This window comes from Oncorhynchus clarkii, chromosome 16 (genome assembly GCF_045791955.1).
Source record: "Oncorhynchus clarkii lewisi isolate Uvic-CL-2024 chromosome 16, UVic_Ocla_1.0, whole genome shotgun sequence".
Classification (NCBI taxonomy): domain Eukaryota; kingdom Metazoa; phylum Chordata; class Actinopteri; order Salmoniformes; family Salmonidae; genus Oncorhynchus; species Oncorhynchus clarkii.
Genome location: NC_092162.1, coordinates 38,626,697 through 38,698,785, shown reverse-complemented (window position 1 = coordinate 38,698,785; position 72,089 = coordinate 38,626,697). Strand labels below are relative to the sequence as shown.

The following is a 72,089-nucleotide window of genomic DNA, read 5'->3' as shown; positions in this document are numbered from 1 at the left end:
CACCTTCTCCACTACTGTCCCATCGATGTGGATAGAGGGCTGCTCCCTCTGCTGTTTCCTGAAGTCCACGATCATCTCCTTTGTTTTGTTGACATTAAGTATGAGGTTATTTTCCTGACACCACACTCCGAGGGCCCTCACCTCCTCCCTGTAGGCCGTCTCGTCGTTGTTGGTAATCAAGCCTACCACTGTAGAGTTGTCTGCAAACTTGATGATTGAGTTGGAGGCGTGCTTGGCCATGCAGTCATGGGTGAACAGGAAGTACAGGAGAGGGCTGAGAACGCACCCTTGTGGGGCCCCAGTGTGGAGGATCAGCGGGGTGGAGATGTTGTTTCCTACCCTCACCACCTAGGGGCGGCCCGTCAGGAAGTCCAGAACCCAGTTGCACAGGGCGGGGTCGAGACCCAGGGGCTCGAGTTTAATGACGAGTTTGGAGGGTACTATGGTGTTAAATGCTGAGCTGCAGTCGATGAACAGCATTCTTACATAGGTATTCCTCTTGTCCAGATGGGTTAGGGCAGTGTGCAGTGTGATTGTGATTGCGTCATCTGTGGACCTATTGGGGCAGTAAGAAAATTGGAGTTGGTCTAGGGTGTCAGGTAGGGTGGAGGTGATATGGCCCTTGACTAGTCTCTCAAAGCACTTCATGATGACGGAAGTGAGTGCTACGGGGCGATAGTCATTTAGCTCAGTTACCTTAGCTTTCTTGGGAACAGGAACAATATATATATATAACCATACTTTATCAATCATATATCATCAATGGTGCTATATAGGCCTATCCCTCTGGGCAAAAACTGGTTGAATCAACGTTGCTTCCATGTTATTTCCCCCAAAGAAATTCAATGTGATGATGTTGAATCAACCTGGAAAACGGATTTGATTTGCAAAAAGTCAACAACTTATGGGAATTTTGTCTTTTTTTTCACCCAACTTTTAACCTAAGTCGAGTGACATGGTTACATTTTTTGTTAATTTCACAATGAATGTACAACTCAACCAAATGCCAATCAAAACTAGACGTTGAACTGAAGTCTGTGACCAGTTGTCACGAATCCCGCCGAAGATGATGCCTCTTCCTGTTCGGGCGGCACTCGGCGGTCGTCGTCGCCGGCCTACTAGCTGCCACCAATCCCCTTTTCTGTTTCAGTTAGTTTTGTCTGATTAGTTTCACCTGTTTCTTGTTTGGGTTTTGTTTTGGGCTATTTAAACCCGGTAGGCCCTCCGGCTTTTGTGCGGGCTTGTTTTTCTGTTCATGGTGTGTGGATTATTGTGGATTCCGTTTTTCCGGACAGTTCCGTCCTGTTTGTTGGACTGGGTATTTATGCGCCCTTGTGTGTGGCGTGACCGTTACTCTGTTCTTGGAATAAAGATCCACGTTTTGAACTACCCTTCTCTCTACGCCTGACTCCTCCACCCACTACTCCTAGAAGCCTTTAAATAAGCCCGCACCAACCATGGAGTCAGCAGGAGCAGCGACCACCCTCTTCCATCGATGGAGGAGCGCGTCCTCCATCACACAGCCATTCTCCATCGGATCGGTTTGGCGATGGACCAGATGATGGAGAGGATGGAGTTGGGAGGGGCTGCATCGAGGGGCTGTCAGTTCCACCTCCCAGCCCTCCTGCTCCAACTCCGATGGAGTTGGGAGGGGCTGCATCTAGGGGGACCGGAGGAGGAGGCTCCTCCTGCACCTACTGCCGGAAGCTGGGGCCGCAGTGTGTGGGGCCATTTAAAGTCCTGAGGAGGATAAACGAGGTGTGTTATATATTGCAACTCCCCTCTTACTATCGCATTAACCCCTCGTTTCATGTGTCTCTCCTCAGGCCGGTGGTAGCTGGTCCCCTACAAGAAGGTGAGGTTCCGGAGGTCCAGCCCGCCCCCTCTGGCCATCGAGGGGTCCCCGGTGTACACAGTACGAGATGCCGGGTGAGGGGCCTGCAATACCTCGTGGACTGGGAGGGGTGCGGTCCGGAGGAGTACAGTCCGGAGGAGAGGTGCTGGGTACCAGTGGGGGATATTTTGGATCCATCGCTACCAAGGGAGTTCCATCGCATCCATCCGGATCGCCCTGCGGGTCGCCCTTGAGGCCGGGGTCGGTGCGCTGCGGGAGCCACGCATCGGGGGGGTACTGTCACGAATCCCGCCGAAGATGGTGCCTCTTCCTGTTCGGGCGGCGCTCGGCGGTCGTCGTTTCCAGTGGTGCTGGGCCTACCCTGGTTGGCTTGTCATAACCCCACTGTTTCTTGGCCACAGAGGGCTCTCACGGGGTGGTCGCGAGAGTGCTCAGGTAGGTGTTTTGGGGTTCCGTTGGTGCTACTACGGTGGAGTGTTCAGACCAGGTCTCCATCGTGCACATTCCCCCTAAATATGCTGATTTGGCTCTCGCCTTCTCCAAAAACAAGGCAACTCAAATGCCACCTCAACGACGGGGCGATTGTGCGATAGATCTCCTGGTAGACGCTGCACTTCCCATGAGTCAAGTGTATCCCCTCTCACAGACGGAGGCTTTGGAAACATATGTCTCCAAATCCCTGCGTCAGGGGTACATTCGGTCTTCCACTTCACCCGTTTCCTCAAGTTTCTTTTGTGTGAAGAAGGAGGGGGGTCTGCGCCTGTATTGACTATCGGGGTCTGAATCAGATCACTGTGAGGTATAGTTACCCGCTGACCGCTCATAGCCACAGCGATAGAGTCAATGCACGGGGCGCGCTACTTCACCATCCACCATCAGTCTTCCAAGCCTTTGTAGACAAGATTTTCAAGGACCTGCACGGGCAGGGTGTAGTGGTGTATATCGATGACATTTTGATATACTCCGCTACATGCGCCGAGCATGTGTCCCTGGTACGCAAGGTCTTGGTCGCTTGTTGGAGCATGACCTGTACATCAAGGCTGAGAAATGCCTGTTCTTGCAACAGTCCGTCTCCTTCCTAGGGTATCGCATTTCCACTTCAAGGGTGGAGATGGAGAGTGACCGCATTGCAGCCGTGCGTAATTGGCCGACTCCCACCATGGTAAAGGAGGTGCAGCGGTTCTTAGGGTTTGCCAACTACTACCGGAGGTTTATCCGGGGTTTTGGTCAGGTGGCGGCTCCCATTACCTCACTGCTGAAGGGGGGCCGGTGCGCTTGCAGTGGTCAGCTGGGGCGGGCAGGCTTTTGGTCACCTGAGGGCTCTGTTTACCTCGGCTCCCGTGTTGGCCCATCCGGATCCCTCTTTAGTGTTTGGGATAGGAGCCGTGCTCTCTCAGCGCCTGGGTACGCCACCAAAGCTCCGCCCCTGTGCCGTCTTCTCGAAGAAGCTCAGCCCGGCGGAGCGAAACTATGATGCCGGTGTTCGGCTGTCGACGCTACCGACCTTCTAGCCATCGCTGATCCATTTTTCATTTTCCATTGGTTTTGTCTTGTCTTCCTTCACACCTGGTTCCAATCCCATCGATTACATGTTGTGTATTTAACCCTCTGTTTCCCTGCATGTCCTTGTCGGAGATTGTTTGATTGTATGTTATGTGTAAGTTATGTTTTGGTGTGCGACGGGTTTTTACCCACTTTTTTTATTTTGTATATTTTGGTTTTCAGAGTTTTGTGACCACTTATTAAATGACTCCGTTTATACCAAGTTCGTTCTCCTGCGCCTGACTTCCCTGCCACCAACACACACCCATTACAAGAATAGGATTAAATCAAATCAAACTGTATTTAAAGTACATTTTAAGTTTGATTTCATCTGATTTCTTCATTTTCCTTCTTAGATTTTGGTTGGAATGGAGACATGAATCCAACACATCAATCATTCATTTGTATACAAACTGGATTAAATCCAGACTCAGTGGTACAGATGGAGCTATCAAGCAGAAGATACATCTCCTTCAAATGTTGATATTTGGTTGCGTTGAGAAACAAACACAATTCAATATCACTTTTGCAATATGCTAAATAGCCTATTAGCAAGTTAACAAATGATATGTTGGATTCACATCTCCATCCAAACCGAAAATAAAAGTTAAAGAATAGGATTGAGCCAGTGGCTCAGATGGAACTATCCAAGCCGTAGATACATTTGCTTTAAATGTTGATATTTGGTTGCCTTGTCAAGAAACGCAATTCAATATCACTTTAGTAAGACAGTAAATAGCCTAAAATTAAGACTATTTTACAAACTAATGTAACAGTATTTATTCAACCTTAAAATGAGTAACACATCCATGGCCACATTTAGAGTTTACTGTTAATAAATGTATTCTTATGTAATCATAGAAAGAATGCATGTTCAGGGTCCCATGTCTGTGGACATTTTCCCAATTGCTAGAATAATCTGCACATAATCTCAAACGGCATTGATCACTTGCACAATGTACTTTAATGTAATCTCAACTAACTGCAATCCAGGTCATTTGGTTGTGCTATTAGATCAAGCACAATGATAACACATTAACTTGTTGTATAATTAAAGAAAATATTTGAGATTGTATACCCATTTGAACTTTAGTGTGCTTTCAAATGGTTGAATGTGCGGTGACAACTAAACGAAAAATCAGACATTGATTTTCAATTGGAATTTGGTTGTGCTTTTAGATGGTTGAAAGAATAGTGAACACGTTACGAATTCAACACACTTTTGGCCGTCTTTTTGAATAGGTGAAAGTACACAATTTGAGATGCCGGTACTCAGCTCTGGTGAGCTCTTGCATAAATCAAGCACTGCCTGCAGCCTAATAAATTGGATAATACCCTTAAGTCAAAACTGCTACAACCTTAGCAACTTTAGTGTATGTTCTCTTTGTTTTAGCTTTTCCAATTCATTATCTGCTGAATTACTACTTTTAGCACCACAGAGAAGAAGGGCCGATTCATCCAGAGATGTAAACTATTCATCCAGAGATGTAGACTACTAGCCCACTTCTGGTAGCACCGCTCTCCTAATAATCGATGCCCTCCACCCCTCAATGGATTTTAGGCACAATCCATCGCGCGCTCAATGGCCCTTGAAATCACCGTTTATGTCTCGAGTCCCAGAACAATAGAGACATACGACCCTCACTGCGCGACCAACGGCACTTCTGGGCTTTTAGCATATCGAATATTTAAATGTGGAGAGTAAAGAAAAACGATCACCTAAACTGTATGACTTTCATTCCGAACACAACGTTTTGATTCTGCATTCAAAATGTACTTTACTTTATTATAAAATGTCAAAACAATGTCTGTATTCTATTTATAGATGTGTTTCCCCTACATGGGCCCAGCTGAGTGAGGGTTGACGTTAAGATGACAGGACGGATAAAGCCGAGTCTGGCGAGCGGACAGCACAGTCACTCGTCTCAACCCGTTTAAAGGGATTAGTTGGCACTGGGGCAAATCGTCACGTTTTCTGAATACCCCCCATAACAATAATTAACCATGGACTGAGCAATAGCAATCAGAATCCCAAAACATTCCTTCCTGGCCATTTTATAAACCAATAACTTTGCTCAATTTGAAGCTTGTCCAGCCCTATAGCCTATTACAGCAATATCCTTATTTTAACCGAACTCCCTCAAATGAATATTCAGTCTCGCAGATCATTCAATTGACCCTTCGCTAAGCCCCGCCGTAGAATGCGGGCAACCAGCGTTCCAATGAATAGCAACTGTCTTCGAGTCTATTGCCACGTTCAAAACAACTGGGAAATCCCTGACTTCCAACTTTAATGCGTTTAAAACGACTGGGAACTCGGAAACAAATTTGCTCCGACCGGTCATCCAACCTGAGAATTCCAACTTAGGAACTCGGGCCTCTTTCTAGAGCTCCGGAGATTTCCCAGTTCCGAGTTCGCAGTTGTTATGAACGCAGCATTATACCAATTCCTTAGACAAGCTCCGGATATAATCGAATGAAAGCCATTGAGAGCTATGGCAAAAACTGAAGAGTCTTCTTTAAAAAATAAATGTTTAAATGTCTAAGTAATTGAACAGTGTACCAGGAGTACTTGCTACTGTGATTTCTGAAATGCAGAGCCCATTTTTCCGAGCCCGAAATTAAACTTTTCTTACATTGCTGGCTGGCTCAGCTGATTAGTTAGCGCTCATCTCAGTCTCATTGACCACCAAACTAGCTACTTAATATACTGTAACTTGTTTTATAACAACGTTATAAATACAAATTCAATCTGCTGTCGACATCAGGAATACAATTTTAAGGGCACTAGCTCCAAACGTGGTTATAGCTTTGACTGCATGCTGACAGCGAATTCAGAGCTATTTGGCTAGCTACAATACAAACATAATTTTACCAGGTTCCCGTGAAGCAATTGTAATGACAGTCCACCACAACATACCCAAGAGTTTCCTGATTAGCAAGGGGTAGTCTGTGTATAATTTAATGTATTAGAAACACAGTTTGAGATGTGAGGGGATTTCGCCAGTGGTTGAATGGGGAATTGGACTTCCCAGGAAAATGTTATCCAAGGTTGCAACAGTAAAAGAGTGGAGTTATTTGTAAAAACAAACAATTTTATTTTCCATTTCTGAGGCCTATGGTGTGAGAATAAATTGAATTATTCTAACTAAGAGGAAATGTTTCAATGGTTCCTTTGGGGTCCCCTAATGAAATTATACCAATTCTCCCAAACGAATGTCTTACAACCCCCCCCCCCCCCCCCCCACCCTTTCTGCCCTGCCATGCTGAATCTCCCAGCACCTGATTTATTTTTAATGATATTATACCCCTCCTCTTCTTACGGCTGTGTCATGGTAATCATCATGGGCTTCCATCCCAAACGGCACCCTATGTAGTGCAAGCTACACACTACTTTTGACCAAGACCCATAGGGGTAGTGCACCACACAGGGAATATGGGGACATTTGGGACGCATACCCAGGACTCCTCCATGCAGCTGCCTCTGGATCACATTAGCCAAGCTTAATATTGACTGGGGCGAACTAAACAATAAAATGAGGGGACCGGGAGCTTAGAGGGCTAGAGGCAGCACAGGCCCCTGCCAATACTTAGACTGCAGGAGGTAGAGGAGGTGTTTAATCCATGATGCTGAAGAGCCTTTTGCCCTGGAGGATCAGTTCAGTTCCATCATTAAGCATCTCATCCCTAGGCCTGTACAGCTTTACCCACTCAGAAAGCTTCCATCCAGACGTAGACAGGCTGCCCCACATCAAAACCAGCATGATGAGAGACCATGACTCCAGAGGCAACTTTGAGTATTTTATTTTGCGCTTGCTTGTCTTTTAACACACTAACATCCCTTTTAGTCTTGACATTAGAAAAGACACTTTACAGCTGAATTTGGTTGCCATTGATAGTGTGACAATGCCCTTTCAGAAAGAAAAAAGGGCTGAAGATGGTTACTCTCCATGAGTGTGATTTGCATGGGACAAACTCAATCTATTTGAATCATTTTGTGAAGCGGTTATGCCTAATTCCTGGGACTGATAAACATTTTTTTGTGGAAATCCACAGAAAGTAAAACATTTACCATCTCAATTTCCTTTGCCGAAAATTACCTAATTGTTTCTCTTTTGCATTAAATGGACAATGTTTTTGTTTGCATATCAAGTATCAATCAATTTCACCTATGTTTCTACACAATAAATCACAATATATCCAAATGATAAAATCAATATGGTAATCTAATTTGATTAAAAGCACTTTTATCCATTGGACTAATTCAGGCTGCTGGCATGCCTGGATGCTACTGCATTTGCATAATAGTCACACAGGGAATCAGTGAGGCCACTTGTGGGACACAAACACCTGATCACAGACACACTCTATGGCTCCTTGCCAATCACACCTACTTATTACTCTCATTCAAAAAAACATGTGTTCGAAGAAGAAGTCTGTCAACGCATTTGATCTGTTGTTAGAATCGATCTCCCTATTCCTACTGACGCTATTGCTCTGTCTGTTCCCCAACACTGTTTAGTGCGAGAGACGCACCGATTACCGCCCTTGATTAGTGGATTGGTGTAATCTATTCAGGTTCCTCTCTCTCCCTCCTGCTCCCTCGCTCCCAAAACCCCCTTGGGATATGCCTGTCTCCCCCACCCCTAGCATGGCAGATGGAACCCCCCCCACAAACATCCATCTCCCAGGACTCCAAAAAAACAGTGTTGATGCTCAGAGGGTAGATGGGATGGAGGTTGTAGTGTCTTTACAGAACTGAACTGAATATGAAACTACTGCCTCCTTTGTTACTAGCTCTATCTCCACTGTCAGATTTAGAAGCCTCAAGGCAGAATCCCCATTCTTTACAGTGCCCACTTTAGTGCGATTTAAGTCCATTCGCTGCCTTCGAGGAATTGCAAAAGGCTCAGTCTGTGCCCCACCCGCTAAAAATCTCATCAAGCCGATTTTGTTTATAGCGAAACACTTATGGAAAAATGTGTTGACTGCACTTGTCCAATAGCTCCTTGCAACCTGTTGACTTAAAGTTTGACTCCTACACTCACGCTTACCTAAATCTAAGACTTTTTGGTTTGAGAAATGTATTTTTGACAGTACAGTACATGCATGTCCATTTGATACTGCATCCATCACACAAATTATCTACTGCCGAGGTGCTGCAGCATGTTTAAAGGAGCTTCCGCATGAATAGAGGGGCTGCTGTCATGTACTGTCATGTTGTGTCTTGTCTCTGTCCTTTCCCTTCACCCTGTCTCCCTCTGCTGGTCGTTGTTAGGTTACCTTTTCTCCCCCGCTTTCCCCCAGCTGTTCCTTGTCTCCTCTAACTACCCATTCACCCCATTTCCCACCTGTTCCCTTTTTCCCTCTGATTAGGTCCCTATATCTCTCTCTGTTTCTGTTCCTGTCCTTGTCGGATTCTTGTTTGTTGTGTTTCATGCCTGAACCAGACTATCGTCATGTTTGCTGTAACCTTGTCCTGTCCTGTCGGAATCTGCCGGTCTATCTGAGCCTACCTATGTTTGGTTATTAAAGAAGCTCTGTTTAAGTTCATTCGCTTTTGGGTCCTCATTCACTCATCGTAACAGAAGAATCTGACCAAGAATGGACCCAGCGACTTCGGATCCTCTCCACTCAGCCGTCGAGATCCAGGGAGCGATGCTAGGCAGACACGAGCAGGAATTGTCTGCTGCTCGACATGCCGTTGAGACCCTGGCCACCCAAGTCTCCAACCTCACAGAACAGGTTCACCATCTCCGCCTCGATCCACCGGCCACTTCCAGGGCTTTCGAATCTCCGGAGCCCAGAATCAATAACCCGCCGTGTTACTCTGGGGGGCCCACTGAATGCCGCTCGTTCCTCACCCAGTGTGATATTGTGTTTTCTCTCCAGCCCAACACTTACTCCAGGAGCACTGCTCGTGTCGCCTACGTCATATCTCTCCTTATTGGACGGGCTCGTGAGTGGGGCACGGCAATCTGGGAGGCAAGGGCTGAGTGTACTAACCAGTATCAGGACTTTAAGGAGGAGATGATACAGGTTTTTGATCGATCTGTTTTTGGAGAGGAGGCTTCCAGGGCCCTGTCTTCCCTATGTCAAGGCAATCGATCCATAACAGACTACTCTATTGAGTTTCGCACTCTTGCTGCCTCCAGTGGCTGGAACGAGCCGGCTTTGCTCGCTCGTCTTCTGGAGGGTCTCCGCGCAGAGGTAAAGGATGAGATTCTCTCCCGGGAGGTTCCTTCCAGCGTGGATTCCTTGATTGAACTCGCTATTCGCATTGAGCGACGGGTTGATCTTCGTCACCGAGCTCGTGGAAAGGAGCTCGCGTTCTCCGTCGCCCCCCTCTCCGCATCACTACCATCTTCCTCTGCCGGCTCGGGAGCTGAGCCTATGCAGCTGGGAGGTATCCGCATCTCGACTAAGGAGAGGGAACGGAGAATCACCAACCGCCTCTGTCTCTATTGCGGTTCTGCTGGTCATTTTGTCACTTCATGTCCAGTAAAAGCCAGAGCTCATCAGTAAGCGGAGGGCTACTGGTGAGCGCTACTACTCCTGTCTCTCCTTCAAGATCCTGCACTACCTTGTCGGTCCATCTACGCTGGACCGGTTCGTCAGCTTCCTGCAGTGCCTTAATAGACTCTGGGGCGGAGGGCTGTTTTATGGACGAGACCTGGGCTCGGGAACATGACATTCCTCTCAGACAGTTAAGGGAGTCCACGGCCTTGTTCGCCCTGGATGGTAGTCCTCTCCCCAGGATTCAGCGTGAGACGCTACCTTTAACCCTCACTGTTTCTGGTAATCATAGCGAAACCATTTCTTTTTTGATTTTTCGTTCACCTTTTACACCTGTTGTTTTGGGCCATCCCTGGCTAGTTTGTCATAATCCTTCCATTAATTGGTCTAGTAATTCTATCCTCTCCTGGAACGTCTCTTGTCATGTGAAATGTTTAATGTCTGCTATCCCTCCTGTTTCCTCTGTCTCTTCTTCACAGGAGGAGCCTGGTGATTTGACAGGGGTGCCGGAGGAATATCACGATCTGCGCACGGTGTTCAGTCGGTCCAGGGCCACCTCTCTTCCTCCACACCGGTCGTATGATTGTAGTATTGATCTCCTTCCGGGAACCACTCCCCCCCGGGGTAGACTATACTCTCTGTCGGCTCCCGAACGTAAGGCTCTCGAGGATTATTTGTCTGTAGCTCTTGACGCCGGTACCATAGTCCCCTCCTCCTCTCCCGCCGGAGCGGGGTTTTTTTTTGTCAAGAAGAAGGACGGGTCTCTGCGCCCCTGCATAGATTATCGAGGGCTGAATGACATAACAGTTAAGAATCGTTATCCGCTTCCTCTTATGTCCTCAGCCTTCGAGATCCTGCAGGGAGCCAGGTTTTTCACTAAGTTGGACCTTCGTAACGCTTACCATCTCGTGCGCATCAGGGAGGGGGACGAGTGGAAGACGGCGTTTAACACTCCGTTAGGGCACTTTGAATACCGGGTTCTTCCTTTCGGCCTCGCTAACGCTCCAGCTGTCTTTCAGGCATTAGTCAATGATGTCCTGAGAGACATGCTGAACATCTTTGTTTTCGTTTACCTTGACGATATCCTGATTTTTTCACCGTCACTCCAGATTCATGTTCAGCACGTTCGACGTGTCCTCCAGCGCCTTTTAGAGAATTGTCTTTTTGTGAAGGCTGAGAAGTGCACTTTTCATGCCTCCTCCGTCACATTTCTCGGTTCTGTTATTTCCGCTGAAGGCATTAAGATGGATCCCGCTAAGGTCCAGGCTGTCATTGATTGGCCCGTCCCTAAGTCACGCGTCGAGCTGCAGCGCTTTCTCGGCTTCGCGAACTTCTATCGTCGTTTCATCCGTAATTTCGGTCAGGTGGCAGCTCCTCTCACAGCCCTTACTTCTGTCAAGACGTGCTTTAAGTGGTCCGTTTCCGCCCAGGGAGCTTTTGATCTCCTCAAGAATCGTTTTACATCCGCTCCTATCCTTGTTACACCTGACGTCTCTAGACAGTTCGTGGTCGAGGTTGACGCGTCAGAGGTGGGCGTGGGAGCCATTCTTTCTCAGCGCTCCCTCTCTGACGACAAGGTCCACCCTTGCGCGTATTTTTCTCATCGCCTGTCGCCGTCGGAACGTAATTATGATGTGGGAAACCGCGAACTGCTCGCCATCCGGTTAGCCCTAGGCGAATGGCGACAGTGGTTGGAGGGGGCGACCGTTCCTTTTGTCGTTTGGACTGACCATAGGAACCTTGAGTACATCCGTTCTGCCAAACGACTTAATGCGCGTCAGGCGCGTTGGGCGCTGTTTTTCGCTCGTTTCGAGTTCGTGATTTCTTATCGTCCGGGCTCTAAGAACACCAAGCCTGATGCTTTATCTCGTCTATTCAGTTCTTCAGTAGCCTCCACTGACCCCGAGGGGATTCTCCCTGAGGGGCGTGTTGTCGGGTTGACTGTCTGGGGAATTGAGAGGCAGGTAAAGCAAGCGCTCACTCACACTCCGTCGCCGCGCGCTTGTCCTAGGAACCTTCTTTTCGTTCCCGTTCCTACTCGTCTGGCCGTTCTTCAGTGGGCTCACTCTGCCAAGTTAGCCGGCCACCCTGGCGTTCGGGGTACGCTTGCTTCCATTCGCCAGCGTTTTTGGTGGCCCACCCGGGAGCATGACACGCGTCGTTTCGTGGCTGCTTGTTCGGTCTGCGCGCAGACTAAGTCCGGTAACTCCCCTCCTGCCGGCCGTCTCAGGCCGCTTCCCATTCCCTCTCGACCGTGGTCTCACATCGCCTTAGATTTTGTCACCGGACTGCCTTCGTCAGCGGGGAAGACTGTTATTCTTACGGTTGTCGATAGGTTCTCTAAGGCGGCTCATTTCATTCCCCTTGCTAAGCTTCCTTCTGCTAAAGAGACGGCACAAATCATCATCGAGAATGTTTTCAGAATTCATGGCCTTCCGTCAGACGTCGTTTCGGACAGAGGTCCGCAATTCACGTCTCAATTTTGGAGGGAGTTTTGCCGTTTGATTGGGGCTTCCGTCAGTCTCTCTTCCGGCTTTCACCCCCAGTCTAACGGTCAAGCAGAACGGGCCAATCAGACTATTGGTCGCATCTTACGCAGTCTTTCTTTTCGCAACCCTGCGTCTTGGTCAGAACAGCTCCCCTGGGCAGAATACGCCCACAACTCGCTTCTCCTTTTCAAAGTAGCCTCGGGTACCAGCCTCCGCTGTTCTCATCTCAGTTCGCCGAGTCCAGCGTCCCCTCCGCTCAGGCTTTTGTCCAACGTTGCGAGCGCACCTGGAAGAGGGTCAGGTCTGCACTTTGCCGTTATAGGACGCAGACTGTGAGGGCTGCTAATAAGCGTAGAACTAAGAGTCCTAGATATTGTCGCGGTCAGAGAGTTTGGCTCTCCACTCAGAACCTTCCCCTTAAGACGGCTTCTCGCAAGTTGACCCCGCGGTTCATTGGTCCGTTCCGTATTTCTCGGGTCATTAATCCTGTCGCAGTTCGACTTCTTCTTCCGCGATACCTTCGTCGCGTCCACCCGGTCTTCCATGTCTCCTGTATTAAGCCCGTTCTTCGCGCCCCCGCTCGTCTTCCCCCCCCCCCCCCCCCCCATCCTTGTCGAGGGCGCACCCATCTACAGGGTCCGCAGGATTTTGGACATGCGTCCTCGGGGCCGTGGTCACCAGTACCTCGTTGATTGGGAGGGGTACGGTCCTGAGGAGAGGAGTTGGGTTCCCTCTCGGGACGTGCTGGACCGTGCGCTGATCGAGGATTTCCTCCGTTGCCGCCAGGTTTCCTCCTCGAGTGCGCCAGGAGGCGCTCGGTGAGTGGGGGGGTACTGTCATGTACTGTCATGTTGTGTCTTGTCTCTGTCCTTTCCCTTCACCCTGTCTCCCTCTGCTGGTCGTTGTCGTTGTTTGGTTATTAAAGAAGCTCTGTTTAAGTTCATTCGCTTTTGGGTCCTCATTCACTCATCGTAACAGCTGCAGCATGTTTTGAGGGGCTGCAGCATGTTTCGAGGGGCTGCAGCATGTTTCGAGGGGCTGCAGCATGTTTAGAGGGGCTGCAGCATGTTTTGAGGGGCTGCAGCATGTTTTGAGGGGCTGCAGCATGTTTAGAGGGGCTGCAGCATGTTTCGAGGGGCTGCAGCATGTTTAGAGGGGCTGCAGCATGTTTAGAGGGGCTGCAGCATGTTTTGAGGGGCTGCAGCATGTTTCGAGGGGCTGCAGCATGTTTAGAGGGGCTGCAGCATGTTTAAAGGAGCTTCCGCATGAATAGAGGGGCTGCAGCATGTTTAGAGGGGCTGCAGCATGTTTTGAGGGGCTGCAGCATGTTTCGAGGGGCTGCAGCATGTTTAAAGGAGCTTCCGCATGAATAGAGGGGCTGCAGCATGTTTCGAGGGGCTGCAGCATGTTTAGAGGGGCTGCAGCATGTTTAGAGGGGCTGCAGCATGTTTAGAGGGGCTGCAGCATGTTTAGAGGGGCTGCAGCACGTTTTGAGGGGCTGCAGCATGTTTAGAGGGGCTGTAGCATGTTTAGAGGGGCTGCAGCATGTTTAGAGGGGCTGCAGCATGTTTCGAGGGGCTGTAGCATGTTTTGAGGGGTTGCAGCATGTTTAGAGGGGCTGCAGCATGTTTCGAGGGGCTGCAGCATGTTTTGAGGGGTTGCAGCATGTTTAGAGGGGCTGCAGCATGTTTCAAGGGGCTGCAGCATGTTTAGAGGGGCTGCCACATGAATAGAGGGGCTACAGCATGTTTCAAGGGGCTGCAGCATGTTTCGAGGGGCTGCAGCATGTTTAGGGGGGCTGCAGCATGTTTCTAGGGGCTGCAGCATGTTTAGAGGGGCTGCAGCATGTTTTGAGGGGCTGCAGCATGTTTCAAGGGGCTGCAGCATGTTTAGAGGGGCTGCAGCATGTTTCAACGGGGTTGCAGCATGTTTAGAGGGGCTGCCACATGAATAGAGGGGCTGCAGCATGTTTCAAGGGGCTGCAGCATGTTTCGAGGGGCTGCAGCATGTTTAGGGGGGCTGCAGCATGTTTCAAGGGGCTGCAGCATGTTTAGAGGGGCTGCAGCATGTTTTGAGGGGCTGCAGCATGTTTCAAGGGGCTGCAGCATGTTTTGAGGGGCCGCAGCATGTTTCAAGGGGCTGCAGCATGTTTCAAGGGGCTGCAGCATGTTTTGAGGGGCTGCAGCATGTTTTGAGGGGCTGCAGGCCCATTGGGAGCAGGTGGCGTAGTGTAGTGATGTCCAAATGTATGCCTCCAATTAGGCTGGTGGGTCTCCATATATAATATTGGTTTGATTTACACATGGAGACAGACTCAGTCTTATTCCCATCCTCCCTGTCTGGGAACAGGGGGCATGATCTCCCTTTTCATTCTGCTTCTGAACTCTTTATTCGTCTTCTTCGACTTCCCTGAAGGGACACTGGGATTGCAATAATAGAGAGAGCATGTAGACGTCAAAAGTCCACAGTCATACAGTATGTGTGTGCATGCATGTCCCCTGTGTAAGGCACATTCAGTGGGACTTAGTCTCTCCCCCAGGATAGTCTGTACGTATATTCAGCCTCAGCCTCAGTCAACAGCTCATAGAGAATGCTGAGGGGACTCCATTTTATAGGACACACACATTTGCTATACAGAGACAGATAAACAGACAAGAAAACACAGACAATCAGATGGAAGAGGGGTAAACAGGGAGAGGGATAAAACTTGTCACAACTGAAAGGTTGACAGTGGAAACAGTTCAACTTATTTATGACGAAAATGGAGAGCTCCATGGCAAGGAAAATGTATATTGAATCAAAAAGATTTGAAACAGTCAAATAAGGCAAATGTTTAATTCGAGCTAAAAAGAAGCACACAGCACTCCCCCCTCCTCCCCCATCCCCCTTCCAAACATGCCCCTCCCTTCGCACACATCCGCGCTCCCTCCATCCTTTTCTGATTACTACAAGGGGCTCAGCTTTCAGCCCGGCCGAGGGAGCATGTGTGCACGGCTTTAATTCCTATTGTATTCGTGCTGTCTCGGTGTGCCAGTGTGTGTCTGTGTTTTAGCGAGCGATGGAGAGGGAGAGAGAGAGAGACCCATCTGTCAGAGTAGCGTAGAATCCCCCCGTTCCCCTCTAAATCCATCCCATGGGGCAGGAGCGACAGACAACTCACTTGTGGCAGGATTTTTTTTTGTGTGAAAAGAGAGGGATAACAACAATCATAACAACAAAAGCAGCATTTAAAAACCTAATACAAACCCCAATCCATCAAAGCTTGTTTCCTTGCCCACGTGAGTGGGACATTTGTTAATATTGTCGGAATCCCCTAACTAAAAACATATTCCAGTGATATTTGTCAAACTGGATATTCTAGTCAGAATTGAAGCAGACAAGGAGGGACACAATTCCCAAGTTCCCCCTTAGTCTGTCATTAGGGACATTTGGGACGACTGTGGGAAGCTAGGCAGCACTACTATTCAGCATTCCCGGAGCTACAATTCCCAGAGCTACTATTCCCAGAGCTACTATTCCCGGGGCAGGCTGCAGGTGTGATGAGGACTGGCATGGACTCGGGGGAGGTATAGATTGTGGGGGATAGGAGTTACCCGGGGGACTGTGAAGCTAAGTGGGAGCAGGGGGCCGCACATAGAAGACACTGGGTCTGGCTGCACAAACTGTTGACACACACATGACTACTTCTGGTTTCCACGTTGGACAACGCCATGCACGCACACTCATATGCACGAAGCGCGCACGCACATAAAAACCAAACCATCCAAGGCTCCATTCGCACGCCGACATGTGCAATGTGCTGATTAGGAACGAAAAGGCCACGTGGGTATGGGCGTCGTGATATCAAGTGAGGCGGGCAAGTGATGTGTGAACACACAAGCAACAGATGCACCTCCTCTTTAGTTTCTTATATCTGACCATATGGTCCTACAGTGATCTAGAGAGTCCTACAGCCTAGCCCAGCAACTTAGTGGCATACGATTTAAAATGCAAATTCTACTCAATGATGATGCAACATGTTATATTTATATCTATGCGCTAAAGACCAACAGGAAATGTAACTGAGGTGCAGGCCGATGTAGGTTTTCCGATGAGACAGAGAGTGTAAGAAAGCCCAAGAGCACAGTTTGCAAGCACAGATGTGCCTCGTGTATACAATAGGATCAATGCGGGGGCACGTGCGCCGCAAGCCACGGTTGTCAATAGCATCTGACCACAATAGAGCCCCGACTGTGTCGTGGCTCACCATGCACCATGCACTGGGACATCACATATGTTGTGTTTGTTATGCCTTGGCATTTGTTGTGAAGTTGGAAAAGGGTAAGGAACGGGACTAAATGATGGGAAATGTTAGTTTGTCTAACACCTAACTCTCTTCCTGACTTCAGAGTCTGTAATGATTCTTTGATGTTGTTGGCACAATGCCTCAATAAGGAAGGGGACTGGGCTTTACCTGCAAAGTTGTTTGGCTCTCCTCTGTGTCTTTCTCACTCAAATACCCACATGCACAGCCACACACAGGCCCCCAGTGCCACCCCCTTCCATTACAACGGTTGGATTTTCAAATCCAAACAATGTGAGGTCTAAACCCCAGATTTAAAAAACTAACATTTGAGACATCCAATCAAACCTGTCACACAATTTCAGAGCGAATATTTCATTATCAAACAGCCTCCATTCCAGACCAGTGTGTCCCAGCTTTCCCTGCGCTGTGTCATGGTAGCGTCAGCCAGGTTAGGGAGGGGTAGTAATAATGGAATATTGTGTGCAAACAGTTTAAGTGTTTAAAGTGCTTTTAATAACAAGTTATATTAAACCTAAAAGACCCTTTAAGCTACCAGTTGAAACAATGAACTCTGAAACACAATTTTACTCCATCTCAAACTATCCCCAATTAAACTTGGAAATGATTTGTATTTCGCAAACGAATACGATTATTTTGAGTCAGATGTGATTTAGTCTTGAGTTGTATATCAAATCTACTTTGTTTTCGATTTACAACTTTTATTTTAATATGATGGGGATGCAATTCCAACCCAAATATAATTAAAAAATAGATACTGTATATTCTCATAGAATTCCGGGGCACCAACCGTTTAAATCAGATTTAACGTATTTGCTGCTTAACTCATTCAACTGATCTTGGGTGCAGAGACCGGGGAGTCGGGTATATGGCTAATAAGCGGAAGAAGCAAATTAATGGACGGGTGAACAACGCATACACCTGGTCTTACCACACCAAGCTGTCAAAATCACTTACGCATAACGCGATGAAGGAGCGTCGCTTCTTCAGAATGTGCGTAATTAAAATATCAAACCGCGCGCATTGTTAATCATGTGTATGATTTCAATCCACGATCATCCAAGCATTAACGAAAATTAATATTCTAAGTATTGTGCATGATGAACATCACAAATTGTTAAGGAAACATATATACATAGGCCTCTCACATTTGGAGCTTAAGCGAGCACAAAATTCGCTTTTTTACAAGAAATGGAATTGCTAAATACACCTCATAGTTGCCTATTTAAAATGACATAGGTAGTTATGGACAATTTTGGACACATAATATTGTATGAAATAATTATGGAATTGTGGACATTTGCGAAAAAATCTCTCTCTCTCTCTCTCTCTCTCTCTCTCTCACACACGCACGCACGCACGCAAGCACGCGCGCGCACACACACACACACACACACACAAAGATTGGTGACGCATGTGCGGTTGTTTGGACAGAACACTTTGGCCACGAGCCCGCCACACGCCTTTGGATAAGCTGAATGTTATGGGTGGGGCGCTCGTGGGAGGGGCCAGTCCACCTCCTAAAGGCTAAACTCAGACATATTCATGCCAGTCGGAGATGAAAGTCCCATCGCGCACTGATTGTATTACTGAGGGAACGAAAAGGAACTTGGAAAGGACTGCTACAGAGCGAAACGGCATCTGTTGAGGATTGGCTATAAAGTCATTTTGCTTGGTACTGGGACTTTTGAAGTTAGCCGGACGTCTGACAAGTTTGGAAGAGCAAGTTGTGAACATAAACAGGTGCGTTTTGATTTTATGTCAATCAAATAATTGCATTCCATGTGATTCTATTCCAGATCATGTAGTATTCGCCACACTAGATCAACCCATAGGCTTATGCATATTTATGCAATGCGTGTCAACAGAAACCAACAACTGTAAACTGCCTTAATATTCGATGTTTTTACTATTTTCTATAACAGGAAAGGTAGTTGATGAAGATGGCATTCTTCATAATAGGCTTTATGCCAATGCCACCAAACAACTATAATGCATTATCGTATCATATCAACAAGAAAGTGAGATACCACTATATTTATTTATTAACCTGAAATAGACTGTTATAGATGTAAATGTCATGGTTTGTATTGTACCATATTCAATACAATTGTCAGTGTCAAATACAGTTATGATTGTTTGTTAATCATTCAGTCTCGACAGAGTTGAGTCCGTGCGTAATACATTGTTGTTATTCATGATTTTTAGGCCTATAGTAAACTGTACTACTTATATGCACGACTTCACGATCACTAACTAGGACGACTTAGTTGTAGAACAATCGTGTGTCCTTAGGCAGAGATTTATTTGGTTGTTGGTGTGTTTAGGAAAGTTCACCCGAGTCCCCATTGAACATTTTTTTATCCTTTGGACTCAGATACCAATCTACAGTGGCATTTTCGATCATTCCACGCAAGATTGGATTTATAACGGTACTCATTCCAATCAGCAAATCAAATGTAACTGTTGATGCATGAGATATTTGGTCCGGTTGTTACAGTGTTTGTTGACTTGGCTCTGTAGACTACCCTGAATTTAATCTGAGGGTTTTATATCCAGGTTAAATCCCGCATGTCCCAGATTGACGGCATCTCCAAAACCACCACGGCATAAACAGCAGGGAACCACAGAGTTTATCCCCAAAGTGTCTCACATTAGATCATCCTACAAAGGACAGAAATGATTTTGCATAGATAGTGCTCTTTTCCCTTTGAATGAGTTGAGATGAGAGATGTTCTGTATCTGCTAAAATGTTCATCCATTCTGTTGGAATGGAAACGGAACTGTCCCTGCTATTGTGTGCTTTCCACATAACAGTGCTGAAATTATACTCTCTCATGTATGTATGTATAGGCAACCAGTTGGGAATTAAGTTAGAGATAGGTCAACCAATTCCAATTCCAAACAATGATGACAAATAAAACAGCTGATTCATGAGCTTGACTGAATGTGTTTTTGTTTTCCTCAGATCACAATGATGACCAAACGATTTGGTAAGCCTGGAGAAGGAGATGTGTCTGAGCTGGTCAGTTCTCTGGCCTGGCTAGATGAGGACCTGAGCTCCCAAGATGGAGAGAGAGGTCCAGAGATGGGGGGCCGCTACGTCCTGGGCCCAGGAGGCCGTGGGAGCATCGAGCTGGGCAGCGAAGACATGGAGGATCAGGAGGAGGAAGACAATTATAATGATGATGATGAGGAGACTGGAATGGACGGAGAGAACGAGGCGCCCAAACGGAGGGGGCCCAAGAAGAAGAAGATGGCCAGAGGCAGACAGGAGAGGTTCAAGGCGAGACGCACCAAGGCCAACGCCCGCGAGCGGTCCCGCATGCACGGGTTGAACGACGCGTTAGATGTGTTACGTAAGGTCATGCCCTGCGCCTCCAAGACCCAGAAACTGTCCAAGATCGAGACCCTGCGGCTGGCCCGCAACTACATCTGGGCCCTGTCTGAGGTGCTGGAGAGCGGTCAGTCCCCAGAGAGCCACGGCTTCACAGAGATGTTGTGTAAAGGCCTGTCCCAGCCCACTAGCAACCTTGTGGCTGGGTGTCTCCAGCTGGGGGCTTCTGCCCCCAAAATGATCAACAAGCTGGATGACAAGCCCTTTGGAGGAGCTCCAGGAGTTGGTAGTGGTGTAGCAGGGCAACCTGGTGGCCATCACCCCCTGAGTGGTCACTACCCCTCTCCGGGCCTGCCTAGCCCCCCCTACGGGTCCCTGGAGGCCTCCCACCTCCTCCATATGAAGAGCTTCGAGGGAGGGCCCTACGAACAGCACCCTTCCCCTAATGAGTGTAGTAGCAATGGCACCCCCCCTTACGACGGGCCCCTCACGCCCCCCCTCAGCATCAGTGGCAACTTTGCCCTGAAGCAGGAACCTTCCCCCCACGAGGCTGAGAGGAACTACCCCTCCCACCCTTCCCATTACCTCTCGTCCCTACCCCACTACCCCCCCTCCTCCCTGGCCGGGCTGCCAGGGCCTCAGGGCCACCTCTTCCAGGCCTCGCGCTACGAACTGCCCCTAGACATCCAGGCATTTGAATCCTTCCCTCCACCACACATGGTCGCCTCACAGATGGGCACCATCTACAGCGAGTGAAGGGGAAAGTGAAGTTGGTTGGCCAGGCAGGGGAGAGATCCATACACAGCCCTGCCTCTGGTCCTCCAACCTTTCTGCACATACATAGGCCCGTGACTCTGTGAATGATTGTGTAGAGAGACAATGATATGACATTTACACTGTCTAGTGTCCTACTCTGGGAGAGCATGGAATGCTCCGAGAGAGAGACTCAACTAAACTCAACCTACCTGGTCATAATGAACTACTGAAGAGACAAAGATGCACCCTTCATTGTATTACTAATTTATTGTCGTTGTTGATTATTATTTGTGTTGACATTATTTGTTTTGTCATAATTTGTTTCTGTCTGTGTAATAAGTCTTCCCTCAGTTCCTATTATATGTAGCTGTACTATTTGTTTACCAAATCAGATATCCAGGTATAAGCACCGCACACTGTCTCAGAGACACCCATCCATTTTTTTACTAAAATTACAAGAGTACTTGGGCTGAAAGAAAGTCCTCTCGTGTGCTTGAGGATGGAGAGAAAATGTGTCAGAAAATGTTGCTCTTACACTCAGTTACTTCAACTTCTGCACTGAGGCCCATACTGTAGCCAGCATCATTTTAGCCATATGAACAGAAATGCATTTAATTTATATCCGTATTTAATATTTATTTTGACAACTATTATCCTTTTTGCAATTTTCTCAGCACTGTTTTTGTTTTACTGTCTTCTTGACATATAGCTTGTCGGTCACCGGCGACTTTACTAATGAAGGATTTAAATTATGATTTTTTTCGAAGTACGTTTCAGGATTTTGTCTCTTATGGTGTCCATCACTACTGTTTTTGTAAATATTTAGCTGTTTCGCACTTAATTGAATAAATATTCTTATATTATATACTATTTCTGAAGCAACACGTTGCCATGGTTTGTTGTCTTTTCACTCATATGAAATGTGGATATATCAGATATAGGCAACCAGATAGAACATATCATTTTGAGCAGCACATTAGTTTACTCCATAGTACCATTAGATGTGGGTAGTTATATTACCATTGTACTTTTAAAAACACTCATAAGGTCCCATATTAGGACCGAATATATATGTCAATGTCTCTGCCTCTGTTTTCTTAACAATCCCGTAATAATACATACACATAGGAATACATGGCGTTGGCGGCGGCTTATGGTAGAACATTGAATTCTCTGGAAACAGCTCTGTTGTTCCTGCAGTCGGCATGCCAATTGCATGCTCCCTCAGAACTTGAGACATCTGTGGTATTGTGTTGCTTGACAACACTGCACATTTTTGAGTGGTTCTTTATTGTCCCCAGCACAAGGTGCATCTTGGCAAAGAAGAAATGCTCTCTAACAGGGATGTTAACACTTTTGTGCACATAATTTTAGAGAAATAAGCTTTATGTGTGTATGAAGCATTTTTGGGATCTTTTATTTCAGCTCATGAAACATGGGACCAACACTTTTCATGTTGCGTTTATTTAAAAAAAAATCTGCATATAATATAGACAATTGATTTACATTCAGCTGATAATCTAAAAGACAACACTTGTTTTGATAATGGGGTCCTGTGGTTAATGTTAATGAAAATGTGTGTGATGTAATTCCTGGGCTGTGCTACAGGGTTTCCCTGCATCTGCCAGGTCAGTAAGGGGCACAGCGGGACACTGGGCCATGGGAAAACAGGCCTGGGGAACAGGTGACTGTGTCACGGAAGGCTTTCTCTCCCTCCTTTCTCTCTCTCCCAATGACTCATTCTACTATACACCTCATGCCAAAACATGTTTAGCCCAAAACCAAGCTCAGTAAATATCTTAATCAGAAGGTATTACAAACTGTATTTCTAAAAAATCTATGGTTAAAAAGCCACTCATTCACCACTCTGGGATGTTGTTGGTAAAACTGCAGTAAAACATTTATATACTGTATATAACATTAACATAACGTTTAAAAAGTCAACTGAAACGGAACTAAAATTATTTTTATGACACCCTTTACCAGCACTGCTGCTCAAATTCAGGCAAAGTTCCAACACAATTTATATCACCCGACAAACAACAAAAGTTTACGTTTGACTCTGGCAACAAGGATTTGTTTCAGCACTGTGTTCACATAGTAGAAAAGGAGGGTTGTTGAGACAGACAAAGGGCAGGGGGACAGTGTGCAAAGAGGGAGAGCTGAGAGCAAGAGAATGAGTGTGTGAGTGTATGTTTACCATTCTGGTCCTTTAGTTCATGGAAATAAAGAGGAAGGTGCCTCTGTGGCTGTCGTCCAAAACAAAAGCCATCCATCTCACCTCATCCCCTCCTCATCCACCTCTCCTTAGATTTGTGCCTTTTCCAGTCGCACAAGTCCCGACAGCATGAGAGAAAAGCAAGGGAGGGAGAAAAGGGAATGATTGTTTTAGTGGGCACCACTGGTCCATTGTAAGTGCAGCCTGTTCTTTCTCTTGACCCCTGACCTGTATTGTTGTGTGGCGCTTCTCGTTCCGATATGAAAGACAGCTGGGAGAACTACGGGGGGTTGACGGACAGCTGGGGACAAATTGGAGAGAGGGAAAAAGAGGGGGAGAACGAGTGAGTGGGGAAGAAAAAGTGAGGGAGAGAAATGGGGATGCAGGGTGTAAGAGAGCAGAGGTGAATGAAGTCCTTGCTCTATCCATTCACAAGTGTTTCCCTTCCCTATTTTCTCTCCTCCTCTCCTTCGCTCTCAGCCTGGGCATAGGAATGACACATAGCTCCACACAAACACACACACACACACACACACACACACACACACACACACACACACACACACACACACACACACACACACACACACACACACACACACACACACACACACACACACACACACACACACGTTGGCCAGGGAGAAAGTGCTGGAAGAGTTGATGTCTGGTGTGTTGCTACTGCTTTGTGCCATTTCTATGTTGCTATGGTGTGTTTGTTAAGTGGTATGGGGAAGGGTATGTGGATCATCCTACTGAAATAAAAATGAATTAGTAGAAAAGGAGATATTTATTAAATATCAGATAACAATTTCCGAAACATTATGTTTTAACATTTTAAAAAGATTAGAAAAAGAGAGACAGACACAGTAGAGCAAGAAAGAGCCAAAAGGCTTTTACAGTATATAAAATGCCATCTTGGCCAGTGTGTCGGCAGCAGACAGCGACCTGTGGCAAGTCAGTCAGTCCCATGGGGCAGCTCATATGTCATTGTCATCTGTGACGCAACTCAATCCACAGACATGGACTGATATGCACAGGGCCAGGGTCAACTTCATCTTATAATTATGCAGGCACTGGGAGAAATCTGCCCTATGTATGTCCATGCCCCTCATTGTAAATAATATTTTTTCTTTAACTGACCTGACTGGTAAAATAAAAGTCAAATATAATAAATACATAATGGACAATATACAGCATCTGGGGTATTTTGTTTTTGTCTCTCAGAGCACAGCATCACTAATCCACTGGTCAAACAACAGCCTCTCCCATTAAAATGAGAGGTCCTGATCCATAGGGGCCAGCTAGATGGAGGGCTGGGTGGAGGGATAAAGCCTTGTGATTAAGATGGTATTAATGTGTCCATAGGATCTGCTGGAAGGCTTTAATCAGTGTCTGCACTGCGGTTTATCCCCTAGCCTGCCTTTAAGATGGGGCTAACACTGTGTTCCTCCCTCTCCTCTCCTCCCTCCCTCCATCCCACTCCTCTTTCTCTCTTCCTCTTCTCGCCTCCTGGGTCGCAGCGTCACATACAATGTAGGGAGAAAAGAGGAAGAGAGAGAAGGGAAGAGAGAAAGGAGGGGAGGAGAGAGAAAGTGGAGGGGAGAGAGAGAGAGAGAGAGAGAGAGAGAGAGAGAGAGAGAAAAAAAAAAAAGAGGAGGAGGGGAGAGAAAGAGGAGGGCAGGACAGGGTAGAGAAAGAGGGAGGAGAGAGAAAGTAGTGCAGAGGTGGTAGAGGTGGAACGGGTCCTGAAACTGAGACGGCTGGGACCGAGGGGAGCAGCTGGGGAGAGAAAGAAAGAGGGATAGACCCGGGGAGGAAGAGATTTGGGGAAAAGAAAGAGGCAAACAATAAAGGAACAGGGGAGACAGGACGGGGCTGGCTTGGGGGAGGAGAGGGGGAGGGAAAAATACAAATGAAAGAGATGTCGGTTAAGACCAGACACAGAGGTAAACTCCCATCCATAGTGTCAAACACAGCATGTCATGAACTTGACTTGATACCACTAAGCTCTACATTGCACAACTGCACATGATAGGACGGCGCCAGACATAACTCTACAACATCACTTCTGTTCTCATCACCAAAAACAACATTCACTGGACAAGAGTAAACATGTGCCACTAGCCAAACCCCCTTGTACAGAAACAACCATGGCCATTACTTTAAAAAAAACACCCTTTCTCCAAATACACCAAGCACAACTTAGAAAACGGGTTGTTTGGATCCCGGATGCTGATTGGTTGGTAGCACGGCGTTATAGCACACAGGGCCTAAGAACCGCCCTTAGTCGGGAGCTATCACACGATACAATGACTGGGTTCTCATGCCTTATTGCTTAAATGTACAGTACTCCTGCCCATATGGAGAGACACATAATTATTTTTGTGGGACTAGTTAGAAAAATAAGGGAAAACAGATTAAATGGAACAATGGTGCCAAAAGAAACTGCAAGAAAGAGAGTTGGTATGTGGGGGGGGGGGGGGGGTTGAACGAGAGAAAGAGAGCAGATCGGCGGACTTAATACGTATGTGAGTGGATATAAAAGGTGATATTGTGAGGTTGGGATGAGGGGGTGGGGTCCTACCCCTCCCAGAGCTGTGTGAGAAGTACTAGAGTGTCGGAGTTAAAGAGCTTCTAATGGGCTCTGGGTGCTGTCCTGTTTACCCTGGGCCCCCCCTCCTCACGCCCACTGCTTTGTGGAAGTTGCCTGGCTTTGAGGCTCCCACAATGGGGCGAGCGGAGGGACAGATGGGGGTCTCTTTGGAAGAGCCAGGGCACAAAAAGAAGGCAAGGTAGGAGGGCCCGGAGCAGAGAGAGCATCTGAGAGAGAAGAGACGTCTAGCAGCACGCACTGCTGCCATCAGAGGCGTGGCGGGAGAGAAAGAGGGACGGAGAGATGGAGGTGGAAGAGAAAAGGAGGAAAGTGACAAAGGACGTTTTTCTCCCCTTTCAGATACTCTGCGAGGAGTCACGTAGCGTAGGCCGAGCTGGGTGTTTCCCTGGTCTGCTTGTGTCAGCTTTGTGAAGTAAGTCCGGTTCCGTCCTGCCCGGACCAGAGGTGTCATGGGGGTCATGGAACCGTCCTCCAGGGTCAAGACCACTGTGTCCTTTGAGCTTTGCTGTTTACATTCCCTGTTGATTCTGTGGCCAATCAATGTTGGTCGCTGATAAATATGATAAATATGATAAAAGGCTGGGTGAGCTTTCTTGAGGCCCTTTGCTCCACTTTAGTAGGAGCTAAAATGAATAAATAAAGTTACTTTGAGAGCGAGAGAGAACATTCAAAGGGTGAGTTAAGTTATACTCTGAACATACGTGATTCAGTTGTAGTGTTTTGTACGTGAAACCAGAGCTGTTTGGGAGCAGTGCACCAGGGGACCTATAGTGATGGATGAAGAAGGAGGAATGGAGGAGGAGATGTAGGGTGGAGGAGAGGTGTGGAGACAGGGATGGAGTAGGAGAGGAGGTGCAGGGGAGAGCAGAGGGAGGGACTGGGCACAGGAGCAACAGATGGGGTGTAATTTGGAGCTCAGCTCGGGTTGTAAACTTTCTGTTGGGAACATCTGTCCGTCTGTCCATCTGCCACCCACTTTCACCACACTGTTTACACACAGGAGAACACTAGATCGTTTGTTGAGTAGAGGCTCCTCAATTAGAGGGGAAGTAGTAACTTTAAAACTCAGTTGTTAGAGTTTTGTTAGAGATCATATAATAACTGAATCGACTGTTGCGGAAACCCACTGGGCACACCAAGTCCTTTCATCCTGGATAATTGGGTAATATTTGGTTGAGACCATGGTTGACCAATGAGATTACATCCTTTTAAACCCACTCAAAAAGCCTGCCAAATGTTAGTTGCATTTCCACTGTGTTATCACTATGCTTTCAGCCATCTAAAAAAGTACAACCAAAGTTCAACTGCGAACACAATGTCAGATATTGCGTGCTTCGTCTAATAGCAGAACCAAATGACCTGGATTGCAGTTGAGATTACATGACAAGTACCTGGTGCAAGTTATCCATGCCGCTCGATTGGGAAGATCTCCACAGACCTGAGACAAACTATGCACGCTATCTTGAACACGCAAAACGCTATAGGAGGACATAAGAAGACATTTAAAGTTACAGTAAACAAAACATTTGGCCATGGATGTGTTACTCATTTTAAGGTTAAATGTTTACATTCGTTTGTAAGATAGTCTTAACTTTAGGCTATTTACTGTCTTACTAAAGTCATATTAAATTGTGTTTCTTGACAAGGCAACCAAATATCAACATTTAAAGGAGATTAATCTACTGCTTGTATAGTTTCATCTGAGCCACTGGCTTAATCCCATTTTTTTATGTTTATTTTTTGGTTGAGTTGGAGACGTGAATCCAACATATCATTTGTTAACTTGTCGATAAGGTCATTTATTGTATTTCAAAAGTGATGTTGAATTGTGTTTGGTTGTGAACACAACCAATTATCAACATTTGGAGGAGATGTATCTTCTGCTTGGATAGTTCCATCTGTGCCACTGACTTAGTCTGGCTTTAATTCCAGTTTTTAATTCCAGTTTCCTTCTACAAATGAATAGTTAATAGGGTGGATTCACCTCTCCATCTCAACCACCAATCTAAGTTAACCCTTGTGTAGTCTTAACATTCTGTTTACTCCTCTTGACCAGCCTTCACTAAGCCCCTCAAAATAAAGCAACTTAATTGAATTTTAAACCCCAAATCTATTTTGCATGAAGAAACAACCTTTCATTCATCACAAGCTTTGTGAATATCTGGGTTTTCCCTCTTCACAATGCAGAAAGACTGCATTTAATCAGTGAACACCACTCATTTTTATTACATCACACCTGTCACAATTGTTTTCTTTACTAAAGTAGAGGTTTATTATTATTGTTGCTAAAGGTACTGCATAGGTGTAAACATAACTTTTTTTTAGCAAGGGATAGCACTTGTACAGCCTAAGAAAGTAGCAGAAATGTGCAGAAATTAGTTTTGAATGCATTTTATTGAAGGGAAACAATAACAGCCTTGAACTTTTTTGTCAACATAGTGATATATTCTTATATACTGTACAATGAGGAATTCAACTACAAAAAATGAGTCTTCTTCCATTTTTTAACCATTGCCCCCACCCACAAGGTGTATAAACAACAACAATAAATAAGAATAAAATAAGATAATAGATACAAAACAAAAACGTGAAGAACATAAATCAATCAACTCTAATTAGCACATGTATGACAGTATGCCAGTGTGTGTGCATGGACTTTGCAGATGTACAGTGGGGAGAACAAGTATTTGATACACTGCCGATTTTGCAGGTTTTCCTACTTACAAAGCATGTAGAGGTCTGTAATTTTTATCATAGGTACACTTCAACTGTGAGAGACGGAATCTAAAACAAAAATCCAGAAAATCCCATTGTATGATTTTTAGGTAATTAATTTGCAAATGTTGATATTTGATTGTGTTTTTTTTTTTTTTTTTAACCTTTATTTAACCAGGCAAGTCAGTTAAGAACAAATTCTTATTTTCAATGACGGCCTGGGAACAGTGGATTAACTGCCTGTTCAGGGGCAGAACGACAGATTTGTACCTTGTCAGCTCGGGGGTTTGAACTCGCAACCTTCCGGTTACTAGTCCAACGCTCTAACCACTAGGCTACGCTGCCGCCCCAACCAAACACAATTCAATATCACTAACTATCTTTACATTTGAAATCAACCAAAGCTTGAAACCCTATGCCTAGTTTAGTGTCTATTTTTAGCTGAACCCTGGGTTAAATTGAAACAACAGCTGTTGTAAATGCTATACAGGCCTAAATAGCCTCAGTGGTGATATATGATTGATAAAGGATGGTCACATTTATTTTTGCTCTGTTAAACCTACCCTTTGGAATTACTTTGATAGCAAGAGTGAATCTGGTCTCTCAGCAATCATTCTCACAACAGCATATTGGCAATAACCAGTGACAAATATCAAAGCTAAGCGGGGTTGGACTTGGTTAAAAACCTGGGTAAGACACCAAAGGGTAGCTGTAGATAGATACATTCTCCAGTAGGAGGTGCATAATCCTGTGGTTGAAATGTCATCCTCAAAACAACAGTTGATGACTTTTTTCAAATCCAATGTATGTTCTATGTATGAGTCCACATCACAATAGGTTGACAAATTACGTCGAAACAATGTTGATTCAGCCAGTTTGTGCCCAGTGGGAAGTGCTTTTCTGTTCATTTATATTTTGTAAAGTCATTCACTACGAAGTTGCATTTTGCCTATTAGAATTGGTTGTGAATATAGCCAAAGGATTGGGAATACACAGAAATCGTTTCCTTGAACCTCTCCCGTTTACAGTGGAATTGATGTGAATTTTCGGAGATAAGCTCACATCTGTTAAACAGATCACAACAGTCATCGTCTCTCGCCTTTTTCTGAACCACCGAATGAATAGCTGGATTGGAATCATAATTGAAGGTTTAAACCATGATTAAGGTTACGTTATATATTATGTAAGATCTCTATGATCTATACCAGGGGTTCTCAACTCTTACCCTATGAGGTCCAGAGCCTGCTGGTTTTCTGTTCCACCTGATAATTAATTATGCAGTCATGAATTAATAGTTCCTGTTGTCCTATGTCTAAATCAGTGGAACTGGCTTCGAGGTCCAGTCGAGTTTGAGGGATCTATGCATTTATTCAAATTCCTAACTTCTCTCACCTATTAAATATGGGCAATAAGTACTGGTTGAGCAATACTGACATCTAGTGGTATGGATAGGTAACTGTGGTGAGTGCCACGGCTCAAATGAGCAACCAGAGCCATACCGTAAAATAGTGTATAAGAGATCATACAAAAGTCACTCTTATGTGGATGATGTTCAAAATATGTGTTGGTCTGATGTGATTAATAAGGAGCATCCAGACGCTGCACTTGATGAATTTATGAAATTGCTTCTTCCGATTATTGATAAACATGCAGCTGTTACAACTGTTAAGGCTCAACTGATTGACGAGGAATTTAAAAACTGTATCGAAATTATGCGACTAAACTCCACAAAAAGAAGACCAAACTTAATTAGTATTATGAAGCCAAGATCAATGATAAAATGAATGATATACATTTTGGGGGGAGTCATTTAAATGAAATGATGGGCAGAAAGACATTCAACACCGTCTGTCATCGAATCAAATGGCTTATTCATCAAAAAAACATTTAATGATTACTTCATTAGCAAAGTGGGCAAACTTAAGCAGGAAATGCCAACAACGAACAGTGAGCCATAGTCTTCATGTATAAAAAAAAATGAATTGTGAAAGAAAAGCACTGTAAGTTAGAATTTTGTAAAGTTAGTGTGGGAGAGGTGGGGAAATGATTGGTATCGATCAATAATGACAAACCTCCTGGCATTGACAACTTAGATGGAAAGCTACTGAGGATGGTACAGTGGCTTGCGAAAGTATTCACCCCCTTGGCATTTTTCCTATTTTGTTGCCTTACGACGTGGAATTAAAATGGATTTGGGGGGGGGGGGGGGGGGGGGGGGTTGTATCATTTGATTTACCACTTTGAAGATGCAAAATATTTTTTATTGTGAAGCAAACAAGAAATAAGACAAAAAGCAGAAAACTTGAAAAGTGCATAAGTATTCACCCTCCCGAAAGTCAATACTTTGTAGAGCCACCTTTTGCATCAATTACAGCTGCAAGTCTCTTGGGGTATGTCTCTGTAATCTTGGCACATCTAGCCACTGGGATTTTTGCCCATTCTTCAAGGCAAAATTGCTCCAGCTCCTTCAAGTTGGATGGGTTCCGTTGGTGAACAGCAATCTTTAAGTCATACCACAGATTCTCAATTGGTTTGAGGTCTGGGCTTTGACTAGGCCATTCAAATACATCAGAATGTTTCCCCTTAAATCACTTGAGTGTTGCTTTAGCAGTATGCTTAGGGTCCTTGTCCTGCTGGAAGGTGAACCTCCGTCCCAGTCTCAAGTCTCTGGAAGACTGAAACAGGTTTCCCTCAAGAATTTCCCTGTATGTAGTGGCATCCATCATTCCTTCAATTCCGACCAGTTTCCCAGTCCCTGCTGATGATGTTCTTGGGGTGATGAGAGGTGTTGGGTTTGCGTCAGACATAGAGTTTTCCTTGATGGCCAAAAAGCTCAATTTTAGTCTCATCTGACCAGAGTACCTTCTTCCATATGTTTGGGGAGTCTCCCACATGCCTTTTGGTGAACACCAAACGTGTTTGCTTATTTTTTTCTTTAAGCAATGGCTTTCTCTGGTCACTCTTCTGTAAAACCCAGCTCTTTATTTTTTATTTTTTATTTAACCAGGAAGGGCTCATTGAGATTTAAAATCTATTTTTCAAGAGCGTCCTGGCCAAGATAAGCAGCACCAAGTCATTACAAAAATTACAAACAAACATGAAAAACTACAAGTAATCTAGTAAAAACCATAGAATTCACAAGAGTATAACAAAATCAAAAACATTGACAGGTCAGGGAATCAGTCTCAAGATCATTCATCAGTGATTTAAAAATACCAATCGGGACAAGTTCTTCCAGTTTAAAAGTATTTTGTAAGGCTAGTAGAAAGAGGACGAATGGAAGCACTACTAAGGTACACAATAGTACATTTTGGTAGATAGAAGGTGCTCTTTGGTAAAAGGGGTAAATTGGTCATCAAAAAGAAAGGAGGACCAAGGCACTCTTCATATAATTAATTTAAATGCCTTTATTAGTATAGCATGTTCAATAGAAACAAGGTTTTTTAAATCCAACGCATAATTATTTAAAAGAGTTGGATCTCCCCCTTTTAAAAGTGGTAGTGCAAATGCTGATTTCCAGATCTTTGGAATTTCATTACATTCCAGGGTTAGATTGAACAGATATGTAAGTGGTTCAGCTATGAAATCAGCTGCCAGATTTAAAAAGCAGGGACCCAAAAGATCAGGAACTGCAGGCGTTCTCTGATCTAAGGATTTCAGGGCTTGATGTACCATCTGCACTGAGAACGGCAAAAAGCTAAAAGTTTGACCAGCTCTCACTGGTTCATCCACACAGGGTTGTACAGAGACAGAGGACATTGAATCAAACAGCCTACCAAAGTGCTCATTGAAACAATTCAGCATTTCAGTTTTGTCATATACAGCAACAGAGTCCTTCAAAACACATGACGGTAATTCATTAACACTCCGTGGAGTGTACGGTTTAAAGTGGTCCTATGGACAGATACTCCAATCTCCGCTGTGGAGCTTTACAGCTCCTTCAGGGTTATCCTTGGTCTCTTTGTTGCCTCTCTGATTAATGCCCTCCATGCCTGGTCCCTGAGGTTTGGTGGGTGTCCCTCTCTTGGCAGGTTTGTTGTGGTGTCATATTCATTCCATTCTTTAATAATGGATTTAATAGTGCTCCATGGGATGTTCAAAGTTTTCAATATTTTTTTATAACCCAACCCTGATCTGTACTTCTCCACAACTTTGTCCCTGACCTGTTTGGAGAGTTCCTTGGTCTTGATGGTGCCAGTTGCTTGGTGGTTCCCCTTGCTTAGTGGTGTTGCAGAATCTGGGGCCTTTCATAACAGGTATATACTAAGATCATGTGACATATCATGTGACACTTAGATTGCACACAGGTGGACTTTATTTAACTAATTATGTGACTTCTGAAGGTAATTGGTTGCACCAGATCTTATTTAGGGGCTTCATATCAAAGGGGGTGAATACATATGCATGTACAACTTTTCCGGTTTGTATTTTTTATATTTTTTCAAGTAATTTATTTTTCTTTCACTTCACCAATTTGGACTATTTTCTGTATGTCCATTATATGAAATAAAAATAAAAATATTTTTCAATTACAGGTTGTAATGTTCAAACACAAAGGGGAATGAATACTTTTGCAAGACACTGTAGCTGACTATTTTCCACTCCTATATGTCATATTTTTAATCTGACTCATGATGAAAGTGTTTGTCCTCAGGCCTGGAGGGAAGCCTCAGTTATTCAACTACCCAAGAGTGGTAAAACAGCCTTCACTGGTTCTAACAGCAGACCTATCAACTTGCTACCAACTCTTAGCTGTTGGCAAAAATAGTGTTTGACCAAATACAATGCTATTTCTCTGTAAAGAAAATTAAGAAGGGCATTCAACATGTCCTACACTGACACAGGTGACTGATGATTGGTTGAATGATAATAATAAGATTGTGGGAGCTGTACTGTTAGATTTCAGTGCAGCCTTTGATATTATTGACCATAACCTGTTGTTGAGAAAATGTATGTGTTATAGCTTATCAAGCTCTGCCATATCGTGGATTCAGAACTATCTATCTAATAGAACTCGGAGGGTTTTCTTCAATGGAAGCTCCTCTAATGTCAAACATGTAAAGTGTGGTGTACCGCATGTCAGCTCTCTAGGCCCTCTACTCTATTCCTCTACTGGAATTAAATAAAGCATGTGTGTCCATGTATGCTGATGATTCAACTATATACGCATCAGCAACCATAACTAATGAAGTCAGTTTTGCAGTCAGCTTTGGAATGGGTGGCCAGTAATAAACTGGTCCTGAATGTCTCTAAGAGCATTGTATTTGGTACAAATGATTCCCTAAGTTTTAGACCTCAGCTGAATCTGGTAAGGAATGGTGTGGCTATTGAGGAGACTAAATTACTTGGTGTTACCGTAGATTGTAAACTGTCATGGTCAAAACATATAGATTCAATGGTTGTAAAGGTGGGGAGAGGTCTGTCCGTAATAAAGAGATGCTCTGCATTTTTGACACCACACTCCACAAAACAAGTCCTACAGGGTCTAGTTTTATCTTTATTATTATCCAGTCATATGGTCAAGTGCTGCAAAGAAAGACCTAGTTAAGCTGCAACTGGCCCAGAACATAATCTTTTAGTAAATTAACTTATATCGGAATTCTACAAACATATACTTTTTTTCTCCAAATTACTCAAAATAAGAGACTTCAAATGTTTAATGTTCCATTTATATAACATTAACACAGGTGAACCGAACACCTTGCTGTACATAAAATGATTGATTATTACCATATTCATGTTTGACATATGATCTGCTTCTCCAATGGAATAATACCCAGCCACTGTCAGGATGAATAATCCACACAGGGTGAACTTTGTTTTTGAGAGCATCTAAATCTGGCAAAAATCTATGTACGGTTTGACACAATGCCTTTTCACACCTCCAGTATGCCTGTATGTGTGTGTGAGAGAGAAAGAGAGAGAAAGAAAGAGCGAGAGAGAGAGAGAGAGAGAGAGAGAGAGAGAGAGAGAGAGAGAAAGTGCCACGCCCTGACCTTGGAGAGCCTTTTTATTTCTCTATTTGGATAGGTCGGGGTGTGATTTGGGTGGGCATTTTAGTTTTTCTATTCCTTTGTTGGCCGGGTATGGTTCCCAATCAGAGGCAGCTGTCTATCGTTGTCTCTGACAGAGAACGAGAGAGAAAGAGAGAGAGAGAGAGCCACAGAAACAGAATGAGAGAGAGACACACAGAAACAGAATGAGAGAGATAGAGCCACAGAAACAGAATGAGAGAGAGAGAGCCACAGAAACAGAATGAGAGAGAGAGCCACAGAAACAGAATGAGAGAGATAGAGCCACAGAAACAGAATGAGAGAGAGAGAGCCACAGAAACAGAATGAGAGAGAGAGCCACAGAAACAGAATGAGAGAGAGAGCCACAGAAACAGAATGAGAGAGAGAGACACAGAAACAGAATGAGAGGGAGGGAGCCACAGAAACAGAATGAGAGAGAGAGAGACACAGAAACAGAATGAGAGAGAGCCACAGAAACAGAATGAGAGATAGAGAGCCACAGAAACTGAATGAGAGAGAAAGAGCCACAGAAACAGAATAAGAGAGAAAGAGCCACAGAAACAGAATGAGAGATACTTGAAATTGGATTGAAATTGAATTGAATTGAGAAAGAGAGAGACACAGAAACAGAGAGAGAGTGAGAGAGACAGCAATAGAGAGAGAGAAACACACACTAGGAGACACAGAGAGAGAAATGTGCATAACACGTCATGACAATGAAGCAAATTTACATTGAAATTGAATTGAGAGTGTCCTCAGTTTCTGTGCATGGCAGATCTGATTCTAAAATCACCACAGGAAGGAAGGAAGGAAGGAAGGAAGGAAGGAAGGAAGGAAGGAAGGAAGGAAGGAAGGAAGGAAGGAAGGAAGGAAGGAAGGAAGGAATATCTGGGGAATAAAGAGAATATTTATTATTCCAGATTCCAAAATAGAACATTATATTTGTAGCTTTACTGGCTGTATCAAGTCATATTGTTACGCAAATAGACACAACACACACACCCAAACCGCTTCACAGTATAATTAGTGGCAGGTGTATAGGTGATGATGTGGATAATAATCCAGGAATACTGAGCTCACTTACACAAACAAGCATACTCACTGACTCACCCACCTGCCTTTCTGACCCATATAAAATGTGTGCTTTCTCTCTATAGCTGCGCCCCCTCCTCATTCGACTCTCCCTCTCATCTCCACTCCTACGCGGCTCAATCTCAGCGTCACTTACATGCTCTTCTCTTCTATACAACCACCTCTCTCTGCCTGATCCACCTGCCTGTCCCCAGGCAACTATACTCATCCCTCTCTCTCGGCCTCTTTATCTCTCTCTCTCTCTTCTCTATCCGTCTCTCGCTCCCTCTTTCTAAATATATCCCTCTCTCTCCACTGTCTCTCTCCACTATCTCCCTCTATTTATAGACTTACCTCTCCATTTCTCTCTCTCTCTAGCTCTCTCGCCATCTCTCCCTCCCTCTTTTCCTCTCTCTCTCACTCCCGTACACATCTGACACACTTTCTCTATTTCTGCCTCCACTCCTCTCAGCAACCACATTAGTAACCAGTACAGGGAACACCGTGCGAGAGCGACAGAAGTACTGTTACGAACTCCAGAAATGGCCCCAAAAAGAGAACCATCTATTAAGAAGACTCCATCGCCTGTGGCCCAGCAGCCCAGACTAGGGCCTCCTTTCCCTTGCCTCTCCTCAGCTAACCCTGCCCAGCCAAGGTCAGCTCCTGAACAGAAACCCAGGATGCTGCGACCCTCTGATTCTCCATTTGACCCCAGCACCATGGAGGTGAGTAGAGGTGCCTCCCACAGCACCCAACTCTGTGTGTGTGTGTGTGTGTGTGACAGCAATGACAGAGCTTATGTGGAACGCAATCCTAAAATCTAGATCAGTGGAAGTCTCTTTACAAAATGTATCGATACAGTGCTGAATAACTACTATGACTAATAGGGCATGCTGAAAATAGCCCAATGCTCCCATGCCATAATAGACTGGAAAGTAGGCAGAGCGATAGTCTGTTTCTTGAGACGCAAGCATTCAATCCATTTTGAAATATGCAGTTTACTACTATTGTTTTGTCCTGGGAAAATGTTCAAGGCACAAAGCATCTCAAATTATGTTTCTCTTATGTTTCTCAATAGCATGATGTGCTTACAAAGCGGACTCCACAAATCCTCTTCCAAATAATCTTCCTATTGTCTTATGCGAGACTAATAGGAACCAAACTACCAGTATCATTCTGGGATAAAGATGAGTTGAGAACTAGGGCACTGCTATAGAAGCTGTCTGTGACTGACCTCCTCTGGGAGGGAGTGTGCTTATTTCTCTCCAGGAGATACTCAGATATAACCTTGGGGGGGGGGGAGTGAAAGGAGATTAAATAAACTAGTTTTCTTTCCTTTATAAAAATGTTCGATCAGAAATGTAAAATCACAGAGACATCACAATTGGTAGACCTATATTTGTGTTTCATCCACATTAGGCCTGTCACTCTGTTATGAAACATCCATAGCTTTGCTCTCATCCATGCTTTGTATGTTACTTTGCAATAGAATTGATGGTCTGCTGCATGTCTGTGTTGCGAGAGTTTATAAAGGGGTCAATATACCAATAGACTGTAAACACTCCTTGGCACTTTGTCCTCATTGATCAGAGGACTAGACAGGTTGTGGCCTAGTCAATGAGCTAGTCTCCGAACCTAAGGAATCCAACACCATTTCTAGAACAGGCCAAAGTGAAACATACATTCAGAGTGTAATGTAGCTAGGCCTAGGACAGTTTCAAAATGTTTTACCACGGATAAAAGAGGAAATTAGAAGGGCTAGTTATATATATAATAATGCTCCTGAGTGGCGCAGCGGTCTAAATCTCTGCATCTCAGTGCAAGAGCCATCACTACAGCCCCTGGTTCGAATCCAGGCTGTATCACATCCGGCCGTGATTGGGAGTCCCATAGGGCGTCGCCCAATTGACCAGGCGTCGCCAGGGTAGGCTGTCATTGTAAATAAGAATTTGTTCTTCACTGACTTCCCTAGTTAAATAAAGGTTGAATGAAAAAATATATCTTTGGTTTTACTATGGAAAAGGGCCAGGGCAGGGGCCACTCCTACCCTGGCACGGCCCCTGTCCATGGTTATGCGCACTGCGCAGATGCAGCAGAGGAGCTATGACAAGCAAGTAAACACTGCTGGGGCTGTGCTAGTACTAGTAGGGCTTTTCCTTGTTGTCGACCCCTCACATTCTTCCAGCTCCCGACGTCTTCGACAACACTCCAACAGCCACAGATATGGTGGGTTCTTCAATAACCTGTATTAACTAACTAGCCATCCACTCTAAATCCTATTCTATTTCGGGAATTGTAGCTATGTCGAATTAGCTAACAGTGCGTTAACTTTACTAGCCAGTTTCATTGAGCAGAACCAATTAGCAAGTTGGCGTTTTGTCGAAGCTAGTTAGCCAACTGGCTAACGTTAGTTGCTTACTCGCCAGTTTAGCAACCCTAGCTTATTGATATAAAGTGGCATACCAGTAGCTAAATCTCAATACAATTTGCCATTGTCTCCAAATGTCACCCAGATGTTAGTATTTCTCACTGACTAGTAACGTTAGCTAGCTAGTTCCTAGAGGGTGTGATAGAAAGTTGTCTGCCTAGCTAGCTAGCCACAGGTCTTTCGCAACAGGATTTTACAATATCATAGTAGCTAGCTAACTTTTTATCTTTCTTTGAACAGTCTGACTTCTCAGAAGATCAAATCATGGGTGAGTTACACATTTTGCTAACTAGATTAGCTAGCTAGCTAATTTTCCCAAACTTGACCAACTATTGCATGTTGCCATCAACTCAGACAAATGCCACTTATTTTTCCTTCTTGCTCGTCTTACTTTGTCTTTACTGGCTATCATCTGCTTTATGCCTTGTCTGTCATTCCTCCTATAGTAGCAAAGTTACCACTCTTTCCCTACTGCTTGTTCTTTCCAGATTGAGTTTAACCTGGATCAAATACACGGTGAGTTATCGGCGAACGACCCTAAAATTTGTCCCCTGAGTCTTGGACCTGAATCTAACCGTGTTTAAGGCATGTTGTTGGTCTGATACGGTTGCAGTCACACCATGGATATTACGTAACAAGGTGTCTCTGGTATATTTTAATGACAGACTGAGTCTTACCTGTTATTTTAGCCCATTGTGTCATGTCTGTTTCCTGTTTTTTTTTAAACTGTCAGTAGAAAGTCTGTTTTTATACCTAGTTTCATCGGCGTTAGCTCAGATCCAGTATACAAGGTAGTAATAGGCTCCTGGTGTGTTTGTTAGTGCATTTCTATAGACAGGAAATGCACCTTGTGCATACCATAGGTTGTCACTCCACGTTCTGTGTTTGCATCAATCTGCATACATTCCCAATTGTCCCGTTCCCATGTACCATAAAAGTTTGCATGCTATCTTACTAGCTTGTCATCTCCCCTGGAGTGTTCCCTTTCCTTTTTTGGAGTTAGACACAGACTAGTAGATGAGTCTTCTCCACTCCCTGGCTTGTTTAATCATGGTTGACAATACAGGCAAACTCTGTCCCTCGCTCCTCCATGACCTAATATGGTGTTGGGAAATGGAACTCAGCGGGCCATGGGGGAAGAGGGAGGCACATTCCTGAGAACAGGAAAAATTACAACAGACCACTGCTGTGTTTGCCTGTAGTTCTGAAGGGATATCCCATACTCTGCAGGCCAGGGTTGCGGTCAATTACACTTCAATTCAGTCAATTTGGGAAGTATATGGACACTTAATTTAAATGTACTTCCTTTTCAGTTTATTTCCTGATTTCACAGAATTGAACAGGAATTGGTCCTAGAACCGAGAGACCACCACCAAGCGCTTACATAATTTCTCCTTCTAGGCCTTTTAGTTGCTTATGGGCCCTTTCTAGTTAGTTCGGCCAGCTTCTTTATAAGACTTTGCTACTACTAATCAACTTGTTTGTTTTAAGGAAATGTTCAGCTGAATAGTAAAACAATGAAACCAAATGGACTGATCTCAATAACCTATGGTTGAGATGCTTTGGCATTGTCATTGCTTCTAACACTGTCTGCTACGGATTTAGTGTTTTCTGTGTCCTACACTAATACTCAGTAGAAACCTGCATGCCTCCTTGGAAGGCTTCGATAACATCTCCCGACCTTATATTACGCAGACCTATTTAAGGTCATCAAATATTCAGATGGAAGTAAATGCACAAAAGAGATTAGGACATTTGAGAACTTACTGGTGCGAAGACTCAAGTGTTGGTTACATAGGAATTCATATCAGATTTTTTTTCCCCCCCTTGTTGATATTTGAGTCTACAGTGTTAGCTTAATTAGGCACATTTACAAAGCTCATGATAGTTAGTGTAGGCAGTAGCAGATGAGCCTCTTGTGGCTGTTTAGTTTGACTTTTTGTCATTACTTGTTAATGTGGATGCGGACTAGGCTAATTCCCTTAGTGAACTGGGTGTTGTGCCATTAAAGGGGGAACCGTTGTCTACAGTGAATCATTTTCCCCAGCCTTGCTTAGGTAATAACACCTGAGCAGAATGACTTCTTCCCCCGTCTACGCTGCTGGCCTCAATTAACCCAAACATCCCTCGTTATCCAGGGTAGAGTCTGATAGGCGCCTTCGTGTAAAATGAGCTGGCTTCTGTCGAAATCACACGGAGAGACCCCGTCAATGGCGCAAAATTTGCGCGCGAGAGTAGCCAGCGTCAATTCACATACACTGCGAAGCCAACGGAATTGTCATGAAAATCCACAATAAACAGTTGTATTTGTTCGCTATGTAGCCCCTGGGAGGTATTATTGTGAGTTCCTTTTGACTCCCTTTAGATGTCGTACGCAAGCCGCCGTACCTATGCTGAAGTCTTATTGCTTTGCTAGCTTTTTGGTATTTTATTAGGGTCCCCATTAGCTGTTGCAAAAGCAGCAGCTACTCTTCCTGGGGTCCACATGAAACACAATACAAAATGACGTAATACAGAACATCATTAGACAAGAACAGCTCAAGGACAGAACTACATACATTTTTAAAGGCACACAGCCTACATATCAATGGATACACACTAACTATCTAGGTGAAATAGGGGAGAGGCGTTGTGTTGCTTTATCTGTTTTTTGAAACCAGGTTTGCTGTTTATTTGAGCAATATGAGATGGAAGGAAGTTCCATGCAATAAAGGCTCTATAATACTGTATGTTTTCTTGAATTTGTTCTGTATTTGGGGAAAAGACCCCTGGTGGCATGTCTGGCGGGTGTGTGTGTCAGAGCTGTGTGTAAGTTGACTATGCAAACAACTTATGGATTTTCAACACAAATGTTTCTTATTAAAAGAAGTGATGCAGTCAGTCTCTCCTCAACTCGTAGCCAAGAGAGACTGACATACATACTATTAATATCAGCCCTCTGATTACAATTAAGAGCAAAACATGCCGCTCTGTTCTGGGCCAGCTGCAGCTTAACTAGGTCTTTCCTTGCAGCACTGGACCACACGACTAGACAATAATCAAGATTAGACAAAACTAGAGCCTGCAGAACTTGCTTTTTGGAGTGTGGTGTCAAAAAAGCAGAGCGTCTTTTTTTATTATGGCTAGACCTCTCCCCATCTTTATAACCATTGAATCTATATGTTTTATCATGACAGTTTACAATCTAAAGTAACGGCAAGTAATTTAGTCTCCTCAACTTGTTCAACAGCCACACCATTCATTACCTTATTCAGCTGAGGTTAAGAACTTAAGGAATGATTTGTACCAAGTATTTTTGGCAGCATGAGTGAAGGAGGCTTTGTTGCGAAATAGGAAGCCGATTCTATAATTAATTTTGGATTGGAGATGCTTAATGTGAATTTGGAAGGAGAGATTACAGTCTAACCAGACACCTAGGTATTTGTAGTTGTCCACCTAATATAAGTCAGAACCGTCCAGAGTAATGATGCTAGTCTGGCGGGAGGGTGCATGCAGCAATCGGTTGAAGAGCATGCATTTAGTTTTACTAGCATTTAAAAGCAGTTGGAGGCCACGGAAGGAGTGTTGTATGGCATTGAAGCTCATTTGGAGGTTTGTGAGCACAGTGTCCAAAGAAGGGCCAATGTACACAGAATGGTGTCTGTGTAGAGGTGGATCAGAGACTCACCAGCAGCAAGAGCAACATCATTGATGTATACAGAGAAGAGAGTCAGCCCGAGAATTAAACCCTGTGGCACCCCCATAGAGACTGCCAGAGGTCTCCAATTTGACACACTGAACTCTGTCAGAGAAGTAGTTGGTGAACCAGGCGAGGCAGTCATTTGAGAAGCCGAGGCTGTTGAGTCTGCCGATAAGAATGTGGTGATTGACAGTCGAAAGCCTTGGCCAGGTCGATGAAGAATGTTGCACAGTACTATCTTTTATCGATGGCGGTTATGATATTGTTTAGGACCCTGAGCGTGGCTGAGGCACCCATGACCAGCTCGTAAACCAGATTGCATAGTGGAGAAGGTACGGTGGGATTCGAAATGGTCGGTGATCTGTTTTAACTTGGCTTTTGAAGATTTTGGAAAGGCAGGTCAGGATGGATATAGGTCTATAACAATTTGGGTCTAAAGTGTCCCCCTTTGAAGTGGGGGATGACCGTGGCAGTTTTCCAATCTTTGGGGATCTCAGATCTCAAAGAGAGGTTGAATAGGCTAGTAATAGGGGTTGCAACAATTGCGACGGATCATTTTAGAAAGAGAGGGTCTAGATTGTCTAGCCCAGCTGATTTGTAGGGATCCAGATTTTGCATCTCTTTTAGAACATCAGCTGTCTGGATTTGGGTGAAGGAGAAGTGGGGAGGGGGCTTGGGCACATTGCTGCAGGGGGTGCTGAGATGTTGGTAGGGGTAGCCAGGTGGAAAGCATGGCCAGCTGTAGAAAAATGCTTGTTGAAATGATCGATTATCATAGATTTATTGGTGGTGACAATGTGTCCTATCCTCAGTGCAGTGGGCGGCTGGGAGGAGGTGCTCTTATTCTCCATGGACTTTAGTGTCCCAAAACTTTTTGGAATTAGTGCTACAGGATGCAAATTTCTGTTTTGAAAAGCTAGCCTTAGCTTTCCTAACTGACTGAGTATATTGGTTCCTGACTTCCCTCAAAAGTTGCATATCGCGGGGGATGTTTGATGCTAATGAAGAACACCACAGGATGTTTTTGTGCTGTTCAAAGGCAGTCAAGTCTGGGATGAACCAAGGGCTATATCTGTTCTTACTTCAACATTTTTGGGATGGGGCATGCTTTTTTTAAGATGGTGAGGAAAGCACTTTTAAAGAGCAACCAGGCATCCTTTTCTGACGGGATGAGGTCAATATCCTTCCAGGATACCCGGGCCAGGTCGATTATAAAGGCCTGCTCATTGAAGTGTTTTAGGGAGGGTTTGACAGTGATGAGGGGTGGTTGTTTGCCCGCGACCCATTACGCATGCAGGAAATGTGGCAATGATCGCTGGGATCCTGGTTGAAGACAGCAGAGGTGTATTTAGAGGGCAAGTTGGTCAGGAGGATATCTAAGAGTGGGCCCATGGTTACGAATTTAGGGTTGTACCTCATAGGTTCCTTGATCATTTGTGTAAGATTGAGGGCATTTAGCTTAGATTGTAGGAAGGCCGGGGTTATAAGCATGTCCCAGTTTAGGTCACCTAACAGTACAAACTCTGAATTGATTGCGCGCCCCCCCATTGATCTTCACATATGGTGTCCAGGGCACAGCTGGGGGCTGAAGGGGGTCTAACATGTGGCAACGGTGAGAGACTTGTTTCTGGAATGGTGGATTTTTAGAAGTAGAAGCTCAAATTGTTCGGGCACAGACCTGGATAGTATGACAGAACTCTGCAGGCTATCTCTGCAGTAGATTGGAACTCCGCCCGCTTTGGCATTTCTATCTTGTCGGAAAATGTTATAGTTAGGGATAGAAATTTCAGGATTTTTGGTGGCCTTCCTAAGCCAGGATTCAGACACGGCTAGGACATCCGGGTTGGCGGCGTGTGCTATAGCAGTGAGTAAAACAAACATGGACACCCATGCTTTGTTTAATGCCAGTGGCAGGTCATTGGTAAAAATAGAAGAGTAGAGGGTCTAGAGAGCTGCCCTGCGGTACACCACACTTTACATGTTTGACATTAGAGACGCTTCAATTAAAGAAAACCCTTTGAGTTCTATTAGATAGATAGCTCTGAATCCACAATATGGCAGAGGTTGAAAAGCCATAGCACAACATCACAAGGATGTTGTAGCTAATTAACCTTACTTGTAAACAACCAAGTCTCATTCTTCTACAAACAGTGACATTATTCTCTCTTGAAATCGGAGTCCTTGGGTTTTGTTTAGGCTATAAGCCTGTGACACAAAGCACAAAGCTGCGTTTAAAAATTTTAAAAAACAATGTAGCCTATTTGACTGATGAACCTTAGCTTGCAGGCAAATACATTTTAAACTACATCTTTAGTCTACTTAGCATAGGGAAGATCATAACAATTCCTATTCTGCACACGACCCTCTACACAATTTCTTCTTATTAAATAGACTTGCTTTCTAGGTTGACGCTTGCGGTCCATCTATTTTCTCTCATTAACTCGTATGCATTCTATTTCCAGTGTGAGCACGCTCGTTCATTCGCTTTAAAAAAGCTTTTTGTTTGAATTGGGCTTTAGGCTACCCACTTCACTGTAGTTGGTGCTATCTAATTTTACTTTCCTATGTGCCACCATGTTGATCCCGCTGGTCAGGTGAAGGGAGACCATGATTCGTTCATTAATGGAATAAGCTGATGTTAAAACCATGCCAAGTTCACTAACCTGTTATTCTGGCTAAAACTACCTGAAGTAATACACGCATTATCAGTTGTTATCATATTGATTGGTGTCTTTTTTTTCTCTGGCCTCTGTCTTTACATATCCAACCTCTCTTGCATTTCCAACTTGTTCACCGTCTTCCCGTCTTGAAATGTTTTTCCATCCATCTCCTCCTAACCATTTAACATCCCTCTCCCAAACCCACTCCTTCTCTCCTCACACTCAACCATATCTCCCTCCCTCCTTCTAGAGTTTAAGGAGGCTTTCCTCCTCTTCGACAGAACCGGCGATGGGAAGATCAGTTACAGTCAGTGCGGCGACGTCATGCGGGCGTTGGGCCAGAACCCCGTCAATGCAGAGGTCCTCAAGGTCCTGGGCAACCCCAAGGCTGAGGGTGAGGGTGAGATACAATAGAATACTGTATACTAGTATTCTATTTCATTCTGTGCCCTAAACATATCTCTCTATCAAAACTTGTTTGGACCAGGGTTCTTTGAATTTTCACAAGCGAAGGTGTTATCCGATGCCAAAATGATCTTAACCGCCTTTGACCTAGCGATCACTCTTGTGCTGAAAGGGTTGTAATGGTTAGACCCCTGTGTTCATTCATATCATCAATTAATTAATTTCCTCCACTTCTACTTCAGAGATGAACCACAAGATGCTTGACTTTGAGCAGTTCCTGCCCATGCTGCAGGCCATCGCTAAGAATAAGGACCAGGGCTCCTTTGAGGATTTCGTTGAGGGACTGCGAGTCTTTGATAAGGAGGGCAACGGCACCGTAATGGGGGCAGAGCTGCGTCACGTCCTCACCACACTAGGTGGGTTACTGGAGCGTCATTCTTTTACTCTCATCCACATCTGAGGAAAGACATTTCATGTATTTAGTGCAGAATGCAAATCCCTGAGCAAAAGGTCATCTAATTTGGAAGTTGACTCAGAAAATATAAATCCCAAATGTCGCAAAGATATTCTCCGTAATGTGACACATTTTTTTTTATTTTTTTAAATCAAAGCACAAACATCAAGCCACACTTCAGATTTCAAGACGATTACTGATTTTTAAAGTGTGTTCTTTTTAAGTTCAACACCAATGAGAACACCCAACTTTTGAACATAACCGTGTAGCTATTACTTTACTAATATATGAGTTTGTCTGTCTATCAGGGGAGAAGATGACGGAGGAGGAGGTCGAGACGCTTCTTGCCGGACACGAGGATGCTAATGGCTGTATTAACTATGAAGGTGAGCGGGAGGGAGGGGAAACGGAGAATGAAAGATGGAGATAGAGGAGACACGGATGTGTTGTTGGGCCTGATTAGGTTAACAATGTATTGCAAGTACCCCACCACCCTGACACGACTTCTACTTCTAACCACAACTCCCTGGTTATGCAATGATGACCGTGCATGTTTCCTGGGCTACAGTGTGTACAAAATGAAGATATGGATGTTTTGGTGCAAAGGTTTTGTTTATGCAGGGATCAATATTGATAGCGCTATCTTGCAGGTAGCCTTGAGGTTAAGAGCATTGGGCCAGTAACCGAAAGGTCGCTGGTTCAAATCCCTGAGCTGACTAGGTGAAAAATCTCTCTGCCCTTGAGCAAGGCACTTAACCCCCATTAAGTCACTCTGGATAAGAGCATCTGCTAAATGACATCTGCTAAATGAATAAGTGGACACGTTTGTTTTTCTATAACTTTACCGTTGAAGCAGGTGGCTGAAGAATTGGACTGAGGCGGTGAAAGTACCAGAGATTACGACCTCCTGTGTCACTGCACAGCGATGCAGCTCTGCAACGTTTTGTATACAGTAACTGTTTGGTGATGGGAGAACCAGATTGTGAATACAAAAACGGAATTGGTAACATGCTGTGTGTAACTGTTCTTCCTCCACAGCGTTTGTGCGTACCATCATGTCTGGCTGAGCGCCGGTATGAGCAGGGCAGCAGAGGGTATACTGTAGAGCCTACTTGAACAACGGGCTTCTTCTCAGGCTCTCCTGCTTTTAGGCATCCCTGCAAAACATACACACAAAAGCTGTTATTTGCCTTGTAAACCCATTGTACATCTTGCAGTGGGATAGCCTGGTGAGAGAGAGCCCTGTTGTAGGGCAGTTTGGACTGGAGGTTTTGACTCGTTGGTAGACTCCCTGTTCTCTCCTGCTACCCCCTGTGTCTCTCCTACCCTGAGCCTGGCTGCTACAGCAGGCCCCTCTGCATGTCTGGATATCCCCTCTGTCTGAAGGATTAGTGGAATCTCTTTTGTATTCCTCACTTCCTCACACCTTTTCCTTCAATGCGTTTTGGAGAAGAGGAGAGTGGAAATACAATTGGTATTCACCCTATAGAGGGGTAGTTTATACATGCAGAGCACTCTAGCAGGAGTGGTTGTTGTACTCCATGTTGTGTTCAGAGCTGGGCTGGATAATGTAATTGAGCACCGTTTGCAGCAGGTTATTACCCACAATGCAATTTTCTCATTTGGGCCTCATCACATGAATTCCATGCTGCCACAAATAGGCAGTTTGCCTTGGAAGTCTCTCTGTGGAAAGCCCCTACATGAGAATTAACACTAAATTTACCATTTGAATCAATGTGAGCATATCTTATATATTCCCCCAACTCTGACATAATAGACCAGTCACTCCTCCCTTTTTACTAACCCCAGAATTGCAGTGCATTTGCTATTTTTGCTGGCGATCTCTTTTCTCCTTAAGGACACTGACTATAGCTGAGTGCTATTGTGATCTCTGTAGACCCCCGCCCCCCTCTCTTCTAATCTTTCCCCCCCTGATCTTTGCCTCATAGAGAAAACAAAGATGGTTTCTCTTCATTGACGGTCTCTTGGATCCAAGACCAGTCATCCTGGCCAAATCCATCCACTTTGGCTGACTAGGAGATACTGTAGAGATGATCGCTCAACCTCTGTCCTCCTCCCTCTCCCCCACTTTCCTCTACTCATGGACTTAGAGAAACAAGGGATGCACCTCCTACAACAGCATCCCGTTTATATAAAGTAAACAATGTTGAGGTCGAAGGGTTAATTTTCAAAACAACCAGTATGTTGCTGTATTTGGAGTTGATTTCCCCCCCCCCCCCTCCCCAATTAGCTGTGAATTGGGATTCTAATGTTGTTTTTTTCTCTCTTCCTCTTTCTTTACATCACAGAACTCGTCCGGATGGTCATGAGCGGTTGAAGATCGGGAAGAACATTCCTTCCTATTCTTCGTTTTCACCCTGTTTATTTCTGTGACGCATTTCCCCTCCTTTTTGCAACTAGTTTCCAGTCCTGCCCGTTTCCTGTGCAATTTTATTAGTTCTTCACGTCTTTTTTTTTATTTTTTTCGAAAGTGCCTTTACATGCCCAAGTTAAGACCATTAGCGACCCAAGCTTATTTAAAAAAAATGTTTTATGCGTCAGCCTGGTCCATTGAATTAAGAATAAGACCAACTTGCATGTAATTAGAAGCTTGTGTGCTGCTGGCGTGACCAGCAATAACATTCCGAGAGAGAGCACTTCATACTAACTGTTTGCACCGTCTTGCCAGTTGCCAACTCTGTCAATGGTATGACAGTGACAGCAATGGAGTTGTCGAGACGGCCCAAAAAGGATCTGAGACCAGGCTAATGAAGACTTGCTTTGGCTGGGAATGTCTCCCTTCCTATCGCTGCCAGAGCTATGCAGTTAGTTAACCAATATGTATAAGAAGCCATACAATCATGACGACATAGAAATCCATATGCGGTTCAGTGGATTTTTTTCCTTTTTTCTTCCATTTATTTGTTGCAGCGTTCAAATAAAAAAAAAAAAAATTCTGAAGAAAAAAAAGTGCTTTTTTTCTAACAAATTAAAATTGTGAACATGATTTGACAGGGTGAACACCTATGAGTGTTTATTGTACAATAATTTTAGCTCCACAAATGTTTAACTGACTCATTTTGTCTTTTAACTAGTGCTCAAAAATGTGTTGCCATCTATTGAGTGGGCACAAGAGGGCAGTGTTGTGTCTGTTGCAAAAAGACCATTCGTACTCAGCACATCCAAGAAACGTCTACTGCATGTTTTGTGAATGACATGTTAGGCGGTAACCATAAACCCACAATGAAACCATAACTAATTTAATGACTACAATTCTAAAAGTCTGCTTTTTATTGAATATTGTCATTATGAGTTTGTACTGTTATTTATTTTATTTTACCTTTATTTAACCAGGCAAGTCAGTTAAGAACAAATTCTTATTTTCAATGACGGCCTGGGAACAGTGGGTTAACTGCCTGTTCAGGGGCAGAACGACAGATTTTGTACCTTGTCAGCTCGGGGGTTTGAACTCGCAACCTTCCGGTTACTAGTCCAACGCTCTAACCACTAGGCTACCCTGCCGCTGTTGAAGGCACTCAATGGGAATAGTTTTCTTCATATTACATGTTTCTATAGTTACGAAGTTCTCTTGTAACCAGTGTAATATTGTTCTTAAGAGCTTTTGTGTATTTACAACCACTTCAACCTCAACTTTCCTTGGCTCTGACTGAATTTTAAAAAGATAATTATTGCGTTGAGATTGTACTACAGTTAGCTGATCAGTGTCTGATCCTGTATGACAGTGTTCTCGATTGGAACATGAAACTGTATGACAGTGTTCTGGAACATTCCCAGTAGAATCCTGTATGTTATGTTGCTTAGTGTGCCAAGACCGATTCCTCTCTGGCTTCCTGACCTTTTCCTTTATTCCCCTCACAACCAGTCAACTATTTCCTCTCATTAGGTACCAAGAGATCTATCGGTGTGTGTGCGTGCAAAAGGTAAGGTATCATAGCACAGGGGTGAATAGGTTGTCCACTAATTACTGAGCGTATGTGCACAGGCCTGTGTTTGTGTTGGATGTAAGTCAAGTGTATTGATTATTTTAAACCTGCAATTTGTGAGCGTGTGATCCTCGTGGCTCTGCATTCGACAGGGGAACCTCTAATGGCCTGCAACCTGCCTCAAAACCTCTCCACCAATTAATTTTACACTGGAATCTATCTGCCAGGACTACTGGAGAGAGCAAGCCAGGGGGCTGAGCACACACACACTTTCGCTTTCTGTATTTTACTCACACACACATGCACACTCTCCCTTGCACACACGCAAAGATCCCCCACTCGTTCCCATAGGCAACAGATTCACCAAAGCCCTTTAAATCCAGAAGGCCTCTCTCCTTTAATTAAAGGTTTCCCTCTGCTCTCTGCCAATACTACAGGTACTGTAGTATTCAAGAACCAATCAAGGAGGAGGAGACATCGTCCTCTGGATGGCTAAATATTTCAACAGTGAAATTACAATAAAAAGGAGAGGGCAAAGATTACCTTCAAGCATAAATTAGTTCAACCTCGCATTTGAAAATACTGGGAAAAAACGTGTATCTGTCTAAATGGGATACATATCACTGGAGAATCCCAGAGATAAATGTCTCAATTAGCCTAGTAATTACCAGACTGATTACCACTGCGTGGCGAACATGTATGCGAACTTGTGAGATCAGGCTGCTTGCGAGGCTGTCTCAATGCCAATAATAGTTATAGCTAAGCTAGGATTATTATTGAAAAATTAAGATGATAATGGAAGGTTTATCATTCAGCCAAATTGATTTTTGGACTCAATTGGTATAGCACAGCTCTTGCACCACCAGGGTCGTAGGGTCTGATTCCTATTGGCGCAACACATGACTGTAAATCGCTTTGGATAAAAGCATAGGCTAAATATATACACACAATTAAATCATTTAGAGAGTAACAATGACCGTTTGTGGTAAATTCTCCATGCATATAATTCATGTATATGTTCATTTCCCGTCATTACCAGGCTTACATATTGATTTATTCTCTGAGAAAGTGACAGAAGCATGGGACTGACTATTGATTTTTTTTTAAAGCCAGTTCAATAATCTGCTTCTAATGGTGTACTTTTCAACTCTAGCTAATCATGCGTTTTACGTGACACGTTAAGCACAGACACAGAAATCAAGATCACTTCAAATATAATGTTGTTTTGATTTACCACGCCACAATTCCATAGGCTCTCCATACATGTGTGAAGAGTAATATAGCTTATTCATCCTTATCATAATTATTTAGGAAGCATTTAAATAACATCCTAGATTTACCGAAGGTTACACGTGGTTTGTTGTGACAGCTAATACCTGTTGTTACGGGTCATACGGATGACATAATAGTGCGTCCTAGAGCTTCAAATCCACATGCCTTAAACACCTGATACTTTTAAACAATGTTACACTTCATGTCCGTTTAGTTCTGTCAAGATAGATATCCTTGCCATTTAAAAAAGTTACATATTGGATGGATTTTTTAGAGCACGGTGTATCTTCTACAGCACTGGTCAATATATATTAATGTTTCATTGTAAGGCTGTGTCTTAACTAGACATATTGGAAATCCATTTAGAGAAAGGTTGGTCCGAGGCAGTGGCCACCCGTTGGGAGTTCGATCCCAATCCTCTCTCTCTCGCGCACAACCACACACAGCCATACTGCTCACAGGTCACATTTCCAATTCCACACAGACAGTTCAAGCACCAAGCAGTCACTCCAAATCACTCCAAACCAGACATGTAAGAATAGTGAAGTGAACAGCAGTGTTGTTGTTATAGATATTTTAATAGCAATTCCGTGTACAACTTGGAAGCAACAGCTTGTCAGCCTTTTGTCCCAATGGTACAGAGAGTAGAGTAGTGTTTATACACATCAGATGGTTTTACATAATACTAAAAACTCATGTTAGCTCCCAAAGCTAACGCCTCGGGCTTTAGCTCAGTGGGATAACACGATCTTTCATCACACACTCACAATCCGGTTTTAATAACCAGTTCCTCTCACTCCGAATGTGTAATGGGTAGAACTAATGATCTTGGTTATACTATATGTACAGTTCACAATGTAAGTAGAAGAGAGACATGGAATATGCTGTATAATTCAATGTACCAAGTGTTAGTGCACCTATACTGCGCCCAATTTTCCCGATAGCGATGGGATTTGGGTTTACGAGTGTTTTAGAGATGTAACATACCTAAAAACCCCACGCAGAGAAAACGTTCGCTGTCTGTAGTTGAGGCATGTGTCGATACTGATAGGATCGAAAGAAATTCAACGCTGGTTTCGGATCAGCTTTCTCCATTTAAGTCTTACCTTAAATTTTGAATTATTCCACAATTCTGACGACGGATCAGCTCCTAGACAGATATGATCAACTACGGCTGCAAATATCGAGGCGTCTTATTCTAATGCTTACCCTATAATAATGCACCAAATCAAGATTTCGGCACATCATTGAGCACGTTAGGCTACACATCATTAACTATATTGAGACAAATTACAGACAGTAAGTACCCTACAGTAGCAAAATATAACTCAATTGACATAGGCCTATACGCCTACTGTATCAATATTTTAACGGAGTCATCTGGTTTTAATTTGAATAATATTTTTTATACCTCGCTTGTTTGTATCAATTGCAAAGACAATTGCAACTTTATATGTGTAGTGTTTTTACGTTATCTGCGGCTAAACCATGTGATTCTATGTTTAGCGGAGATCTTCTGTGTATAAAGTTACGCTGGAGGCCAAAAAGCATCTAACGCCGCACTTGGCTTTCTATGGGCGGTCTGAGGCATGCCATAGATTACAAGCGTTTTCACGTGTAACGTTAATAACGACGGTTTTGGAAAACAGCTTGAAGATTTTTACGATGCTCACACTAAGGTTTTAACAATGAATTTATACTTAAGATGATTTTGGGAAGTCGGGCCCTGTACATTTTCTGATATCTTTACTTGTGCACACTCTGAAATGTAAACAGACAGGAGGGGTTAAGAAATTCACTTGGTCATGATGATTGCTTCAACACACAACTCTCTCATCACACACCGATAAAACACGTCATTGTAAAACCACATGCTCACCCACTCAGTCCAGTCTTTTGTGTTTGTTGCCATTTCAGTGTGTGTGTGTGTGTGTACTGTGTGTGTGTACTGTATGTTGTGCGTGTGTTTGTATTCTACTCCTCTCCTTCCGTCCTCCCCTAGCCTCATGGTGTGATGGTTATAGAAGGTCAACCATCTGTGCTTAAACAGATGGGTTTGCTATGAATGCTGTCTTCATTTTATTTTGTTATCAGTTTTTGTGTCCTTCCTTGTTTGGTATTTTTATAACTTAAATCACTAAACAATTGATAATTAAAAATAATACTATAACAGTAAAGCAGTTCCGTCCTAGATTATGAACAACAGGGATCATACTGTACTTTGAACTTTTACTTTGAAACAGCAGGGGACTTTTATTTTGAAACAGCAAGGGCTATTATTTTTTTTAAACAGCTAGCTAGGGGATGTGATTGGCAACTATCCGAGTGGTCTTAAACTGAACTTCCCACTGGATTAGAGGGGGGTTAAATGTAGCGAAGTTGAGAACTTTGGAAAACTGTGATGGCTCCCGGAGCTAATTCCTTGGCTCTAGCTCAGTGTGCTAACCTGGTATTGATTCAAAACACTCCTGACCTTGGTCCCACTCAAGATGCTGAATGCATGGGTAGGACTGATTATCTTGGTTAAACTGTTTGTCCAACTCACTATGTTAGTAGACGGTACATATGGCATATGCTGTATATCTTTCAATGCAACCTTGTGTACCTATTCTGTACATGTTGTAATATTCATATGTTCACACACACAAGGGGTCAATAAACATACTTGGTCATGATTGGCTTAATAACACTCAACACACCCATGAAACACTCCTTAATTTCAAAAACCACACACTCAGTCTATGTCCTTTCATCCTTTCAGTGTGTGTGGGGGGGGGGGGGAGGGACGGTTGATCAGGGTCAGTCGGGGTAAATGAGGAACCCAGAGAAGGTGCTGTATTTGTTGGTGTTTCCTCCATGGACCTTCCCCCCGTCCAGCTGTACACACACCTCGTCCCCCACGTCCAGATGCAGGATCACACTGTTGGATGCGTAGTCGTAGTTCTGGTCCGCATCCTGGGCTATGGCGCTGGCCTTCACCTGTCACACACACGCGTGCACACACAGAGGGGAAGACAGAGGGACAGTTAGGGGAAGGACAGAACAGACAGAGCAAATGGCATGGCTTGAAATACAGTTAAAACCATCGAGGTTCTAGCTTTAAAATAGGCAATTGTAACAGTAACTTAATTCATGCATGTGTGCCTACGTGTCCACATGAGTAAACCCAATTAAATGTTTTAACAAACAAGTAATGATCCACTGCCTGCGGGTCAATACAGACTGAGCTCCTTAACAGCATGCAAATGAGAATCTGTCTGACGCTCAGGCTGGGCCTGACACAGCAGATGAGCTCCAAATGGCACCCTATTCCCTGCACACATTTTGACCACAGTCATACTTGCCTTGATCAAACGCCGTGCACTATAAAGGGAATAGGTTGCCATTTGAGACGCTGACAGCCAGTCAATACCATGCATATTGAGCTCTGCTACTAGCACTAAGCTAGCATCATAAAGCTCGGTTAACCCGAAAGCATCTTAAGGCTAAGTAAATTGTTAGAACCTTGGTAGTAGGTGCATCGTAAAATCGCCTAGCTGTTTCCCATCACCATTGTCAATAGCGTGGCATGTGAAAACACTCGCAATCTAACGCCTTCCTCAGGCCACTCGTAGAACAGCTAAGGGCGTCGTTGTGATGCTTTTTCTGCTCTTCCACTTCACTTTATACACAGAAGATCTCCGCTAAACATAGAATCGCATCTCTGTCACCACTGATCAACTTCAGAACAAAGTTGACTACAAATACAAAGCTGCCAATGTCTTTCAATTGATACAAACCAGGGACTTATAAAAAATGCTTCAAATGAAAACCGAGATGACTGCATTCAAATATAAATACAGTAGGCTATAGGCCTATTTCAATCATATTGAAATACATTTCATGTTCAATCAAATGTGTTCTATTTCGCTACTTGTAGGTTACTGTCCGTAGGCTAATTATATGTCATGATGTATGGCCTAACATGTGCACAATGATGTGCCAAATCTTTATCCAGTACATTATTATAGGGTAAGGATTAGAATCAGGCCCCCAGTGTCTGGTCTGGAGCGTGAAGTCACGAGCTCTCGCCTACTGTGTAGCAACCTCGCGGTACCAAAAGCCCTTGGTCTGCCCAAGAAAGCCTATGTAAATTACGATCGCCAGAACAGCCAAACTAAAACATTTTGGAAGGCCGTTTTGGGTTCTAAAACGTGTTTATTATGTTCAAGGTCAATCCCCACAGTAAATGATTTTAAAGTTCGCTACAAATTGAGATATTTAATTAAATAGTGATCCAGAGCGTTGGGCCAATAACCGAAAGGTTGCTGGATCGAATCTCTGAGTTGACGAGATCAAAATCTGTCGTTCTGCACCTGAGCAAGGCAGTTAACCCACTGTTCCCCGGGCGCCAAAGTCGTGGATGTCGATTAAGGCAGCCCCCCCACACCTCTCTGATTCAGAGGGGTTGGGTTAAATGGGTTAAATGCAGAAGACACATTTGAGTAGAAGGCATTCGGTTGTACAACTGACTAGGTATCCCCCTTTCCATTCTGACTACTACATTGTCGTCACACAGGACCACGCGCTTACACAGACCAATCATGGGCCGACAGGCTACGTGGAGGCTCTCGCCCTCATGCACGCTCTTTGCAAGTGCACCTAGGGGGGTGTGGTGTGCTCATAAATTTACTCTCTCAGGCAGGAAGAAAATTACTACATTGACCATGATCCTTTGCTACTTACGGCCACTTTCACCATGATCCTTAGCAATCTTTTGGTGCCATTCAGCCCCATTCAGAAATATGGCGCCCTTCAAATTCAAATACTTCTGGTTTCATGCGCCATCGGGAGTTTTCCGTAGTGTAATGACTTGTCAGTCCTGAGATGGAGATCGGGGGTGCCGGCTAGGCAAAGACCCCCCCCCCCCCCCCCCCCCCCCTCCTGGCGCTGTTGGCCAGTTTTATGATGGTCTTAAATACCTTCCCTTGCCAAGCAGTATGGAGGGAGAGACCTTAGTAGAACAAAGTACCTTCTCCCGCCAAAACTCCTACCTCCCCTAAATTTCAGAAATAAGCAACATTTCAATTTTTGAGAATGTGGAAATGGTCAGTGGAGACCAAAAGAACCCTCATGTCGAATTCGTTTTGATGTTGTAACATCATGAAAGACGGTAGAACCACATACTGTAACTGTATCTGTTTGTCTACACTTCTCAATTATGAGATTTGCATCTGAATGTTGTATAAAATGAATGATTTAGTATCAGAATACTTTTGAGAAAATAGAAATGTGATTTTAGTCTTCTAAATGAGAAAATGGTTTTTCATGTAAAGTTTATCAAGTCAGTAACCACTCCCACGTGAGCATAGAGATTATGCAAAACGTAATGGAATGCCCTTTTCCCCAAAGTGTTGAAAAGGACGCGCTGAAGAATTGAAATAAAGACCAGTTACGTGCAGCACCAGCTGAATACGTTACAAATGGTTCAGAAATCTACCACTCCATAGGCCATGCAGACTAAGGCGTAAAACTACAACTCTACCAAAGAACAAGACCAGAGAACGTGAGGACGCTGGTCCCCACGTTGAAATGGTTACCACTCTATAGACCAAGCAGACTGACGTGTAAGCCGAATGTTGCAAAATGGTTCTAAACTCTGAAACTATCGATCACTACAGAAGAAGCAAATTCTAGACGTCACGTTATCAATCTGCAGATGGAAACATACGTAGCCTAGGACGAGAACACAGACAATCTCTGAAGCATTCTAATGAGATCAACTTTAAGAACTACTGTACAGGGTACGTCGAAGTACCATTCTTACCACCACCACGACCAGAAGCTCTACCTAAGGACATGGTGATCTCTGGTGGCCGAACCAGAGCCGTGACCAAAGGATTTGGACGATCAAGGACTGCTCAATCGTAAATACAAAAATTGCATTCTCTTTTCCGAATGAGCGGCTATTAGATAAAAAATCTGGTATTTTCGTGAGCGTAGCTTCCCAAAGTCCGATAGAGTAACTCCTTTGTTTCCCTTCCTTACATCTTCAGCCATTGTAGGAAAGATGCATCGTCAAAACACTCGTAAGCCTAAGTTCCATCGTTATTGGGAAACCGTACCCAGGTCAATAGCTGGTGGTGGAAGATACTGTTGCTGTTTCTGGATCTGACTGCCTGACTGGATGACTTCCAAACCCATAGACGACCATGTTAACCTCTTCCTCATCTATTCTACACTAGCCAGTCAGCCTTCTGCTTCATTACAGATGCCTGAGCACCCCATACACAGCTACAGCAGCTCTTTGATGACCAAAAATAGTGTGTGCGTGGGAGGGGGGGGGGGGGGGGTTTAATGGACAATAAAGTACATATTATCTTATATTCACAGTCTTTTAAAAAAAGAGAGGAGTGAGTATATAAGATTTATATCTCAACTCTGTAGTCATATGTCTGTCTGGCATCAGTGGCCTAACTGTCCTTGGCTCTATCAGGCTCCATGTCCAGGCAGCCACGACTCTGAGCACAGGCCACTCGATCTCTGTCAGCTCTCCAGACAACCGACGCACATCTCCAAGACACCGCACCACACAACAGGCTCAGAATATGATCTGCAGCTCAACTAACATGACTCTCAATCCCACCCACTGTACTGTGTCATTGGTAACACTTGACTTAAGGCTGAAAGGTATAATAATGCTTTATAAGCACGTATGAGCCCTTATGTCCTTCTCCACAACAAGCAGCAGTATGATATCTATATGCTAAGCTTAGGAAAAAAGGTGCTATCTAGAACCTTAAAGGGGTCTTTGGCTGTCCCCATAGGATAACCCTTTGAAGAACCCTTTTTGGTTGCAGGTAGAACCCTTTAGGGTTCCATGTAGAACACTTTCTACAGAAGGTTCTACATGGAACACAAAATGGTTCTCTATGGGGACAGCTGAAGAACCCTTTTGCAACGCTTTTTTCTAAGAGTGTACATACCTGGCTAATCATTAGTAAGTAAGCCTTGTCTGAGCCAGAATGGCCCCTAGGTCCTTACCCCCAATCCATCTCCTTAATGCTGAGTGCCAAAAAGAGAGGCATCGGGTCCCATTTTTAGAGTCTTTATTATGACTCAACCGGGGTTTAAAGCCCAAACCTTCCAATCTCAGGGCAGACACTAACAAGAGAACACTGGCCCCACGTTCTGTATAAGTCCTACTCAACAGAAATTTACCAGATGCTCTCATCCTGAGCAACTTACAGGAGCAATTAGGGTTACGTGCCTTGCTCAAGGGCACGATGGACATATTTTTCACCTAGTCAGCTTGGGGATTCAAACCAGCAACCTTTCAGTTACTGGCCGAACACTCTTAACCGCTAGGCTACCGGCAGATCATGCCGGCTTGTTTGTATGCTTTCTGTTGTTGTTGCACCATCTATGCTCAGTGGGCAGTCAGAGGGATAGAATAAAGGAAGGATAGTCCTACAGTGAGCCAGGGGAATGGAGGACGAAAGAAAAAGAACATGACAGAGACGCACCACTTAGAAAAAACATGACAGTAAAAGGATGGCAAAAGAAGACACGTTGGTTGACAGAGAGAGAGAGAGATAGAGAGAGAGAGAGAAAGAAATCAGGGAATGATAGGGGAGGAATATAGACGTGTGTGGGCTGAGGGACGAGGCAATAGGGAGATGGGTGGTGTGAGGGCCAGACTGAGATCACACCACAAGACAGATGTATAGACAAGACATGCAACATGTCATGATAGCCAGACAAGTGAACAAAGCATTAGAGAGAGAGAAAGAGAATGGGTTTATACCAGGGCTCTCCAAACCTGTTCCTGGAGAGCTACCATCCTGTAGATTTTTGATCCAACCTTAGTCTAGCGCACCTGATTCTAATAATTAGCTGGTCGATAAACTGAATCAGGTTAGTTACAACTGGGGTTGGAGCGAAAACCTACAGGAGGGTAGCTGCCCAGGGACAGGGTTGGAGAGCCCTGGTCTAAACCCATTCTGTCCCCCCTAGACAATGTCGATGTCTGTTACGAGTTACGTGAAATCAGTATATTACTTAATGAATCATGCTGACGTGATTCCTCCAGGGGATATTTCCCATGTTAACTCCACCTGTATGTGTCTGTGTTCATGGTAGTTTCCTTCATTGCTGTTAGGGGACATTTTATGTGGTTGGAGCTAGAGGTTATGGCGGTGACATAGTGACAGCAGTTTTTCCCCTGCCCTTGCCATCAAAAGTAATAGAGATTTGGTATTTTACGTTCTACCACCTTTGCAATGGTCTTGTCTACACTAATACTGTCTACACTGCTTTATAATATACCACAGAGGGGTAATATGTCATGCTATACTTCTTAAACACAACATCTCCCCTAACCTCTCATTAACTTTGTGGTGGTGCTATCGTTAATCTATTCATTTGTAGTCCCACGCGGACGATCTGTACATTATTTGGAAATAATGGGAAAAGTGGTAGGGACCTCAATACAATGTGCAATATGGACATACTGTCTTCATTCCCTCTGATTGAAGCTATCCCTGGCTCTTATTAATCTTTAATCCCGTAATCTTTTAATAGATCACCTGAAAGGTCAAGTGATTTCATACGGCCGTGTTAAAATGTCAGGCCCCTGGCCCATTCTGTAATGACCAGCACCTGTATTAACTCCAAGTGACATGGATTGCTTCCCAAATGGCATCTTATTCCCTACATAGTGCATTACGTTTGACCAGAGCCCTAATGGACTCTGGTCAAAAGAAGTGCACTAAATGGGGAATAGGATGCCATTTGGGGCACAAACATGGATATGGTAGTGCTGCTGAAATATAATATAATTAGCCTTCAGTAGAGTACTATAACGAAGGAAGCTCTGGCTCTGCCTATGTACGGTGCCTGACTCTTTGAAGAAGTGATGTAACCTGTATTTGAGACTTCAAGGCAACCAATAAAAGAGTTCATGATTATGTCATATAAATCTCTCAAAATAGAGATCTTTTGATCCTTCACGCCAGAGTAATTAGTAATCAGGTATGTACACAGTAAAGGCCTGTTCACCCGGCTACCATCTAAAAGGCGGAGACAGTAAAGGTGTATCAAAGCTGAGAGCGAGAGACTGAGAAACAGCTTCTATCTCCAGGCCATCAGACTGTTAAACAGTCACCACTAGTCGGCCTCTACCCTGCCCTGAACCGTAGACACTGCTGCCCTATGTAAATATAATAATTGAACTGCGGGTCAGTTTAATAATGTTTACATATTGTTTTACCCACTTTAAATTTAAGCTAAGTACACAAAACATTAGGAACACCTGTTCTTTCCATGACATAGACTGATGAGGTGAATCCAGGTGAAAGCTATGATCCCTTATTGATATCACTTGTGAAATTTACTTTAATCAGCGTAGATGAAGGGGAGGAGACAGGTTAAAGAAGGGTCTGTAAGCTTTAAGGCTGTTCTGAGGGCAAAAGGGGGTGCAACTCAATATGAGGAAAATGTTCTTAATGTTTTGTATACTCAATGTATATACTGTATTTTAGTCATGGCTCATCCTATTTAACTACTGCTGTACACACCTTTTCTATTTATACACAGTCCATACTGTCTATACACATCATTATATATATCATCTGTATATACAGTGCATTTGGAAAGTATTCAGACCCCTTGACTTTTTCCACATGTTGTTACATTACAGCCTTATTCTAAAATGGATTAAATCAAATAAAAACACAAAATAACTCATAATGACATTTTTGCACACTTTAAATTCTTCATTTACATAAGTATTCAGAGCCTTAGCTATGAGTTTGAGATTGACTGAGTTTTTTTGGTAATGGGGTTGCTCCCTATGCACCTGCCAATGTTAATCTATTGAATATATTAGCAGCCAGACAGGAAACAGTGCTAAAGTTTTTTCCCATTGATAACCTGAATGACAATGAACCTGACTCTCGCCCTGAGGACATGACAAGGGAAAATACATATTGTAAGAGGAAAATCACATTTTTACCACCCGAAAGAAATCCCTCTCTTGAAACATATTGCCGCCTAGTTGAGAAAGATGTACATCATCTCCTGACTAAGAATAAATAATACAAGGTATTCCACAATATGTCCAAAGCAGAGAAATAATATATTATGGAACTCTTATGGAACTGAAAAATCATTATAAAACCTGCAGACAAAGGAGGTGCAATAGTGATGCTAAATGCAGTAGACTATGAAAAGGAAATTCTGAGACAACTTAGTGATGATGAATTTTACAAAAGACTCCCAAAGGACCCTACTAATCAATTCAAGTCTCTGATCCATTATAAATTGTCAAACATGTGGAATGAAGGGGAAATTACAAAGACAGAATATGAGTTTATGAAAGTTGACTGCCCAATCACATCTGTCATATACGCTCTACCCAAAATTCACAAGCGCATGACATCACCTATACCAGGCAGGCCCATTGTGAGTAGTAATGCATCTCTGACAGAGAATATCTCTCTACCTTTGTAGACCATTTTGTGAAACCCTGGACAATCTTCCTCCCCAAGTATACTAGAGACTCTATTGATTTTATACTTTCTTTTTTTTACTCAGTGGACCATATACCTGAAAATCCTATTCTGTGTACTTTTGAAGGAACCAGTCTATGTACTAACATCCCCCATCAGGGCGGTCAAGAAGCCCTCAAGTTCTACCCCTAATGCTCTACCCAGCACCAATTGTATTGTGGACTTGGCTGAACTAGTACTAACCTCCAACTATTTTATCTTCAGAGGAGACTTTTTCCTCCAAACCAAAGGGACAATGACAGGGAGCACTATGGCTCCTCATTATGCTAACCTATATCTAGGAATGTTTGAAAAACAGGTGATTTTGAATCCAGACCTCAACCCATTTCTCTTCAATATTCTCCTAAATCGGAGATGTTTGGATGACATTTTCGTGATCTATACTGTCACCCAGGAAGAACTTTTGGAATTCCATGCTTATCTACACTCTATGAATGAACACCTTCACTTCACCATTAACTATGACCTATCACAAATCAGTCTTCTTGATGTGATGGTTATTAAGGACAAAACCACCCTCCATACAGATCTCTATAGGGGAAAGGGGGATACCTAGTCAGTTGTACAAGTGAATGCCTTCAACTGAAATGTGTCTTCCGCATTTAACCCATTTAACCCAACCCCTCTGAATCAGAGAGGTGCGGGGGGGTTGCCTTAATCGACATCCACGTCTTCGGGCGCCCGGGGAACAGTGGGTTAACTGCTTTGCTCAGGTGCAGAATGACCGATTTTTACCTTGTCTGCTCGGGGATTCCATCCAGCAACCTTTCGGTTACTGGCCCAACGCTCTAACCACTAGGAAACCTAGGGACAGGAACACCCTCCTTAGAGGTGACATCTTTCATCCACGTCCACTTATTAAAAGTCTCCCTATAAGTCAATTCAGTCATATCAGAAGAATATGCAGCTCTGATGCTGCTTATTAGAAACAGACCACGGACTTCATACAAAGGTTTAAGCAAAGGGGGTACAAAGACAATTGGGTAAAACATGCCAATGATCGTTTTGAAAGCCTTCAACCAAAAGTCAAAGAAAAAGCAGAGCATGTACCATCATGCATTACCCAATTCTCACCATTGGGTAAGGCATTGAAGGACATTATCAGGAAGCACTGGTACATTATTGATACTGACCCATAATCAAAACACATTTTTAAATATCCCCCACGTATGGTTTTTAAAAGACCTCCAAACGTGAGAGATAATGTGGTTAAATCTGATTACCCACCAGAGAAAAGGGAAACTTTTTGGGACAAGGTTCCGGAAGGTAATTACAAATGTGGCCAGTGTTCTCAATGCAGCTTACCCACCCCCGCACAGGAGAACGATTTAAGATCAAGGGCCTGATTACCACCAATGTTATTTACATGTTGAAATGTCCTTGTGGTCTGTCTTACATAGGGAAAACCCATAGAAGCCTTAAGACACGGATCAGTGAGCACCGCAGCAACATACGGACAGGTGAGACAAAACAACCGGTTGCTGTTAATTTTGTACAAGCTGGACACCCAATTAGTTCTCTGAGATACATTGGAATAGAAATGGTCAAGATGTCACACAGGGGAGGGGACATTGAGAGGAAACTTCTTCAAAGGGATTCTTTCTGGATCCACAGGCTGAACACACTGTCTCCTCTTGGCCATAACGAGGAGTTTGACTATAGTTTCAATGTCTAAATTGTGTTTGTTTTTTTATCCTAATTTAATATCGTATGTGTATTACTGTAAATATTGATCACATTCCCTGTGTATGATCATATATTTTGATTCATTGAATGTTAATATTGGGAAAATATGTTCTACATTTTCTTTACCTCCTGTTTCAGGAAGTGATGTCACTGAGTACTGCCCCTATATATAGGACGTTCCACCCCCACCTGGGATATTGATGCCTGTCGTAAATAAATATCATCTGGGAGCATGAGCAGCAGGGGGCGGCTTTTTACTTTCTGTTGTCCACAAATTAGATTGATTGCGCGTGATTTGGAAAAGCACACACCTGTCTACATAAGGTCACACAGTTGACAATGCATGTCAGAGCAAAAACCAAGCTATGAGGTCATAGGAATTGTCCGTAGAGCTCCGAGACAGGATTGTGTCGAGGCACAGATCTGGGGAAGGGTACCAAAACATTTTGGCAGCATTGAAGGTCCCCAAGAACACAGTGGCCTGCATCATTCTTGAATGGAAGAAGTTTGGAACCACTAAGACTCACTCTTCACAAGCATTTCGCTACACTACAAGCATTTCGCTACACTCGCATTAACATCTGCTAACCATGTGTATGTGACAAATAAAATTTAATTAGATTTTTTAGAGCTGGCCGCCCAGCCAAACTAAGCAATCGGGGGAGAAGGGCCTTGGTCAGGGAGGTGACCAAGAACCCAATGGTCACTCTGACAGAGCTTCACTGTGGAGATGGGAGAACCTTCCAGAAGGAAACCATCTCTGCAGCTCTCCACCAATCAGGCCTTTATGGTAGAGTGGCCAGACGGAGAAACTCCTCGGTAAAAGGCACGTGAAAACCCGCTTGGATTTTGGGAAAAGAGTCTCTGGTCTGATGAAACCAAGATTGAACTCTTTGGCCTGAATTCCAAGCGTCACGTCTGGAGGAAACCTGACCCGTACCCATACGGTTAAGCACGGTGGTGGCAACATCATGCTGTGTGGATGTTTTTCAGCAGCAAGGACTGGGAGACTAGTAAGTATCGAGGGAAAAATGAACGGAGCAAAGTACAGAGAGATCCTTGATGAAAACCTGCTCCAGAGCGCTCAGGACCTCAGACTGGGGGCGAAGGTTCACCTTCCAACTGGACAACGACCCTAAGCACAGAGCCAGACAACGTAGGAGTGGCTTCGGAACAAGTCTCTGAATGTCCTTGAGTGGCCCAGCAAGAGCCAGTACTTGAACATTATCGAACATCTCTGGAGAGACCTGAAAATAGCTGTGTAGCGACGCTCCCCATCCAACCTTACAGAGCTTGAGAGATTCTGCCGAGAAGAATGGGAGAAAATCCCCAAATACCGGTGTGCCAAGCTTGTAGCATCATAACCTCGATGACTCGAGGCTGTAATCGCTGCCAAAGGTGCTTCAACAAAGTAATGAGTAAAGGATCTGAATACTTATGTAAATGTGATATTTCATTATTACATTTTTTTATAACTTTGCAAACAATTAGGAAAACCTGTTTTTGCTTTGTCGTTATGGGGTTTGTTGTGTGGATTGTTGAGGGAAAAAAGCAATTTATCAATTTTAGAATAAGGCTGTAACGTAGCAAAATGTGGAAAATGTCAAGGGGTCTGAATATTTTCCGAATTCACTGTATGTACAGTTCCAGTCAAAAGTTTGGACACACCTACTCATTCAAGGGGTTTTCTTTATTTTTACTAATTTCTACATTGTAGAATAATAGTGAAGACATAAAAACTATGAAATAACACATATGGAATCATGTCGTAACCAAAAAAAAGTGTTAAACAAATCAAAATATATTTTCTATTTTAGATTCTTTAAAGTAGCCACCCTTTGCCTTGATGACAGCTTTGCACACACTTGGCATTCTCTCAACCAGCTTCGTGAGGTAGTCACCTGGAATGCATTTAAATTAACAGGTGTGCTTTGTTGAAAGTTAATTTGGTATAATTTCTTTCCTTTTTAATGTGTTTGAGCCAATCAGTTGTGTTGTGACAACAGAAGATAGCCCTATTTGGTAAAATACTAAGTCCATATTATGACAAGAACAGCTCAAATAAGCAAAGAGAAATTACAATCCATCATTATTTTAAGAAATGAAGGTCAGGCAACACGGAAAATTTCAAGAACTTTGAAGGTTTCATCAAATGCAGTCGCAAAAACCATAAAGAGCTATGATGAAACTGGCTCTCATGAGGACCGCTACAGGAAAGGAAAACCCAGAGTTGCCTCTGCTGCAGAAGATAAGTTCATTAAAGTTAACTGCACCTCAGATTGCAGCCCAAATAAATGCTTCACAGAGTTCAAGTAACAGACACATCTCAACATCAACTGTTCAGAGGAGACTTGGGGCCAAGAAACACGAGCAATGGATATTTGACCGGTGGAAATCTGTCCTTTGGTCTGATGAATCCAAATTTCAGATTTTTTGTTCCAACCACTGTGTCTTTGTGAGACGCAGAGTAGGTGAACGGATGTGTGGTTCCCACCATGAAGCATGGAGGAGGAGGTGTGATGGTGTGGAGGTGCTTTGCTGATGACACTGTCAGTGATTTATTTAGAATTCACTTAACCAGCATGGCTACCACAGCATTCAGCAGCGATACGCCATCCCATCTGGTTTGCGTCTAGTGGGACTATCATTTGTTTTTCAACAGGACAATGACCCAACACACCTGCAGGTTAGGCAAGGGCTATTTCACCAAGAAGGAGAGTGATGGAGTGCTGCATCAGATGACCTGGCCTCCACAATCAACCGACCTCAACCCAATTGAGGTGGTTTGGGATGACTTTGACCGCAGAGTGAAGGAAAAGCAGCCAACAAGTGCTTAGCATATGTGGGAACTCCTTCAAGACTGTTGGAAAAGTATTCCAGGTGACTCCCTCATGAAGCTGGTTGAGAGAATGCCAGTAGTGTGCAAAGCTGTCATCAAGGCAAAGGGTGGCTACTTTGAAGAATCTAATCTTGTTTAACACTTTTTTGGTTACTACATGATGTGTTATTTCATAGTTTTGATGCCTTCACTATTATTCTACAATCTAGAGAATCGTGAAAAGAAAGGAAAACCCTTGAATGATTAGGTGTGTCCAAACTTTTGAATTAAACTGTATATATTTACAAAAATATGTGTGGGGTATTGGAAATGATGCAGACAATTACATTGATGGAAGCTACAATCTATCTGCAATATTAAAGCTGACCTACCTCCTAAAAATGTTTTTTAAATAAAAATCTCAAGGAGGATCAATGGAAACAGGATGCACCTGAGCTCAATTTCGAGTCCTATAGCAAACGGTCTGAAAACTTATGCAAATGAGGAATTTCTGTTTTGAATTTTTTTGTACATTTGGAAAAATGTCTCAACTTGTTTTCGCTTCGTCATTATGGGGTAATGTGTAGGTTGATGAGGAAAACAATTCATTTCATCCGTTTTAGAATAAGGCTGTAACATAACAACATGTGGAAAAAGGGAAAGGGTCTGAATACTTTCCAAATGCACATTTATCTGCAAATCTGTGCACGCAGCCAATAAACTTTGTTTTCATTTTAATTGCATATTCAGACCTTGTAGTCTAGACTGTTATTGTATAGGACTGTGAGAAGAAGAGAAACCTTGACATATGGTATCAAAATGTAAAATTTAGCCCAAAGTATAATATATTGTAAATGAGATCTTTTGCATATCACAGTAATGACACTGACATAGTCAACTGTATTTATAAGAAGGTAGCCCATTAGATGTTGTTAGCACTCACCCTCATTCATGTAAAATGCCAACAAAACTCTAGAAAACAATGCAATGCTAAAGTAGCTCGTTTCCCTGTAAAACCCAACCAAGAGTCCTCTTGGGGCAGCTAAAACCTTTTCAATAAATCTTCTATTTCTACTGCTTTCTCCTCACCCCGCTCTCGCTCTCTGCCTGCCTGTCTTGTCTTGCCATGTGCAGCAGAGAGAGAGAGAGAGAGTCCCCTCTCTAAAGAGCTACTTTTCTATTGGCTTCGCTCTAATAGGTCAGTATATCACAGCCAATGAATCCTGTCAGTTTTATTACCACTGGACCAAGGCACTACAGATAAAAACAAGGCTTTGTATACCCTCACATCTCCCTGCTGGTCTCACAGAATAGCTGTGCTTGATCAGTTTGTTACCCTAGCCACACCCAGCCCTCCTTCACCACCACCCCCCTCCTCTCATCCCTCTGGTCCTTCTGTTTTGTGTTTCTCCTTTCATCTACCCTTGTCTGACTCTTTCAACACACACGTTCACACATCCCAGGTTGTATATGAAATGACAGTGCAGCTGCCTCGCTCCCTCCTTTCCAGGACCGTTTACCAGAGACTGTGTTGAAAGGGCCAGGCCCAGCCAGACACAGAAAGAGAGACAGCCCCAGGCTCTAGGCTGGCCCCAGGGGCCCCCTTTCTCCTCGCAGCCCCAGGATCAGCTCAGTGTGGCGGCCTCACATGGAGGATCTCACTCCCCCTCTCCTGGCCATCTCCATCCCCCTGTTGCTCTCTCTCTCTCTCTCTTGCTCTCTCTCTCTCACTCTCTCTCTCTCTCTCTCTCCCTCTCTCTCTCTCGCTCTCTCTGTCCCTCTCTCTCTCTGCTCTGACTCTCTCTTTCTTGCTCCCACACAACCCCCACCTCCACATGAATCTCCTTCATAATCCTACCATGCCTCCCTCACGACTGTTTGTCTCTCTGTCATTTCACCATTACCAGCAAAAATAGCAGACCTACGTAAATAATCCTTTCACATATTGGAGCAATATTTCTACCATAAAAGCCCCTGCACCCAAATATTATGCTTAATACATGCATAATAAATGATGTTAAAACATCTTACAAAATAATAGACTTACACTTATACTTATACTGCTCCTTCTTTGAATAATTGGGGAAATCAAAAGTGGCCACATGCCAGCGTTTTTAACTTGAGCCTCCCTCCGACTATATGCCTGAGGGAAAAAAGCACCCCTTCACAGTTTGCCCAAAATAATGAGGAGGATGACATATGCTGGGTGTCAATGGGAAGTCACAGCAACACAGCATCACTGTCATCAGCAACATGAGATGCTAATGTAATATTGGCTTGTCACTACGGACGTCTAGCAGAATGACAAGCTGACCTTTACAGAAGACAATCAATCGTTGTTATTTAAATCATCTACGAGAAAACACATTGCTAAGAGCAAATATATGTAGCCTATATTACTTTTGTCTATATCATTACCTTGGTCAAAATGGTTATGTTATGGTAACACAAGATATTACCACTCCAGAGGAGTGGATGAATCAATTAATTAATCTGATGGGTTTTTAAACTTTAACCACCACATACTGTATAGAACCACTACTAACAGCCACATACAGTCGCTTTCTATAACATGTCTTAGATCTAATAAGGTTACGGCCATAGCACCACACACACACACACACACACACACACACACACACACACACACACACACACACACACACACACACACACACACACACACACACACACACACACACACACACACACACACACACACACACACACACACACTTACTTAATCAATCTGCCTTAGAGTGGACACTGGACAGACACACAGGGCTTAGCTGCACCTCTAGCTGGCTGGCTGGCTATAGACATGCTTCATGTCCTGTGTGGACTCCGTGACCTACGTCTAATTTAGAAACAACTACCATACGGACGCTGACCAGAGCACGGAAAATAACTGAGGCATTGATCGATGTCTGGAAACAGAATGTAACTATGTAAATGGTGACTAAGAAGTAGTTCTAATGTAGCACCACCAATGAGAGAAGCTTGGTGGCATTTTCTCCCAAGTTTATATTTTTACTTGATTCATTTAATTATCAGTCAGACAAACTCAATGCCCTTGTGGCTATGAAGAAGTCATTTCCACGACTTTGATATTTTGTGTTTATAACCCTTTAAAGCCACAGCTATAGACAGACACTGTGGGGCGTGTCCCACATGTCACCTCATTCCCTATAGGACACTACTTGAGCCCTATAGGACACTACTTGAGGACTATAGGCTGCAGTCAAAAGTGCATTATAGAGATAATAGGCTGCCATTTGGGGGACACACAACTTTCTCACAAAGTTGCAATACTGCTGCACCTGCGGCAACGGAAGAAGAGGTCCTTTGACTATGAAGTCAGGAGGAATACAGCATGTTGGACACAGCGGCCATTTTGTAGATACTGTACCATCACTGATAGGGATATAGCCTCAGGCATAGAGCTCTTCTGCCTCAGGTGTTCAGAATGTAATGCACCGTTTGGAGGGTACGAAGAGTTAACATCAGGTAAATGAACGATACGACTTGGACAAGAGACAGCATACAGAATTCAACAGGACATGACTTTATTCTTGGTCAGGCAGCCACCATCTCAATCAGTTTACGTGACAGAGAGGAATATATAGACACAGGTCAGGCATTCCTAATCAATGATCATCAACTCGAATTTGAACTCTTTCAAGAATAAGACCATGCAGCAAAACAGTAGTGATTAATTTACACCACACTTCTATCTACATACATCTAATCTCTCGCGTGGACAGATGCACGTACCACAACTGGTATCATTGCATTTGTCAACAGACTGGGACACAACGACTAACAGGGAACATTGTCTTAGTGCACTGGTTTTTCGTCACTGACCATTTGGACAAATCATGATTTCGCAGGTACTTGCATCTTTCCAATCTCAGAAGAGGAGGGGACATTTGGCCCATAGACTTGCCCGCAACTTGTGGAGAGAGAGAAGGGTGGTGCAACCGCCTTGCTCTCGCCCTTCTTTCTGGTAACTTTTATAACACATCTCCCCACAGGACTTGAGCATCAGACGCAACTAGGCAAGATTTTAGTTCTGGGTTTCCGAGATTAAGTAAGCTAAATACATATCCCGAAAAACTTTTTGGGGAATTGACTAGGCTGCAGTAGAGGTAACTCGAAAAATCATCTTCTTATATTTCATGAACACTGATATTGTGCTGGAGACAATGAATAAGAGGGTAAAAAGTGGTAAACTGTCCCTTTAAACCGATTTCTAATATGAGATCTGATCTCTATATAAACTGTTAAAATAAATGGGGCCACCTGATGGTTGTGAGATGGACGTGGGTCTCTATGACGTTAAATAATTGAATTGAGTGAAACTATAATTTATGGACAATCAATGGACAATGACGAGAGGAGGGTAGGAGTGGAGGATAGGGGGTAGAGAGAGGAGGGTGTAGAGGGTGCTAGAGGCAGGAGAGGGGCATACGGGGGTAGAGCGGAGGCAGAAGTGGGGGGTGGGGGTGGTGTTTCAGGGGATCTAATCTAGGAGTTATGAATGATTTAACAGGGTGATGAGATGACTAGAATGACAATATATCTGATATCGCTAACTGGTAGCCAAATACATTCACTCAGGCTTTGGACACATTTAAAGGACTGAATGCCACACTGCTAAAATAAAGAACGTGGTGACTGTCTGATTTATTCAGATGAAAACATAGCAGTGTTAAAGTCCTCAAATTAAATCCCTGTGATTTATCCCACACCTCTTATTTTCCTCTCCAATGTTTTGTTCCTCTTCCCACCATCAGGCCCTCTATCTTTAATTAGTACCAGGGGAACGAGAGAACAGGGAACGAGGGATGAGTGGATGAGTGGCCTGTCAGTTTCACTTTCATTATTTATTTATCTATCTGACGTGTAAGCTGACTCGTCCGAGTTGTGACAGCATGTGTCCCAAATGGCACCCTATTCCCTTCATATAGTGCACTACTTTTGATCGGGGCAGGGCCCAAAGGGCTCTGGTCAAAAGTAATGCACTATGTAGGGAATCGGGCGCCATTTGGTACCCACACTGAAGGACAGACATTTCTCCAGTGCTCCTTAGCGCTTACATTTAGGAGATATTTAAGTCCTGGAGTATAATACCAAATGGCACCCTATTCCTATGGGCCCTATATAGTGCACTATATAGAGGATAGGGTGCCATTTGGGACACAATCCTGGTGTATTATATCGACAAATTTTACTTTCCTTTGGCGAAGACCGACGGCAGCATACTGCCACTTGTCATTTGGCTACGGCTTATGGGAATACAAATATTAGTAACTGTGATTTGAAAGTGTAAATGGGTGTTTTTAATGAGGGAAAATATTTTCTTAGCTATATTTTGCTGCCGTGTTGCTGCGGCCCGTAGGTACATGGGAATGTGATGTGAATTGAAAGTGACCAATCTTGTATAGCAAATGTGAAAGTGAGTCAATTAGTGACTCTGAGGTAATGGTCAGTGGAGATGTGTTGCTCGGACAAACACACATGCACGCACACGCACACTCTCCATCTCTCCTACCTGTCCGTTCTTCTTCAGGTCGGCCCACATGCTGGTCCCGTCTCCACCCCTCATCAGAACATGGTAGGTGAAGTAGTAAATACCTGGTAGAGGACAGGTGAACTTCCCAGTACTAGGCTCATAGTAGTTCCCTACATTGGTCACCACATCATCAAACTTCAACACCTCGATGCCCTCATGCTGTTTCCTTAGCCCTGCATAGAAGGCAATCTTAGGGCTGTAGAAGGAGGGGACGTAACCATTAGGTCCAGGGCCGGGAGGCCCTTGTGGGCCTGGCTTGCCTGGTTCCCCAGGGGGCCCTGGGTCGCCCGGAGGACCAGAGATCCCAGGGACCCCGCGGTACCCCGTTTTCTTCCGCCCAGGGTAGTCCGGTTGGGGGGACACGGCTGTCAGCTCCTGGCCTGGTTGGGCAGTACTATATGGATCACAGACCATTCTGCAGCTCCCCAGCATCTCATAATGGGTCCCCCCTCCGCCACTTCCTGGGTTAGCTCCTCCACCTTTGGCGGTGTGGACCAATAGAGGGATGGCGATCAGGAGGAGTAGGACCATGGCCACGCCCACGGCGGCTCCGATGACACACTTCCAGCGGCTGAGCCGAGAGGCAGCCAGGGTCAGAAAGTCCTCCTCCCCTTTAGACGGAATGCTGCCGGGTGCCAGGGTGGACTATAGAAAGACAGAATATGAAAGAGTGTAAGGGGGGATGGGTGAATGAAAGACTAGAAGGAGTGCATGGAGAGGTTTGGCTGCTGTATGAATATGGTGCTCTCAGACTAGGACCACAGGCAGCCAATAGAGAGGGTCCGTTGAGACACCCTGAGTAGAAAGTGGGCGAGAAAAAGGAAGATGGCGGACGGAGAGATCAATGACGAAGGGAAGAGAGGAACAACAGGGGACAGGGGGACGACGAAGGGAAAGGGGTGGTGAAGGAGCTGGATTGAACTAGTTTAAAATCAGTGTTCAGACAACACTGTGTTGTAGTTGATCTGGACAAAGATCTGGCTTGGATTGTGTTGGACAGCTTATAGAAAACAATTTATTTCATTAAGCCTCTTTCACCCGTTTTTTTTCCCAGTTCTTGTCTTCCAGAGTTCTTCTAGTCTCTGCTTTGAATAAATTCCTTCTCTTTTCTGTGCATCAAACATCAACCAAACCCAGCCCAAGAGAGGGTACAATAGTTAAACTTGTGACATCAGAACTTATCCA

At 44.0% G+C, this 72,089-nt stretch overlaps 3 protein-coding genes across 7 annotated transcripts; 2 read left to right on the top strand and 1 right to left on the bottom strand.

Moving 5' to 3' along the window:
• Positions 1-18,265: 18,265 nt before the first annotated feature.
• LOC139367591 (neuronal differentiation 4) lies at positions 18,266-21,634 on the top strand. 2 transcript variants are annotated; one of them, XM_071105850.1, is made up of 3 exons: positions 18,266-18,448; positions 19,083-19,137; positions 19,674-21,628. In XM_071105850.1, the coding sequence occupies exon 3, from the start codon at positions 19,680-19,682 to the stop codon at positions 20,796-20,798; it is 1,119 nt and encodes a 372-aa protein (XP_070961951.1). In that variant the 5' UTR covers positions 18,266-18,448; positions 19,083-19,137; positions 19,674-19,679; the 3' UTR covers positions 20,799-21,628. The 2 variants fall into 2 exon arrangements, with proteins under 2 accessions (XP_070961951.1, XP_070961950.1); XM_071105849.1 differs by lacking the exon at positions 19,083-19,137 and having other exon boundaries at positions 19,674-21,634.
• Positions 21,635-35,960: 14,326 nt separating this feature from the next.
• Positions 35,961-48,029, top strand: LOC139368406 (myosin light polypeptide 6). 4 transcript variants are annotated; one of them, XM_071107249.1, is made up of 6 exons: positions 35,961-36,158; positions 38,350-38,377; positions 44,451-44,594; positions 44,848-45,021; positions 45,368-45,445; positions 47,369-48,029. In XM_071107249.1, exons 1-6 carry the CDS (start codon positions 35,976-35,978, stop codon positions 47,395-47,397), a joined length of 636 nt encoding a protein of 211 aa, XP_070963350.1. In that variant the 5' UTR covers positions 35,961-35,975; the 3' UTR covers positions 47,398-48,029. The 4 variants fall into 4 exon arrangements, with proteins under 4 accessions (XP_070963350.1, XP_070963349.1, XP_070963352.1 ...); XM_071107248.1 differs by having other exon boundaries at positions 44,451-44,600; XM_071107251.1 differs by lacking the exons at positions 35,961-36,158; positions 38,350-38,377 and adding exons at positions 37,510-37,659; positions 38,102-38,129.
• Positions 48,030-53,074: 5,045 nt separating this feature from the next.
• LOC139367590 (complement C1q-like protein 4) lies at positions 53,075-71,435 on the bottom strand. The gene is made up of 2 exons (XM_071105848.1): positions 70,884-71,435; positions 53,075-53,254 (listed from the first exon to the last, which is right to left on the bottom strand). The coding sequence occupies exons 1-2, from the start codon at positions 71,433-71,435 to the stop codon at positions 53,075-53,077; spliced, it is 732 nt and encodes a 243-aa protein (XP_070961949.1).
• Positions 71,436-72,089: the final 654 nt, after the last annotated feature.

Coding starts and splice junctions, on each gene's coding strand:
- LOC139367591 (XM_071105849.1), top strand. CDS start 19,680: ATGATGACCAAACGATTTGGTAAGCCTGGAGAAGGAGATGTGTCTGAG.
- LOC139367590 (XM_071105848.1), bottom strand. CDS start 71,435: ATGGTCCTACTCCTCCTGATCGCCATCCCTCTATTGGTCCACACCGCC. Junction 53,255..70,883: donor ACCTGAAGAAGAACGGACAG/GTAGGAGAGATG, acceptor TGTGTGTGACAG/GTGAAGGCCAGCGCCATAGC.
- LOC139368406 (XM_071107248.1), top strand. CDS start 35,976: ATGGCCCCAAAAAGAGAACCATCTATTAAGAAGACTCCATCGCCTGTG. Junction 45,022..45,367: donor TCACGTCCTCACCACACTAG/GTGGGTTACTGG, acceptor TCTGTCTATCAG/GGGAGAAGATGACGGAGGAG. Junction 45,446..47,368: donor TGGCTGTATTAACTATGAAG/GTGAGCGGGAGG, acceptor TTTACATCACAG/AACTCGTCCGGATGGTCATG.